Raw genomic sequence first — 58,791 nt, 5'->3', positions numbered from 1 at the left:
ACCGACCAGGCAGGCCAGGAAATTGTGGAAGGACTGTCAGCTCCTTTGAGAGCTGTGTTCAAATATATGTCTAAGCCAATTAAGCCCGAATAAGTGGTCAGAGGCTGTGGCATGCTCTCCCAACAACTCCTCCTGTGACTCGGTGCAGTATTTATTTCAGGGAAGCTCTGCAGCTGCTGAGACAGGCAGAGCAGATGGGAGTGGTCTCAATCAGTTTTCAGCCTACTTAAATACACTGCCATTACCTGCACTTAATGTTGGGTCTTTTGCCTTAACAAGGTGACATCAAAGCCTCAATTCTGGAAAGCACATAAACGTGTTTTAAGAAAATTAGGAGTACCATGATCAAAATAAAGGGCTGTGTTGGGGGAGGTGATGCTTACTAAAAAAATTATAGCAGATGATGAGAAGCAAAAGGAAAAAAACTTTTTATTTCAATCAGAAATCAAAGCACTGCTGAGAAGAGTTTGTGTAAGCAGAAACAGGAATATTAAGAAAAAGCTAAGCCATAAGCTAAGTCAGTGTACATACGTCATGGTTTGGACTGTCTCCATCCTCAGTCAAGTTCAGGAGTCACATGAATGAGTTCATCCTACAATCAGGATCTAGAAATTCCCTGCGCTGTTACTGGTTTCTGCTTTAACTGTTAATTCTTGTTCTGTAAATAGGTCTCTTGAAAAGGGAACATTGTACCACCAGGCCCTGAGCCCAGGGATCAGCAGCGCCGGGTCAGGCCGGGGACAAACACCACGGAGCTGCCCTATGGTGCCCCTCCGTAGTGGGGGTGGGAGGCATCTCACATCTTTGTGCTACTTTAAAACTGAAGCTACATCTCCTAAAAATCATTGTAATTATACCGGTTGTGTGGTTTGTGTGGGACATTGCTGCCATGGCTTTCTTGGTAGCTGCTGTACGAGCATGTCAGCATGAACCTGAACCTCCCCAACATCCCAACCAAACACAGGCATTAAGAACATACAGTTTTACCAGAATTATTTAAAAAGACCTCAAGCCTTTATGCGGGGGTGACGAGAGAGAGAAGTAAGACATGTTAAAATGTTTTATAAAGATATATTTTAACTTGTAAGGCACTCAGGAACCATGGTGATGGTTCCTGAAATTGCTTAGATATGAGCTCTGATCCACAGGGAACTATCCTAAGATTCACAAAGAGCATCAGCTTGTAATAACTTCTAGTCAGTACCTACCTGGGCTTGACTGAACAGGTGACACACATCAGAAATCCCTTGAGACTGATCTTCCTGTGAATGTTGACCACTGCTTTGGCAGCGTAAAGCGACCTTAACGAAAATGAGAAGCTTGCTGTAATCTTGCACTGCTGGGAGGTTACAAACAATCCAAATTGCTGGGCACTTTTGGCAGAACAAATTTACTTCCCCCCCCGCCCCGTATTTCTTTTTTTCTGCATTCAACATTCTGATGGACTTTGCGTGGAGCTTACTGTGGATTAGACACCGTGGAGTTAAGATGAGAAAACAGATTGCTGTGGTTGTTCTGTGCATGCCAAGGGGAGCACAAAAGATTATTAATTGCAGAGTGATTCTGACAGTAACAGCCTTGATCCTGCACTGGGTATCATTCTGTCACTGTCAGAACCTGTCACTGTTGTAGGAGATATCTCATATTATCTATCATGTTCTGGGTAGCTTTGCTGTTCACAAATATGGTTTGAAAACACAGTTGCAATTTCGCGTCATTTTTATGTTCCTTAGTTTTGAACAAGTAGTTTACAATCATAGGCTAAATATTTTTAAAGGGATCCATTTTACAGCAAACTTAGACACTTATCATATAAATCTAGCTATTTTAATTAATATACTGACATTTTGTTGCTGTCCATATAAAATTAAGTTTCTTTTATTTTTCAACTGCAGTAGTAGCAGTATCCAGGCACTGTCCTGCAGTTCAGTAATGGAAATTTCCCAGCCTCAAAGCACACTCTGTCTCAGTCAGCTGCAATAAAACTCTGAGTGATTTCAATATTGTTGTGTGCCTTACTTGTCCTCGGTTATCTGGAGCTTGTATCTTTTGAAAACCAGCTACTCCTCATGAGCTTGCTTCATCTTGCCCAAGACTTAAAATTCAGTAAACAAGCTGGGGATGATAAGAGAATTGAATCAGCAGATAGAAGTTAATTTGCAGGACTGACAAAATGAAACATACGCATATTAAGTATTTACGCAGCATATTACAGCGACTTGTGAGTCTTCACTGAGGTCCTGCTGCCTGACCCCTGATTTCTTGTGCTGAAGCCTTATACACTGGAAGGCTATTAAGTTCTTACAGTAAGACTTAGCTAGTACATAATATCGGTCTCTTGATCTCTGCATTTCTGGTATCACTGATTGCTAAGAAAACAAAAAAAAAAAAGGAGATAAAATTATTGCATAACCTCAGAAGTCTAATAATTTACAAATACTAGAACATGCAGTGTGTTTCCCCCACACTTATTCTTGGTTCAGCTGTAGGCAGGAACAAGTGATGCCTCCAGCAGAGGCAGAAGTCAAAGCATATAGAAACAGGATTATCAGGATTTTGTGTTGTCCAAATACTGCATTTTTAATGCTTTTTGCTCATAGCTAAAAATGTAGGGAACTTGGCTGATGTGAGGACAGAGGAAAAAGGGTGATGCAATAATGAATAAAGGAGAATGTGGGGGGGAAGAATGTAAATTAAAATGAACAGGTAGTGGGACTGAGCTGTGGGAATAGAAGGGTCCTGGTTGGAGCGGTGATATTCAGACCCCACTGCATCTGGCCATGTGCAAGTGAAGCTCCTGGCAGACACACAAGTCTATTCATGGAGAACCAGTTTGGGGAATGATGCCAGGCCTTCTAAAAAGAGCTCACCAGGCCTTGCTTTCCCTGACGTCGGCGTCTGCTGGGTGACGTTCATCACAAACGCGCGTGGCCGGTGGCTCCCGTGGCACAAGCACACGTCCTGCTTCTCTGCTCTTATTAGATGTCATCTAAGCCATGGGCAGTGGCTGAACAGAAACAAGTGATAGGGGACAGCTCACTGATGGCATTCTGAGGTTTTCACCAGGGTTGAACGTTCAGCCAGCACTGATGGCTGTACATGCCATGACAAGTGTGTGGCAGCCCTCAGGAGCCAGCTGGAGGCTGTAGCACAGCAGCTCTGGATGAAGGCTCCACATACAAACTGTCACACTGGGCTTTCCCGGGCATGTGACAAGGAAACAGGATTCCCTCGTCTTTGCTAGGCAGGTCCTGACCTTGCTGACATGGAACTGCAGGAGAGGCAGCTCCAGGTTTATGGCTGTAGGGAAATCTGCATCTTTGCTGTCTATACTTATGCTGCTGGAGGGAGTGCAGGTATCAGTCTCCTTTCCTTGCACTTTGTTCAGTCCACTGCTCTGACAGCCCAAATGGGTCTTTACTGCTTATTTTTAATAAATTTTGTGTAAATTATAGACATCAGCTTCTACAGTCCAAAACTGATGAATCATCATTTTTAAAAATATATATTTCTTTTGCAGCTTTGCACATCTATAGCAGATAAAAGCTGTGAAGAGAAGAGAGATTTCCTAAAGGAAGTGGTGTCACCATATTTTGAGAAAAAGAGCCAAGCTGTTGGAATCTGTGTTGCATTATGGGGTAATGCAATACCTCTGAGCACTTCCTGTTTATCATGAGAGATATAGTTTTCACCACATCATAAAACTTGCAAGTACTTGTTAATAAACACTCCTAGAGAAAAAATAATACCCAAATATACAACCCCTGTGGCATCTGTTATTATAAACAAAATAAGGTTTTCATTATATATTTGTGTGAAAGCAGCAGATTTTGAGGGTCCATCCAGCTCTTGCTGAAGGCCATGTCACAGCTCTCATTAGGTCATTGCACCCCAGCAGATGATTCTTCTTATATGTAAACAGCAAGATGTTTGAATGAGCAAGTGTAATTTTTACTATCATCATTTGTCATTTTTTAAAATGTCATGGGGGGATACAGAGAACAAACATCTGCAGAATGGCAGGAGAGTCTTGTATGAAAATGACAAAATTAAGATTTGCTTTTAACAACAATAATCTGCCAGTGCTGAGGTACCTCATCAAATACACAAACTGTGCAGATGTTCAGAGTGGTGCTGTCTTGCTGTGTGGCCTTTCTAACTTATCAGCTTTGTTCCTTCAATTAATTCTTCTGGATAAATTAACCTAGCTGGGAAAGGAAGAGCTGGGGAGCTGAAGGGTGGAGATTTTTCAACACCAGCAACCTTGATGGCAAAATTTGCACCCCCAGCAGATAAAATCTTTGGCAAGGAAATGCAAATTATTGTGACTGATTCAGGATGTTCTTGTGATCTGGCTTGGACTTGGTCTGCAGCTGACAGACACACGGGGTGGAGGGCGGGGAGGGAACTCAAGGTTTCTGCCAGTTCCATGGGAAGCATTTTGATAGGCAGCTGTACAACAACAACACTGTACAGTCAGACACAAGACAGGCTGGTGCCTCATACAGCTTCACCACTGTCAAATTCACTGTTCAGTTCAAAGCAAACTACAAGGCTTATCTGTTTGTTCAAGATGGGAACATCTGAACTGCAGTTTCATGTGGTAAAATCCTGCTGCATGGAAATGCAAGATGGGCAATGACTGTGTACAATTCTTCCTTCTTTAAATGGCTATAGCATTTAAAACTCTGCCACACAGACTTATCAGTTAGACAAGAGGAAAGACTGAACCTCAGAAAGATGTTCCCTCCAGCTACCAGCACTAGATGCAGCAAAATTGAATTAATTATTAAGACATTTGTAGCTTTTTGGATTTTAAAAGTTTTAACAATGGGAAAATGATCTGGCTCACATTATCTTTGTCTTACCTGACATATGGTGGTTATTACTGCAGATACACAGAGCCTCATGATAAGAGATGCCTTTTATAAGTCCAATACATCCACTGTAATCAGGCACTACATTTATCTTACTGCATTACCAAGTCTCTGGGTTTTGTACAAGTGACACAAAATTGTTGTGAGGATATATCAGTGTCCTGAATATCATCTAACTTTTCAATATGATGTCTCATTTCCAACTGACATTAACAAGTGAATCCCTGGCCTGGAAATCCTGAGAGAAAGACAATAAAGGCTGCTTAGAAAAAAACCCCAAAAACAGAAAAAAAAAACCAACAAGAAAGAACATCATTCTTTTAGAAAGATATTGCAAAATATCTATAGGATGATGCTCTGCATCCAATTTTCCAAGTACCATTTCTGGTGGCAGGATAAGGTTAAGTGATCACGCTCTGGCAAGCAGCACGTGTGGGGGAGCAGACAGCAGATGTGCAGCCACTTAGCCTGTGCCTTGTGCACCAGACCGTGGCATGGAAATGCACGTGGATATTTAATTGCTATTCAACTACAAGTTGCTTGGATTTATGAGTCTGGGAAGTGCAGATGCTGCAGTGAGGAATGAGTGTTTATTAGCACAGTAGCTGTGCTGGCCTTTCCTGCAGAGAGGCAAAGTGCTCCCATCTAGAGAAAATGGATTAAAAGGGGGCAGTGCACCACTCTCATGTCCCATTTACCTTTGTGAAGTGCAGCTGGAAAAATGCCAATATATGGATAAACTTCCATCACGAACTCTAAACAGATTTTACTGCTGCTTGTCACAGATAATAAAAATGCAGCAGCTGTCCTCTTATCAAAACCCAATTTAGAGAAATGTATGGCTAAATAAGGGACATAAGCACCTTCAGGGGCAGCTCCACAGATACACAACAATAAACCCTTTAAGAGCCAGATTAGGAAGATGGGACCATTACCCTTCACTCAAGCATTTTTCCAGTGCTTGTTGCAGCAACCTTCTGTGGTTGCTCTGCACGTGTCCCCTTTCCTTCTTGGTTCCTCTTGCACTACACTCTTCCCCATGCCAGCATCCTGCTGCAGTCCCATTCAATCCTCTCTCTGCCCCAGGGGCTGGTGCTGCTGAGTGACCTTCCCTCCCTGCTCAGGCATGTTCATCCTGTGCCCTTCTGAGGGAAGCCCCACCTAGGAGGTGAAGTGAGAGGTTAAGCATCAACTAGGAGCAAGGCACTCCCCAAAACACCCCAAATGTGCAGCAAAATTCTGATGTTTATACTTCTCCCACTTACTGCAGTCTCAATTCTCACAGTGTCCAATTCTTCTCCTTTCCTGGACTGGTATATTTTTTACTGAATTAATTTTCTTGCAGTTTACTGAGCTGCACGAGCTCATTAAAGAGTCAGACAAGCACCAGACCTGCAGAAAGAAAGCAGCATGACTGGAAGCAGCAGCATCATTTTGATACCAGCAGTCCTTTAGATTTGGCTCAGCTGCCAGGTGGTATCACTCCCTAAGACTAGTTTCAGCTGTAAAATCAGGAGGTTTGACTGCACTGCTGAGAAGCCTTCAGACACTTCTCTTGCCTTTGCCATCCTTTGCTGCACTTTTTTTCTCTTTTTGAAAAATGCAGGAAAAAACAATCATGAGGAGAGTTTTGTAATGACTTCCTTAACCACCTCCTTTATTCTTGTCCTCTGTCTCTCCTGTTTCTGCCATTTATGCTTCCCAAAGTCTCCCAGCTGTAATTCTCTGTGCTCCTGGTGACATTGTCCTACCCTCTCACCAGCAGCCTGGATCAGGAGAGCCTTTTCACTAGAAATTTTCCCTTGCAAACTGCACAAGCAAGACAGACAAACCCAGTCCTCCTTTCTCAGGACAAGTGCACAAAAAAAAAAGTATTACACAATCCTCAAGACATGCACATTACTCACCAAAACAATCCTGGGAATCCTATTTGTGCCTCTCCTTTCTCTCCAGTGGTACCAGTGCCCTGAAGGCAGGACCCAGTAGCAGGACTGTGGCTGCATAAACCCAGAGCCTGCAATGGAGGGCACTGCTTTGTGCAATGATCAGCAGCCCTGCTGTGAAGGACAGAAGTATCTTGCTGTGTTTGTTTTGTGATGTGTTCTGCTAATTTATACTGTTGGATTAATAAAAATAACAAGATAGAAGCTTTCCAAATGGAATCCATTGCTAACTGTCCTTCATAGCTCTATTCTTGTTCCACACACATTAGGAAGTGCACATTATCTGGTAAATCAAGACATTAGAAACAAATAAATGCCTTTATATTGTAAGGGGGGGGGGGAAGCCTTTCTAGAAATACTGTAGAAACAGTCACATCCTCTATTTCTGCCTTTTGTAAAAGGCAGGCTGTGTCTTATTATCATCAAGGAAGAAGTAAACAAATGTAATTTAATCAGTTCTGTCTTTCATTGATTTGCATCAGCAAGAATAAAAGACAAAGGCAGAATGGAAAACAGCAGCTTTGTGCTAAAAGTTTCAATGCACAAAATACTTCTTTCTCCAGCTGTCAAACATTAAAAAACGCTCTGCATACCAGTAATAATAAAAGTGTCAAACAATTGACCACAATGGGAATCACAATGCTTCATTAAAAGCTCTAAAGCAGAGTAGAAAAGGTTCCAGACATTTGCTAAACAGAACTAAATGCTCAGATACTTTCAAAAAGTGTCAGAAGATGCTTTCATCCAGTCTAGTCATGCAGATAAATATCTCCTTGCTTATTCCAGCCCAGTCTCCAGGCTCCTGCTGTTTCAGCAGTAACAGCTGCATGTGCCACTTGCTGTCCTGAGGCTGAGGCAGCTCTAGTGCACCACAAGAGGTTAATGTCCTCTCCAGTGATGAGGCTCCAGTGCATGTGGCATTGCAGGGATTTAATCAGTAATTTTGCATTTACATACGTAATTATGTATTATTTGAGAACCTAACCTATTTGTTCAGCTGACAGGCGATGTTGTGATAAGGAATTTCAGCAGACAGGATATTTATAGATCCTTTATCTCTATGTACAATCAGAGCTAAAACATCAAACAATACCCCGAATGAAGGGTTGTTCCAGTTCAACTTTACCCCATTGTTGCTTTTCCTTTTTTTTTTCTCCCTCTGTCTGGTTAGTACCTAAAACTTGGCAGTGAGAGAAAAAAGGCAATGTGACTCACACTGACAACTTCATTTGCTGTAAGAGACCTCAGTAATTGCTCTAACCCACTTACAGGAAAGCTACCCCTCCTCTTTCTCTCCCTCTCCACCCTTGGACAGACAGAGGCCAGGCTGTAACAGGAGCAGCAGGCTGCTCCCAGAGGTCAGGCTATCACTTATAGAGTAACCAGGCCTTCCTTTTCACTTCTCTTCTTCTGCATTTCATGTTAACCCCTCACAAGAATTTAGAGCAGCTTCAGCTTAAGGGGCATCTTCCCACCATGGCTTTTTCATGAACCCAATAATAAGCAGGGTTTGCAAAGGCTCACAGCTCAAACACAGCAGGGATGAGGTGGCTGCTCCCACAACACACAGGGCTTGGCAGCCAGGACAGCAGCTCCAGGATAAAGCTGCTGAGGAGTCAAACAATTGTGGCCTTTTCCTTTCCTTGTGGGATGGGGGCAGGGAATGGTAAATAGAAACAGGAGAAGAATCAGCACAGTGCCACGCAGCACTCTACCAAAATATATTTTCATTTTTACTTACATAATCAACATGAGAGCACATTCGTAGTGAGGTGGCGGAACAGATGGCAAAGACTTCATTTTCAGCAAGACGTTAATTAACAACAACTTGGGTTTCTGTTAGAGAAGGGGGTTTGTTCTGCTCTAGCAGGGTTGAGATAGGTGCTTACTACATAAAACAAAACTCAGTTTCCCCACACGAAATTGTAATTTTTTTTTCCATTATATCCCTGTTACTTTTCCAGGATACTTTCTAACACAGCAACATCCCAAATGCAAAGCCTTATAAAAAACCATCACAAGTTTGGGTCCTACCAGTAGCTTGGGATTCTCCTTGCAAATACTTTTGAATGCTCTGTGGACATATAAATACAAAGAGGAAATGGAAGAAGAGTCCTGAGTAAGAGTTGTGTACAACTTACACTGCAGGAAAGGCTTGTGTTACATGCAGCAGCTTTCAGAGAAATATGATTGAAGCTAAAGCTTCTTGGATGCTCTGCATGAAGTTCTCTCTCCTCTTTCCTCTGTTCCACACACTTGGACTTCACATCTTCAGCACACTGATGCAGCTGAGTTGGACAGAGCTGTCCCAAGGGGGACTGAAGCAGAAAGTAGCTATGAAAGATATTTATTCCAACCACAGACAGAGAATACATCACCAAGACACAATGAATAGGGAAATGGCACATGAAGCCGAAAAGTCTGGCCTCTGTTTTTCATCTGATAAGCTGTCTGGACATCCAGGCACACCGAACAGCCCACAGAGATCCAGCTCTTCCCTCCCTGGGCTGCCAGGTGATGGGAGGTTGCTTTTTCCTGCTTTACATTCAGCATCAGCAGCTCTCCAGAGTCACACACCCAAGTCCTGCAGAGGCCTGTGGGCCACATTCCTCTGGGGATTACATCCATCCCAGCAGGAGAGTGAAGAGATGCAGGCCAAAAGGGATGGGCAAGCAGTGGGGAGGGAGGAGCTGAGGAGAGCAGGGAAGGAGTGAGCAACAGAGAACATCCAAAGTAACCCAGGCAGGAGCTGGAGGGCAGTACTGCAGAAAAGGCAGAGGGGAAGCAGTCATACACTCCATTATGTAAAATAGGGCAACAGGGCATCTAGATTGATCTGTGGAGCTTGGAAATGAAACCATTATTCCCACATCTCAGCACTCATCCCTGTGCTGCCAGCAAATCTAACACCTGACAAGAAACGTCTCTGCCCGTTCTAGTGACATGCACACGTAGAAAGGTTGCTGTTCCATTACTCCCACTTCCTCTGTGCAGGCAGTAGATGGCTGTGGGTCTGTGCTGCAAGCTGAAAATCATGCCCTACTCATTACCCAGAGGGAGTGAACAATATTTTTGCAATGATTCTTTATTTATTTTCAATGCGTGTGTTGAAACATAGTTGGGATGACTGAAAAACTACATTACAAGAATACTGCAGTTATCAAGTCTAACCGAAAATGAGGATGTGCTTGAACTAAAGGTGGTCTGTTCCACCTTTCAGCAGCTACTTTAATTCAAAATTTCAGGTAGGCTTCTGTGCCTATTGCTCTCAACAACAAGAAAATACATCCTAACGTTGTATACTGAGCACAACCAACCTGCAGAATTGTACAAGACTTTGGCCTCCATCAGTTCATGTTGTGTTAAACCAGAAATGGGCCACAGAGAATATCTTGCATACATCAGATGGCAGAGATTCTTTGCAGAATGATTTTCAGGAGAAGTGCCAGATATCACTGAAACTGTGCTTAGGAGGTGCAAAGTAAAGGAAAGAAAAGAACACCAAAATTGTATTCTGCTTAGCCTGTCCTCCTTTTGCAGGGGTTAAGAGGGAGATGTGACAATCAGCAGAACTGCTCCTGTACTTACAGCTGATTTTTTGGGAGGAGAGAAGAGTGATGAAAAATCCTTTCCAAATATTACCTTTAAAAAAATATTATCAGCATAACAAGAAGTTAGCTGTTCAATCAAAACCAAAAAGAGAAGCGACCAACAGATGCAGAGACAAGCACTGACTTCAGTGGAGCTGCAAGGCTGAATTTGGCTCCAATTCTGTGAAGTACTTTCAAAGCAGGAACATACTGCATACAAATGAGCATTAAATAATTCGCATCATTAAGAGAGCTCTGAGCAGCTCATCTGGACTTTGAAAAACGCTAAAGCAAATGTAGATTGTTTGAATACCATTAGGGACAGTCATTAACGAGCACTAAGGCAGCTACAGTACTGACACAGTGACCCATCCTCCTTCCCAGGTTATTTGCTTTATTGATTTGTATTTTCTTACACATGAGCTTTAGAGTGTGACAGAGCTCAGCAATTCATGTAGGAGCACACCCCTTAAAGCACTATACAATTACATTTTCTGTATAGTGCATCTTTTAATTTTGGTTTCCAAGAAACATGGCCCTGTTTGGTGTAGACACCACAGACAGTTTCAACACCAATGTATATCACAGAAACTAAGACAAATAGGTAAATGGATTTATCCAGGGTGACACAGAAGGAGCTGTGTAACAGAAACAGTCCAAAGGCTCTGGATGCCTCATTTCCATGTTGAAGCATTTCACTCAATCAGCTCTATACAGAGCTGCTATAGCACTGGGATAAACTCCAGCCTAATACCAAATCTCAAATGCTGGGAAACACGTGGGACAGTGCAGAAGAGATCAGGTGAAGAACACAAATTGTGCAAAGAACAGAAGGTACTCAGGTGCCAGAGCTGCAGGAGTTGAGAAGTGATGGAATACTGAGAGCTAAATATGTGCAGCAAAGTGCAAAGGGGGAGGCAGGGGCAGGCACCAGCCTACAGGCAGTCGAAGGGGAGCTGGAAGGAATGTTTAATGAAGGCAGAAATCATTCTGGGTGACTCAGAATATTGGTATTCACAAAGAGAATTGAGAACAGGCAAAAATAAATAAAGCTGAAAGCAAAACCCAAAGGCCAAATCCCTCTCAATAGCCAGAACACTGATATAATCTGAGCAACCAAACAACAGGTCCTTGTGAAAACCCCTCTCCAGCCACTTCCTGCACAGCCTCTCTCCCGGCTGGCGAGGGCTGCAGCAGCTCCCACTGCCCAGCCCGGGAGCTCTGCAGGCTGCTCTTGTGCTGACACCATTTTTCTGCAAAATGCAGCCTGGTGGTCCTCCCTCCACGGCCCCAGCCCTTCTTGGCTTTCCTGTGACGTCTCAACTAGTGCATTGTGTAACCTCACACTGTCCTGAGCAGCTCTGTGTGCCTTTCATTAGCTGCCAGCTTTTGTACATGACACAGGCACACACATCGGTCCCTGACAGGCCCAAAGGCACAGCAGCTTTATTTATGAGTGGATTTAATGCTAGACAGCCTCAAGATCTTGCTGCCATCAGCCAAAAATGTCTGCAAGCAGCATTTAACTAAAACCCCAAGCTCTACAAGTTTTACAGTGAAGATTGGAAACCAGGCTAGTTTCACTTTTTTTTTTTAATACAAGTGTGATGACTTTTGTTCTTTCCTTTTCTTCTTTTTTAACTTTTCATTGAAGAGTAGTCAAAGAAGTTACAGGTATATATTTTGGAGCTGAGATCAGTAAGACTGAAGAACAGGAAAGATTTCCTGACAGTGAGATCTATTAGTCAATGGAGCAGCCTCCCAAAGGAGGTGATGGGAGCACAAGAAGTGCTTTAGCAGAGCTAAAGCCAGGATTAAGTGCTCCAAGTGATGCAGCCAGCTCCAGAGGATTGCCATGAGACACAGCAAGGACGCCTGCCATTAGCCTGCTAATGCACATCCTGGCCTGGCCAACTGCTAGTGGGAATAGCTCACTGACTTCAAAGGTCATTAACAAGAAAATATTAGAAGACAATTTTCTAATGGCAGGGGCAGCCTCTGCAATGTGTCTTCCATTACAGAAGGTGATTATTAGTAGGGGGAAGAAAAACAGTTTTTGTTAGTATTTGTATTAGGGCTTATTCATTAGGTCTTCCTTAAACTACCTAAAAGTAAAAAACACTAAATTGCTCAGATCCCCTTCATATCTAATTTGCCCTGCAGAAAACAGTCCTTCCCAACCTCTTGCTAGCATTACCAAGGAAATAAAAAAGTACAAACCACTAATTACAAAGGTTTAAGACAGGCAACACAGATCTATAATCTCTTTACCTTAGAAAGCAAACAAAACCAAGACAAATTGCAATGCTACAATTCAGGCAAAACCCAGCCTTATAAACTTTTTCATGAGAAAGAACACAATTGGTGAGGGGAGGAAGATTAAAGTATTTTCCAAAGGTTTTAGTGTCAGTACTAAATCCAGCACTTGAAATACTCTCCTTACAATTTCCTGGTATCACTGCACTGTGCAGCAGGAACATTGTCTCAGTGGTTTAGCTGGTAACTTTCAAACACTTTGTATTTAGGCTTCAAATGTAACCTTGGTACTGAATGTCTGGAATGTGATACTCACTTTAGTGTCCTGATCCATCAGTACACTCAATTGTACAGGCAACCAGCCCATGGTCTGCAGTAAAAGCAAGGTCTGTCCATGTGTGAGTTGATATTTCTGTCACTCTGAAGAGACTGAAATCCTTTGGAGGGGGGACAGAGAGAGGATTACTGTTTAGTTTTGAAAGCTGACTCACCAGTGCCACACCAAAGCCTGCCTGCACTGTTGAATTTGACCTTCATCTCAATGGCAACATTTGCACTCTTCAGAAAGACATGGGGTAGAAAGAGACTTGGCAGAGTCATCTCAGCAGCTGATCCATTCTCCCATCTCCAAGTCCATCGTGGTAGGGGTTCAACAGGAGCAAGGCTAAAGCAGCTGTGCTCCAGGAGCCTTCTGACAGCCAGCACTAAGGAGGACATGGTACCTGTAAAAATCAGTGACCTTGTGCCATTAAGTCTGTCAGGGAAAACTCTTGACGTGCCTCCACACTCACCCCATGCTGGTCATTCCAGCTGCTGGAACAGCTGTGTGGAATTAGCTGCATCAACAGAAAACAATGGGGTAAAATATCTGTTGTCAGTGGCCCAACTTGTGTTACCTGTGCTTGTCTGTAACCCAACAATTAGATCCATCGTTAGCAGCTTGGCTTAATTATAACTTAGAACTTCTCCAAGCATAGACTTTGCTCAAGATTTTAAATGACTATAATTAATTAGGCAGAAAGCCTGAAGTGTCTTCTCATCCATTGTTAGAATTATTTTTTCCTTTCCCCACATTGACACCAGAATGTGGTTTCATAAAGGAACTGGGCTGTCAACTAGAAGATTTAAAAAGAGGCATCTCTTTGTAGAAAACCACACAGAGAAACACCTTTTATATCCTATATAAAGAGAAAGAAGGCTTCAGAATTTTTTAATCTTGACTAAGAGATGCAAAAAGGAGTATCATTCTAACCTACACTTGTTTAGTCCCAGTCCTTATAGGAAAGATTTATTTCTTGCCTCCCATTTAAAAAGCTTTTTGCATCCTCCCCAGATTTCTGCTGTTATCAGAGATCTGGTATCAGGCAGCTGGGCCCCAGCCTGAACCAACTGCTTGGATCTTAACCAGTAAAAAGCAAGCCACACAATTAATGCCAGAAAAACGGCAACTTCTTAAAGGACACAGGGGAGGAAGGAAGCTGTAGTCATGCAAAGAAACGCTTCCCACTCAGCTTGTCCAGGGCTCACCCGAAAGAGAAAACATTGAAGGAAGGAGGGCACAGGCGGAGGGCTCTGCAGTGAACACTGAAGGAAGGAGGGCACACACGGAGGGCTCTGCAGTGCCAAGTTCCCGCACGCTCTGCCAGGCTCTGGGTTCGCTCCGGCCGAAGGAAGGCGGGAGCCCTCTAGGGGTGGCACACGGAGCCCTGGAGGGACCGGGCACCTGCTGAGCCCTCCGGCCTTCCCTGGGCACTGGAGCCCTGTCCTGGCACCTGCAAGGGCTCAGCAGCTGAAGGTCTATGCAGCAAATCAGGCTGGGCACAAGGAAGTGCCAGGTTTTTTCCTGGAAGTGCTTCTCTACAGCCCGGAACATGATGTGGGAAGTCTCTCTCTGTGGTTGGGTCAATCCTTTCAGGGAAAACAGAACATCAAAGTGCAAACAGCAGTTCTGGAGCTAGCCTGGCTCACCACAGCATAGCTGGAATTTTTTCTTCTAGGCTATGCAAAAAGGACTTGATTTTGCCTTACTGTGAACTCTTGGATAAAATGAGCAGGTTTATCTTTGTCAAGGCTTGTTCAAAATAGTCCTTTCCAAGAGCTACTTCTATTTGAAGGCTAGGTAACAGCTGCAGCATTTAAACATTTAAATATTTTCCCATTCTAATGAGGACTTAAGATCCTTTCCAAACAGCTCAACATAACAACATGAGAACCCAAACTTCAAAACATTTTGACTCCAGTAAAAAAAAAAACCCAAACCAAACAACACCCAAAACAAAACACAAGCATCAAAAAGCATCGAACAAGATATTAAGAATTTGCTGTAGTGCAACCAATAACAGATTTTGTTAGTGATCCAAACCGTAAGAGTGCAAGAACAGCTCAACACTGAAAAAAACCCACCAAGGTTGTTGTTTTTTTTTTAATAGAAGAGATATTGACCATAAAAGACCTGCACAGTTACTGCAGTTTTGCTCATGTATCAGTTTGGTGAAACAGGTAAATACCCATTACAGTCTCTACATGTAATTTACAAACAACTTTCTTCATGACATATTCAAGGTTATGCTTGATTTCTTAAAAAAAAAAAGAAATTAGAGGCAGTAAGATGAAAACCTGTAATCTGCATTAGTGCTACTTGAATAGCAAACTTGATCTAGATGCAGAAAATGTTTTATCTATCCCTCACCAAATGGCAGAGATGTGAAGTCTGCATTACTAGGAGAACCCATATTTCTTAAAGTTCTCCCAGTCTCTGAAGAAGCACTTCTGTTCACTCCATTTCCCAGGTGGAAAGGACAGGCATTTCCAGGCTGTTGGCAGAGCCCTGATTTTGGCTGTGATGGAGTTAATTTTCTTCCTAGTAGCTGGTACAGTGCTATAGTTTAGATTCAGTGTGAGAATAATGTTGATAACACACTGATGCTCTAAGTTGTTGCTAAGCAGTGCTTACTCTAAATTGAGGACATTTCAGTCATCAGGGTTCTGCCAGTGAGGAGGTGCACAAGAAGCTGGGAGGGAGCACAGCCACAGCAGCTGACCCAAACTGGCCAGAAGGCTGTTCCTCTGCATTCACTTCCACAGGCTTACTGATTGTTTCTTGCTCAAACCCTTCAGCTAGAGACACTGCAATGACTGGAATCCTGGAGCAGAAGGTTGGCTCTGAGCCCCATGTTGAACACATGGGTGGTGGGGATCTGTTGGATGAGAAAGAAAACAGTCACGAGTACAACAGCACAGCCAAGAATCAGCAATGCCTGGATTTCATCTCCTATGTTCAAAAGGAGACAGCAAAGCCAATGTTGGGTACCAGCAAGCAGAAACAACAGTGCTGTCCAGTCCTGTTCTCAACTGCAGCTGGAATGGGCTCTGACCCAGAGGAAGGCAGTGCCCCTTGGGAAGGGAGGCACCAGGGATTCCCACGAGACACTGGAGTTACTTTGTTCAGCTCTGTGTTGTTTTTGGCAAAGACCAGCTGGAGTTGCCTTTGGACTGTGGAGTTACCTGGCTGATGGATTCCCACAGCTGCTTTACAAAACCATGGAAGAACAGCAGCAGTCAGCTGCTGCTTCTGCTCCCTGGTGAGCCCAGTGAATCACAGGCTGGAAAACTGCTGCTAAACCTAGTCAAGCAAATCCCCAGCCTACACTTTTCTGGGAATTTACTGCTTTTTCAGAGATTATTACAAGTAAAGTTTCACCCTGGCAATTCTTTCTGTTAAAAAAATAAAATAAAAACAAACCAAAAAAAGACATTTAGAACCATAAAATGGAAGATATTTTCAAGAGACTTCAAGATCTGAAGTAGGTTCAAGCATGCCCATAACATCTTGACCAGAACACACCTGATGATTCATTATGGTTACACTTATTTTTGTACTTCAAGAAATACTTCATCTGCTTCCCTGTGATGCAGCATTCTGGGTTCTTGCAGACTTTTATTCTCTCTAGGATAAATACAAAAGCATTTAGACAAACTTCCTGAAAGACTGCATCTCCCAGATCCCCTTGTTAAAGCTTGCCTTTTGTCAAGTCTCCCATCTCTGTGCTGCTCTCTTTGTGTCTTCCTCTCATAAGAATATGAACACCTGCACTTCAGAAACAATCACACAGGTTAGCTTAGCTTCCAAGCCTCACTTGTATTTCAGGTTGCCATTCCTCTTAGAGCTTCTCTATCTTCTGTAGTAAATTAGCCCAAACATACTCTGAGAATTTGTTCTCCAGCCTCCCACTTCAGTGGTCAAAGACCACTTCTTTAACAAGTATAAAAGCAAATAAATTGTCACCATATCTGGTTGCAACAAGGTCTTTCAGAGCATTATCCTGTTACTGCAGGACACCACCAGTACAGCCCATTTAACCTGCATTGTCACTGTGGTCAGCTGGGAAAAAGAAGGAACAGATCAAATCAATGAATTAGTGGTACACAGTCCTGAAATGGTTTCAGTGACATTCATCTTTTCAAGTAAGCACACTGTGTAATCCCAGGGATTGCTTCCTTCTAGTGCTTCCACTGATCTCTCTTCCCAGAAAAGCCCTGTAGAGGAACGTAACATGGTGAGACAGGGTAACCACTCAAAGATGTGCAACATGAATGACCTACATGAAAAAAAGTTGCAATGTGAGGCACCTGAAATATTAGAACGAAATAGATCTTCAAGAAAAGAAACAAACAGTGCTTTGAGTCACTTTACTTTATTAATACTTCAGAACCATCAGATCCTACAGTGGCAAGTTCTTATCCCCACCTGTTTCCAATCACTGTTTTGAAACAACTTCTTGCAATATGCAAATAGATACATGAGGCACTGTGTGAATACAAAAGTGACAGTACAAAAAATTCCCAACAATTAAACCTCATGCAATACATACATATATAAAATATATGGTAATGTAGCATAATACAACAAGCACTATTAGAACAATCCATGTAAATGAATGTACAATATGCATAGCATTTAATGACCAATGACAACAGGTTTTCAACTTGTGCATAAAACCAGTCAGCTTAAATAAGAGTTTTAAGAGACTAGATAACTGGTTAAGCCACACCTTATAAAACCTGCTGTACTGCAGCTTTTCTGCTCAGGGTCACAAGTGCAGATTAGCATATAAAATAAATAAGGACTATGATTCTACAAAACTTGGCTAACAGCTCCTATTTCAAAGTCACTGGCCCTCTTACTTCCATTCAAGGTTCATCAGCCAACACAGTGGCAAGAAATGTGCCTAAAGCAACAGCTCTGCTCTTGTACTGTTTTAATACTGATAAGAAGAGATATTTGTAAGTCAGCAGGAGTAGTTGCAGAGGTCTCACTCACCACTCCTCAAGCGGGGACTGGGGTTACAGCGCGGGCAGACCCTGAAGAACGGCACTGAGAGGCTGCTGAGCCTGGGGCTGAGCTCTGCTCCCTCCCTGCCTGCTCCCAGCTGGGCTGGCACAGGGCAGGCAAGGCAGAAGGCTTCCCCCCACTCTCAACAGTGCAAATGTTTGAAAACACAAACAATCTGCAGGAATAAGGAAAGACAGAGACAGGAACGTTTCTGAACTCCTGTAATCAGGGTGAGAGCTACTGTCACCTGAAATAAGCTTAAGTATTCCTATGAAGTAAAATGCAAATAACAGGATTTTCTTCTTACATATCCAATACTGGTCCATGCCAAAGCAACAGTTATTGTAGTCTCTTATCTTCCTAGCTGACATGGTTCTTTTTACACTCTTGGTATTGCAGGCCTCCAAAGACTGGACCAAATTCACTATGGACACAGATGAAGTGAAAATTACAAAGTGGCAGCTAAACTGACTTAACAGGCAACATTTTATAGCCTAAAAAGCAGCGGTTTTGGGAGACAGATGGTGACAATGTAAAAGGACATAAAAGACAGAGAAGAAGAAAATTGGGAATAAAATAGGGAGGACACAGCAGAACTTTCTTTGAGAAGAGGAAGTTAAAAGTAATTAAAGACATTAAGTTAAAAGGAACTTAGAGATAAAAACTTCATACTGGCCTTTTTATTTGTCAGTATGAAGTTTTCACTCCAAATAAAAAAAAATCTTGCTATTATTGAATACACTAAAGAAAAAAAAGTGGGAAAAACAGACAAAGAAAGCAGCATTAATCATGCAATATTCAGCCAAATGCCTTTTCACAAAGGTTTCACCCTGGTTTGCTAGCTATTATCTCTCTATCCTTGGATATCCAAAAAGAAGCATCATTGCTTAGATAAAAGGATAAACAGCTCCTGGCAGGAATGATGGTCACACATTCCAGTTCCATTTGCCAAAGCAACAAACCTTTTACCTGCCTAATGTATGGCCTCAAAAGGGATAAATAACTTCAAGGAGTCATCCAATTGATCAGGAAGGACCAATGACATTCCTGTGCATGGAAACCCAAAAACTATTTAATCAGTAATAATTTCAGTATTTGATATATTAATATCTCCTGGAAATTAGTAATCAGGCTTAATAGTTGAGAGAAAATTCAATAATCAGGATCTAGCGTGTCACAAAGCCCAGATATATTTAACTCTCTAAGGAACTGAATGTCTCTTGTCTCTTTAGCTAAAAGGCACATAATAAGACATAAAACTGACTGAGAGAAGTTTGTTATCAAAATAAAACAGACATCACAACACAGCCAAATTCATTTGCTTGAAACAGTGGTTTTCAGCCGACAGTGCACTGCCAACTCTTCTAGGCTGCTTTTTTTTTAAATTCCATTGTTTGCATTCCAAGAAGCTTGAAAACATTTCTTTTCCTATTGATTTTGTCCTCTTCTACTTAACAAAAGCTGCATCTTGCTAAATTTCTATGTGGCCAACACAGCTGTCCCTTGTTTATTTTTGTGTTCAGCAGCAGCAGCATGTGCAGCTTGGAACGTGCATTAAACCAGGAACACTGAAGAGCTTGTGAGCGTTCAGGTCTGATAGGTCACACCAAAATAAAGGTTTATGTGATTCTCTGGAAGATTTTGGTTTCCTGTTCCATGCAGAGATAAGGGTATCTGTCACAAGATCCTACCAACTCATTTTAAGGCATTACTTTAACAAGTGTCTATGACAGATACATGTTCAGAAGTGCAGTCACTCCTTCAAGTCTCCATTTGTTTACTGACATGACTTATACAAATAAAAATAACTTTAAATAAAATCCAACCAAAATACATGCAGAAAGTTTCTGGCTTAGCTCTTAAGAGCTGTCAATGCTGCAAAACAAATACTCCACAGGGCTGGCTGGTTGAGTGGCTCGATTTAGCAACACAGAAAGGGCCAGCCCCTTGGTTTTGATGCTGTTTGAAAGGTTTTGATGAGCTTGGCAGAACCCCCCTGGTTTCCAGTACTACTCAAATGCAACCAGAGCTGCTATAAATTTGTCTTTAGGGAGAGGACATAACCTCATTTAGATTGGGTAGTTTCACATTCATTTGAAAGCTCATTTTTCTCTTTCCCCAATCCTCCCCGGGTGGCATTTTGTTCATCAGAAGGGTTTGCCCCTCAAAAAGGGGGAATGAACCATTTTTTCCTAGTAAGAATCTGTTTGAAGGCACAGGCCCAATTGCAAAAGGGACAGTAATAGAACTAAGCAGGGAAGTTTAATTCAGGCTTAACCAGAGCTAAATTATACATGAATCATCTGCAATCTGCTCTGTTGTGGCTAACATCCCCCCACCCTCTCCCTAAAGCATTTGCTTGATACTTCAGTACTATAACACTAGAAACAATGGCTGGTGCTGCACATTCAGTACCTGCACCCACGAGAATACAAATAATTTAACCTACAGAGTTGAATTTGCACTAAGAGTAGAGCTGGAACATTAACTTGGACTTTGCTGTCTATGCCCTTTATAGATTGAGGGTATTTGCTGGTTACCTTTCGTGCAATGCCATTTATAAATATCATTTGCAAAAGTTCTCAGCCACTTGTTTTGGAAACACCTTTTTTAGGTTAGTTTTTAGGTCTTGGTTTCAAGGACTTTTTTTTTTGCCTGGGAGGGAAGTGGAAGCTTCAACCCCAAATAACTGATTTAAGCTATCAACTGAACACAGGTTTTCCAGTGCAGACAGCCAACTTGTCTCCAGAATTCAGAAAACAAGAGAAGTACTTTTCCCAACACCCAAGAAAAAAGTGGAAATTTTAGTGGCTCCTCACGACAGAAGGTTAATGGCCCTGGAAATGCTTTTTAAAAGAGCAGTATCACATCTGACTTTGAATTGAGATAAGTGTCTATTAAATGCTATTAAAGTCATCACTGTGATTAACACTACTCAGCTGCCAGCACTGCTGTAACCACTCGGTGCCCAATTACTCATCCTGCAGGGCTCCCCATCCCCTCCACTCATTAACACACTCCAGGTTTACTCACAGCAGCACTTGCACAGTGACCAGGAACTGCAGGGGCTGGGTGCTCCCTCTTAGCACCACTTTACACAGGAGGATGTTTGGAAAAATCCATTTAGGAGCATTAGCTTCCAGGGTAGCGTTGAGGGGTCACAGAAAGTCACCTTGGACACTTTAGTGCTGCTCCTTCTCTGGCTGTTTGAAGACAAGAGTTACCACAGCTGAGCTCTGCCTTTTTAATGGGTGTGTTTCTAATTCTTTCAAGCACTGGTATTTCACTCTAAAGAACTGACATTTGTAGCTCTATTTTCCAGCCCACTTCCTTTTTAAAATAGGCATTAATAATACTTAAATGCATTCCTGTCTCTCTCTTTCACTCCTCCATCACTCAGAGGGTGGATTTTACTTAATCTCCCTCTGTTCTAAGAATTCTCCTGCATTTCTATCATCTGTATTCTCAGAAAAAAAAAAGCCAAAATGAAACCCCCCTCAAATGTTATTTGTAAAACTTTAATCTTGTCTCTGTCAGACCCAGAATATTCACTGTCTTAGGTGTATAGCTTGGAAGGAGAGGAAAGGAAGGAAGGTAGAAGCATGAATTACCCATAAGCAAAAGAGATGCTGGATACCCACTAAGCAGAACTGAAGTCAGTTTCCAGCCAAGCAACAAAAGAATTTAAGTGTGCTCCGTTTTAAAATTTCAGGCTCCTCTAAAGAGCAATTTTTCTTCTACTGAGTGCTAAAATGCACTCAGCAGACATTCATCTGGAGTCTAGTAAGACATGAAAATTATTGAACATTTGTCTTGAATCCTTCAGCTAATTTCTACAGCTTCCCCCCAAACTGTATTTGGGATTTTCCTGCAGATGACACATTAGGAATTACTTATTCTAGCTATGGGATACAAACTGCCTTTTTTGACCCATTACAATTTTCGTTGACCTAACCAGACTTTTTAAAGCTAGTAAGAAGTATCTGAAAATGAGAGAAACACTTTCAATCCATGCTGTAATCTCTATGACTTCTCAAAGACTGCTCCTATTCATTTACATCTCAAAGAAATAAAGCACTATGTCAGTCAGAATGAATGCAAATGTAAGGGAACAGCTTTTAAGAATGCAGAATTTCTTCCCTAGAGCATTGCTTGAGAATTAGATTTTATGATTGCCACAGACAGCTTTCTAAAGGCCCACTTCACTTAACTCCCATAAAACAGAAATTATCAAATTTGAAATAAAAAAGGATATTCTCACATAGCTGCAAGCATCCATCAAAAGACTCAGGACTTTCTTTCCTCTGTAATGCCAATCTGCCCAGAAAAGGTTGAAAAAAATAACCATTATAAAGAGTTTGGCTTGTTCAATCCCTTTCACCTTTGAGGAAATTTGGCAAATTTCACAAATGAAACCATATAATGAACTTACAGGTATTTCACACCTTCCTTCATAAACACAATAATTGTCTCCTCTCCTGATAACCCTCAGATATCAATCAATTCTGCACGATTCTAACTATATTAATAATAGAATTATTTCTAAGACACCAAGAGGCACTAGTGGTCATCAGGATTTAGCATGCAATTGAGTATCTGGCTAGAAATCAAAGACAGAGGAGTTGATAAATCCAAGGAGATTGCTGAACAACTCTAAGAGCTTCCTTAAGTGAAGAAGGTTCACTACAACCACTGATGCCCACCCCACCAGGCTGCCATCATGGAAAGCCTTCCCCATACATTTTAAGACACCAAAATGTAGGGTGGAAAACTGCTTTCAACCTTCACAGCAGAAAAGCCCCTGTGTCAACACAAAGCAGCTGCTGTCTGAGCTGCTGTGCAGTGGGAGAGGAGGGCACTGAGGAGTTCCTACATCAAAAACTGTAGGATCATCCACAGCAATTGCAGCAAAAGCCTTGGGTCACTGCACCATCCCACATCAGCCAAGGATCCAGGCTGTGGACACAGACAGTGCTGCTCTGTTCTCCCTCTGAGCCTTTCCAACTCTTCTGCCTCAACTTCCTCCCCAAGCAACATTAATGCTCACCATATTTTAATCAACAGGACTGACATATTGCAATGACATGTGCTTCTAAATGTGGCATACAATCTTGCTGCCAGATGCAAAGCACTTCTTGTTTAGACACTGAAATTAATAACAAATTTACCATTGAGCCTTCAGATCTTGTTGAGTCCTGCTAGCCAGGCAAGACAAAACACAACCACAGGCTCTAGCACGCCATGAATAGAGCACTTGTGCAAACACCCTCACATATTCATTACACTTCTTTCATCCTCTGAGCTTCACAGATCCTTAGAAAGTTATTCTGACCCAAAAGGTTCATGAAGTGTGGCCAAATTAACCTTCCATTAGGAAAAAAATGTTACTAAATTGTTTCTAGTTTGTGTTACTAAATTTTTTGTGAAGGCCAGAAGTTACTTCTTTAAGGGAAAGATAATTACTGAGATTGTTACTTTATGATTAAACCCCTAAAGCTTTCTGCACAGGGCAGGGAGTAAGTCACAGTCAAGCTTTTACTACAAACCACAAGATTTGGCAACAATTAAAGATGTTTTCTTGAAACCTAGCTACCACTAAAATAATTCACAAACTGAAACATTTAAGTGCATCGATGAAAACAAAAAGTCACATTTTAAAAATTAGGAACTGGCTCACCAGACTGTGATAGGCAGCCAGAAATCCTTGGGTGAAATATTTAAGGCACTTGAGGGACAGTCAGTTTTTTTACACCAGGTAATAAAGACAGAGCCACTTTAAAATTCCAGTTTAAATAAAACTCACAACAAAATAAAGTAACACTGCAAAACATTCCACAAATGTAAAGTTCAGAAAATTTACAAATAAACACTTACAAAAAAATAAATTCTTCCTTTGTTATAGTACACAAAATAGTGGCAGGAAGAGGACATTTACCTGCTTGAGCACACAAACTGTAAAGATCTCTCTCAAATACCACAAGAGGGGTCTTTTCAGGTTGCCAAATAGCCAATAAGCATGTTTGTTAGGGAGAAACAACTCAGTGCAGTTAAATATCAGATTCCAGTTTATAAACCAGAGCACCCCAGAAAGCAGTTGATTTTCTGTAATTTTCCCTGGGATATCTGTAGCTAGTTTTCCTGCTTTTCTGGAGCATCCAATTTTATTTCCTCCTCTCATACACACGAATGTTAAATGTTTGTGTTTGAATAAAGAGGCCACATCATTCTTGTACTATCTTTGGTACAAACCAAAAGCACCTTACACAGCACACTGGTGTCACCCAGTCCCTGCACCCCAGGTCTGTTCCTACAGAACACACACAGGAAGAAAATTTTCTGTGGTGGGGACAGTTTCTCCCCTCCACCTTCCAAAGTAACATCACAGTTAAATACAACATACAGTGCTCTTTCAAGCACTAATTCAAAATTTCACTCAGAATTCATGAAATGCATATTCTCATCCATTAGCTTATACCTAGTATGGTTTCTCACCCTTCCAGGACAGAGGGATATGACCAACAGCCCTGGGACACACTTCAGTGTCTGCTCCCAGAGATGAAAGAGCTGTACAAATCTCCACATCTGCTCAGTGTTTTTTGAGGGAAGGGGGAGAAAAAGGGAGAAGGAAAAGACAAATGGGAACTCAGTAAAACAGGTCTTGCCTTTCTGTTCCACATTTGTCCATTTGTCTTTTTTCCTGATATATTTTGCCTACTGTATTAGAGGCTTCTTCAATGGAAAGCAGTTCCTTACATGAACTTACTTGAACCTTCTGGGCTAAACAGACTCTGTCACTGTGTGGGTGCTGCCTCGCAGCTGAGGAAGTTAAAGGGTGAGCTCTGAGCATCATCATCAGCCCTAGGGCTCTTAGAGTCTCTGAGGCAGTCTGCCAGGATGTCCTGAGGATCCCTCAAGAAGACCACCAGAACAGTGATGTTGTCACTGGATCCATTTTCCTTGGCAGCAGCCACCAGTCTCTCTGCTGCTTTGAGCCCCACTCCTTTGGTCTGCATCAAATGATCCAGGACCAAGTCTACAACCTCATGGGGCTTGATGGCATCAAAGAACCCATCACAGGCAAGGAGCAGGTAATCTTCTGAGCCAGTCAGCTCAAAGGAATCTCCATCTGCATCACCAGAGACATAGGGCTTCTGGCAGATGTCACCTGAGACAGACACAAAGCAAAGGCTTGATTACTTCAGATGTAAACAGGTACTTCTTTACCCACCAGCTGCTTTTGCCATCCCCAGGGATGGTCAGATCATGTTCCAGAGGTACCTCATGCAGGATGAGAGTAGTCAAAATCCATGGAATAAGCACAGAAGACTTCTGTTTCTTTAAGGATGCTTGGAACCTACCTAAATCCAGTGGGTTTCTAAGGAGTTGCTTTAATTTAAAAATTAAAAGTAACTCCTTAGAAAGTAAAAAATTGAAGTAACTCTTTAGAAACTGCCCTAATTTTGCAGGGAAAATAAGGCATTTATTCCTAAGTTTTTTTCTCTCAGAAATATATTTGTGTGAGGAGATAGGACTTCATTTTGCAGATGTGCCTCCTGTACAGCCTTCAAAATGCCATGAAAATAAATTTCTCAGCTATCCAGATATACATCACAATGCCCTAAGAATCTGCTCATTGTGTTTAGTTTATCAGTTTTCTATGGACATACTTACCAAACATGGGTTGCTACTGATCCAAATAGCATTATACAAATTCCATACTAATCTCCTCCCACTCATATATTACATTTATCTACTGTATTACTCAGAGTTATTTTCTCTTTCTAGTTGCCCTAATTGGCAATTAGCAAAGTAAGCCTGTTTAATAAGATTGTGAGAATACTACAATTAAAATGACCTAAATTGCTGGATATTGAAGGAGAATGCAGTGATTTGACTTAAGCAGAAAGATCCAAAGTCAGGAGAAAGATTCATTCACATTAAAGTAGACAAAATGCCCTCACAATTCAGACATTCGAGCACATAAAGGCTTGACAAATATTTATTGCTTCCTCCACTTTTGTAAATTAAATGCTGCATATTTGTTAAACTACTATAAAACATTACAATACTTTAGGCATTTATAGGAAGCAAGATCTTAGTAGTAGGAAAAGAATAGGACTATCATAGCTAGTATGTAAAATAAAACAACATTTTATGCTCATGGTAGAACTAATAAGCTGATGTAGCTGCAAGCCATGCAAGTCCTTGCCTTATGGGAAGGACAGTAAGTAGTTTACTATTTGTTTGATGCTGAACAAGACACCATTTACAGCAAACACAGTCTCAGGTGGTGTGTTTCAATCAAATTTAATCCAAAGTTGACTGACTGTGGTGCTTTCTCTCACCAATTGCTCTGGAAACAGCCAAGGTACCATTAACCCTCCAGCAGTCCATGTAGGTTACACAGCCACCCAGAGTCTCAATCCTTGCTCTCTCATCCTGAAAAACAGTGGAATACATTTTGTTTGCTGCACCAGCTTCTGTATTTCTACAATGAATATAGCAAAGACACATAGCAGAATCTAGCACAGAAACAGGCACATAGGATTACTGGAAAAAATATATAAATGTTCAGAATGGAATACATGATAACTAACCTAAGTAACAATAGTCTTTGCATTGATACTCCTTTAACTACTCAATTGTTACAAATATTCATGCAGTGAAGGCAAAGGGTCATGCAATGCCAGTTAAATTTGCAAAGTCCCCATCCAATTTCATGGAATAAAATATCTGGCTATTTAAAATAGATAGGAAATGCAATACACTTTAAGCCAGTTAGGCCAACAGATTAACATTAGTTTTTCAATGATAGTATTGCATATAATGAAAGATTTGCATTATGCTACTATTTTAAATTGCTATTAATCTCAAATTACTAAGATATTTCATAACAGGCAGATTTAAATTCACACACAAAAATCCTGTGAAAGCCTGTAATTGCTGCAAGTTTGAATAGCCTGAGCAGGAACTGAAGTCAGGACTATCAGTACCATTCATTAGTACTTCCATGCAGGTAAGGTGTAGGGATCACCTTGTCAAGACACAGGAGTGGAAGCAAAACAAGAAATTGTTAATTCCATGCATCCTAACATACAGTATATGTAGTTATGTAAAACACCAAACACTTAAAAGGGCTTGACTCCAAAAGGTTTCAAGACAGAATCTGACATCACACACTTAGAATGAAAAAAACAAGTCAGACTTACTTCTCTTTCAGGTTTGTGAGGTTCCATTAATGTCACAGCTTTCCCTTGCTGCACCAGCATCACCTGAGAGTCCCCCAGCCATGCTATGTGCAGTTTGTTCCCTACAATCAAGGCAGACACACCCGTTGTGCCACTGCGCAGCTTCTACAGAAGGAAAACAAACCAGGTGTGTGAGGTGAATATTCAACAAGCCCTACCAGGATGTGTGGCAATATTGAACACTTTGGTTTAATCACACTAAATGCAGCAAATTAGACCTGCTAATCCTAATTCAGGCACTTGAAAAAAGGGTAGAAGATAGTAGAGAGATTTGAAATAAACTATTTATAAATGTATTTTCTAATATGCAGATGATAAATACTGTCTCTTATGTTCTTCCTTCTCTTGCTATTAATTCCAAAACTGATCTAGGAGGCTAAGAGCTCTGTTGTTTAAAACAGAGACATGCACAAAAGCAAAAGGATCTGAATTTCAGTAGAATGAACATTTCACAAACAAACACATCTCTCCAATCACTTCCACATTCTCCACCCTACAGATACCTTGCTGCACACAGATCTCCTTATCCTTGGGTATTTAAATGAGAATGTCAACAAAGGAAAAACATCCAACTGTCCTAGATTCCCTGAAAAGATTAGTGAGAGTCAGACCTTATGAAATGCTGGTCCCTCTTTCGTACCTCATTGACAGAAACAAAGATATTGACAATGAGTACTTCCACAGCAGTGCTATAATAAGAGCTCTCAAACAGTGTAATGTAGTTTTGAAGAAAAAATGTTCATTGCACCAACTTAATTCAAAGTTTCATCAATAAGTTTAATGAACTGAGGAGTCTGATTTAAATCATAGAACACGTTTTTCATTTACAATCACCAGTGACACTAATGGTGGGACAAGAAAGAGGAAGATAGCAACCATATTATCAGGAAGAAAAAAAATCTCTTTTCCAGGTAAGAGGTAAGACAGCAGAACATCTAGAGGCTGCCTGGTTTAGACAAGGAGGCACCAGTATTCTCTCAAATAATTGATATGTCAGAATCATTTAAATCACTTTAGCACTTCTTTTCAATTACTCATCTTAAACCCAAGCACTGGTTTTCCTCAAAATAAGAAATAATGTGATTAAACAAAATCTTTATATGTAGAATAATTTCATAAAGAAGCCAGTGATTCAAATAAACTACTGTCAGAATTTTCTGGATAATACCACACTGTCCAACAGTGCTCAGTGTTATTTAAATACAATGGAATTCATCTCTACCTACTCACCTCTCTTTTGGCTTTGAAAAGAAACATTTCATCTGTCTTCTGGAAAGAGCATTTCAAGGCCTCAGCTGGATTCTTAACAATCTCTTCATGTAACCCAACGTTTACATGTAAGTGGGTTGCTGAGTAATTGGCAGCATCCACTCCACCATGGCCATCAAACACCGCGAAGTAAGCACGATCAACATCATCCTTTGGCAGGGAGGAGAGACAGGAAGACATTCATGTTCAAAACCAAAATAGCTCAGACTGGTACCAACAAGCAAAGATTCTTTATTCTGGTTTCTTGCATACAAATGGCAATTTGAGTTCATTTACACATATACAACATGGATAAAATGGTACTTTGCAGGCCAATTACTTTTCTTTGTTTGCTGCTAGTCACTTAATGTCCTTAAAAATAACCTGGCATTGAAGCAGCAGTCTGCTGGTTGGTTATATTGTCCTCCAGCAGTTTCATGAACTGCACTTGTACAACTGCTGGTCTCCATATCATAGAATGATTTGGGTTGGAAGGACCTTACAGACCATCTAATTCCAGCCCCTCTGCCATGGGGAGAGACACCTTCCACTAGAGCAGGTTCCTTCAAGCCCCTCTCTTGTAGCCCCTTTAAGCACTGGAAGTCGCTATAAGGCATCCCCAGAGCCTTCTCTGCTCCAATCTGAACAATCTCAGCTCTCAGCCTGTCTTCACAGCAGAGGTACTCCAGCCCTCTCAATATCTTTGTGGCCTCCTCTAGACTCGCTCCAGCAGGTCCTTCCCATTTTTATGTAGGGATTCCCAGAGCTGGACACAGCTCTGCAGGTGGGGTCTCACCAGAGCAGGGTAGAGGGGCAGGTTCCCCTCCCTCAGCCTGCTGCCTTCCCTGCTCTTGATGCAGCCCAGGATATATTTGGCTTTCTAGGCTGCAGGCACACACATCACTGGGTCACATTGAGCTTCTCATCAACAAACACCCCCAAGTCCTGCTCCTCAGGGCTGCTCTCAATCCATATATAAGTTGTGTCAGTCACAAGAACATTGTAACTCCAGCAACACAACACTAGGTGAACTTCCCATCTTCCCATACCATAACTTATGACAGGAATCCCAAAGTCACAAGATCCTCCCTGCATCACCTCTTTATCAGGGCAGTAGCTGGCCCCCAGCAGTCTGAGTCACTAAGTCCTAGCTCCAACGCAGACACGACAAATAACTTATGGCAACAAACTCACAGATCATCATCACCAGGGCCCTGAGCCCGCAGCAATGCTGCAGAGCTGCCCAGCCACCCTCCCTGCCGTGCCCAGACCTACGGAGAGCCCGAAGAGCTGGTTGAACTCCGGCAGCAGGACGTGGCGATCCTCCATCTTGCGGCGCGCGTTGCGGATGGCGTGGATGGACACCAGCAGGAAGCGCGCCAGGGGCCGCAGCGGCGGCGGCTGCTCCTGCCACGCGGAGCACACGTCCCGCAGCTTGTTGAAAAAGCAGCGCTGCAGCTGCTCCCCATCCAGCACTGCAGCACACAGACAGAACGGTGAGGGCTCGCTCCCACCCTCCTACGCTGCCCCCCATCTTTTGGCCTGTCTTTCCTTCAAGCTTCTTTCCCTACAGCTACATACACACATCCAGCACCCTGCCTTTACGGGCTCTGCAAGAATTAAAATGAGGTCCTGAGAATAACGTGGAGAGGAAGTTGCAATGGAAGAAATGTAACATTAAGGATAATAGCAGCTTCTTTACTTGCTAGTTCTTTTTCGAAATAGAAGTTTATCAAGCAGGTGATTACATTACAAAAATCATAACAAAGACCCAAAAACTCAGTCCACTGTATTAGACATAAATGTTATTATTACATAAGTTAAATCAGTAAGATAAATTGGTAGGAGTTTGTACATACTGGAAAGTAAAAGGGAATCATCAAATGGGCAAAAAAACCTTCAAGATTACATTACTGTTGTCTTGAACACAAGGGCTGAAAAAGCACTGGCCTGGCTTTGGGTCAGGTTATGTCCTACTGAACCACTTCCACTGAAACAACAAGGAAGTCTGAAACTGTTTGCTGAGGCCAATAGCTCAACTCATGGTTGAGCTGAACAGATTAGAATTTTAAGCTGTTATCTTTATCTTTTTAAATACTCATGGTTGTAGGAGCTTCAGGGACAGAACACTTCCACTGCTCTCCAGCTTTGTCATTACAGAGCAGAACTGTAAACGCCCACTGGGCACCGCGTGAAAAGCTCCAGCCAGACACTCAAATCCTCTTCTGGACAGATCCCAAAGATCAATTAATCCAAACTTGTTCATCAGTGAATGGCTTGGTGCCTGGCATTGTGTCTAGCTTTGCAACACAGTATTCTTCCAAACAGGTAACAATTTAAAGTTTTGTTATTTGAATGGGAAACCTGCCTCAATGCTAAATCAACTAACTTCAAAACACACTGAAAAGAACATTTATAGAGCAAAAATAATTTGCTTGTGACGAGTGTATACGCTAAAGACCTGCAGTGCATGAACTATCTTTCCTATATCTATTTTATCCTGACTCCTGCTAACACTGCTAGCATTAAAGCCTCCTCAGAACTCCTTTTTATAACTCCAGGATGTCAAGCTTTTTTTTTTTTTTCTTCAACAACAGTGGCTGGCCAGCTTCAGATGCATGTCTGGGTCTGGAGAATTGAAAGCTTAAATTTAAACACACATCTTTGATTAGCAGCCACTACATACTAACCAAAATTACTTTTGATTTGCTTAATATGTAGGTGTTAAGAGACAAGCTATAAAAACCCTGAGATATTAAATCATTCCATACACAAAATAACTAAATAGGACAGCATCTCTGACAGCCTTGCCTACAGCTGTTAGTTTACATATTTGTAAATGTCTAGACTAATACTGACCAGAAGACACATATTGCTGCTTAAATATTAAGCTTGTGACATCTGACAAAGACTTTAGTATCTTAACAGCAGAAATGCTTCTGCAATGTACCACAAACAGTGGTACTCACACGTGCACACATTTCCCCCCCTATTGCTTATTATATAATCACTTCTTTCATTCCAAGAATGCTTTTTTTGGCAGATTTATTACTGCAGTGCAGGAAGAGAGTCCATACTGTGCTGTAGCATGAGGAACAGCTTTCCTTCTAGTTGTACAGTTAAAGTGATGTAATAGCAATTACAAGATAGGGGATAAAAAGTACAGTCCAAGGGGGCAGAAAATGAGCTTCTTTAAGTAGCTGTTCCTTGCTGAGACTGGGCAACACAAGTACCTGGGCAATGAGCAAATTTCCATCCCGTTTGATAGGGGAATGAATGGTCAGTAGAGATTTGATCTAAATGGCAATGGTGACAAGAAAGAACAAACAAAATAGACAGGAATATATAAAATGGAAATTAAAGAAGGTTTTAACCATCAGAACAGGGAGGGCTCTGGGGCATTTGTCAACAAGGAATAGTGAGAGCGAACATGAACTAGTTCAACACGAAACTCATCCAAGGATTTTCCAACTGTGCCTGCACTATCTTAAAAGTAGACTCCAGTCTTATCTTTATGGCCTTCAGAGCAAAACAGCAACCTGAATATTCTACAAATGTCCCCAGTATAACCAGAGACATCAGATGCTTGTGACCAAGAACATGTCCATGTCCTATCAAGTCCTTCATTACTCCTTGTTCCTAAACATTATTTCTTTATTATTCAGATAGGGTTCATTTTGGTTTGTGGGCCCAAGATTTACATAAGACACAGAACTACAGATTACAATCCTAGGCTCACAAATGTATAGCAGTTCATGTCCCATATTACTGCTATAGTTCACCTCAAAGACAATTACATGGGAGTCAAGGAAGAGTCCTCAGCACAGTGACTGCAGGGTGCTCTGGCAGCAGTTTCCAACTGCTTGGTGCAAACCCACGTAATTAGCCTAGGTGAGTTACAATATGCTGCTTCTGACTTTCCTGTAGAGGCTGCAGTGACCTGCTCACACTGAGCTCATATTTGCCAGCTCCCCCTCAAGGCAGAACCCTGCCCCAGGCCAGGTTAGCTGCAGTGAGTGAAGGCCACAAGCATTAGGGCAAGGGATGACATAATCAGGGTGCAGCATGACTTAATTAACTGAGTTCCCCCTCCTGCCGTTTCAGACTTGGACATGAATGCTGAAAGAGGCTTCTGGGAAGTGTCATATCCTGGCTACTGCACTGCTCTGTTTGGGGCACGCTGAACTGTCTTTCAACCCATCCCAGAAAAAATGGAAGGGTGAATATTTCCTCTTACAGAACAGACTGGTTTGCCTAAGATATCTCTTCTCCATTTTTATCTTCTACTCTGCCTGCATCCTGCTCCATTTAAATTCTTGGCACTGGGACTAAAGGTTTGGTGGAGTCTAATGTTAAACACTTCAGTACGTAAATGCAGTAGGACCATCTGTTACACAAGGCACAAACCCAGTACTCAGTCACCAAGGTCTGTTCTCTCTCCTGTTCTCTCCAGTTCACTCAAGAAAAAATGCAGGCATCAGGTAGAAGACAGAAACTCTTCTTCCCTCAGTATCCCACCTTTATAGGGGAGAGTGGGAAGAAAAGAAATAATTGATAAAGACCCAGACTATCGAGCAACTTGTCAAAAGAAAGATCTGGAGTTTCAGGATGTTTAAGATGTGGAGGAGCCAGAATCTGGTTGCCAAGACAAAAGCAAGATGGTTTATATGGATGAATTGAAGGTGTTGGTCTGGCTGTACAACAATTGTGGTGATGTCAATGTCAAAACAGGAATAATTAGCTAAGGTCACTCTGCCAAAGGGAAATGGACACACTCTTCCCTTTCAGAAAGGCAACACACAGGATCAGTCAGGGCTCCAGACACTGCGTTTGCATGTTGCCCACAAAACAAGCACATCTACCTTTCATCCCATCCCACAGATACACAGCAAAAGAAAATGAAGTTCCATTCACTGCTGCTTGCCAGGCAGCCTAACCAAATAAATCCGGGAAGCATTTCAAAACACTGAGCTCTCCTGAAAGACAGCCTCTGGGAAAACCACAGACGGAAGAAAAAGTATACTTACAGGTGAATCTTTCCTCATCTCCTTCTCCCTCTGTTTCCACATTTTGCAGCTTAAAGCCAGTCAAGTCTGTTTGGAGAACTTCATCAACTGCAGCATGGATCAATGATGCTGCAAGAAGTGGTGAAACATCTCTGCTGGTAAGAAAAGGAAGGGAAAGCAAAATAGACACCATTAGCTGAAACTGAGCTACAACCTCACAGTGAGTCTGGTGACCGCAGACTTAGAAACCATTACACACAATAATACAAACTTCATTAGTAAACTAGTAGAGCAAACCATATGTTCAATATTTATTCACACAAATCTTTAGTAAGAGTCTCAGTTAGACAACTGCTTTCTCAAGAATGTAAAGAGGAAGAAGTGTATGAATCATATTTTCAAACTGTTGCCTCACACTCCAGTCACAGATGGTACCTCTTTCTCTTGAGTGCTCAGATGGGAACTGCTACCTTCAATTGCAGCCTCTGAACACACACATTTTGTTTCTACTCACTACACAGCATTTCTTGCTTGCAGTCAACAGTGTCCCCACAGACAGTATCAAGAGCTCAGCATTGTGGTAGATGCAAATCTCTAAAAAAGTTACTTGGAACTCTCCTTCCCTTTTTCCCACAAGAAAAGTCATGCTTAATGCTAACCTACAGCCCTTATGATTCAGTTTATTCTGACTGAAAGTTTTCCAAAGAAGCCACCCAGGTAAAAGGTGCAAAGAGTTGAGACTGGGGACTAGGATAAAAAGAGGCTCTAAGATTCATTTTTTAGACAAAGCTTTTAGGTAGGCATCTAGAACACAATAATGCTACACTGTCTGCTCACCATCTCCTGCTCACTCAGTGCTTTATTCAAGCCACATGATTTATAAGTATACACTTGTTATAATGTTTTTCAACCTGTTAACAAATAAATCCCATCCAACTCCAAAAGGAGGCTACTATAAAATAACTCCTATATTCACTACAGTCTCATGGCAAGCACTAACAACTACAGTATACATACAAAATGTGTTCCAGCCATTTCTACGACCACAACGAAGAATAAGCATCAACATACATAAAAAGCCACTTTATCCATTGTTCATGGAGTGTTTGATTCCCACAAGGTGTTGAATTACCCAGCCAAAGCAAATACCACATTAAGGTGCAAGTCAAGGACAAGACTTTGTTTTCCCAGGAAACATTTAGAAAGTTCTGCATGAAACTGGTTTGCTGGGGAGTATGAAATGGTGGAAGCATTTGGTCTGTGATGTTGCTCAGCAATGAGTGGTTTGTATGTACAGAAGGGCAGGGAGGGGAAGGCCACGGGGTTTTAGATCCCAGCGACAACAAGCTGAAATGCATTTTGCCATTGTGCTCCTGAAAGAGGGGCCTTGTCACATCCTCCCAGCCATGTATGAGTACCTCCTGTGGCAGCAAACAGAAAGCATTGTGTCAGTCAGCAGGCTCCAACACAGGCCTGCTTTATGCCACGCATTCTGTGGCAGTGATGGCCCAATTTAATGAGTTATTTCGGTACTTCAAATAGATGGCAACGTGTTTGCAGTCCTTTCAGTGCTAGCTGCAGTCATGTCACATCAAGGGAAAACAGAATGTGGCTTTTTATTTCTTTTTTAAGGCTGATATGCTTAGGGGAGGTAGCTCCTTTCCTAGCTCATTTAAAGTAACAATGCCTGCTTATAATGACTCTGACACTGACAGACAACCTTTTAAAAGGTCAGGCAAGAAATACATCCAAAACAGATAAGGCACCCCTGCCCTCCAAAATCCTTCTTCCTGTTGTTGTTCATGTAAGAGAAAAAGAAAGAGCTGTGAAAATATAAGCCCCATAAACAATGTCAGATGTGTTGTTGACACTGCTGAAAGTCAGAAGCTTTAGTCAAAGCATGTTTCAGCTCCAAGAATAGAGACAAGGAACATTAAGAAAATAGCAATGCATTTAGCTGCACAGTGAGAGCCACAGCTTCAGACATCTTCAGAATTTCTCTGCTATACTGGAGGAAAAAAAAAATCTTATCTAGCCTGGGTTCACAGCTCAGCATCAGAAGAGGGTTTAATACTTTGATTTTAAATTTTGTACATTTCTGCTTTCCAGAGTCCAGAATTACTGAATTGGGTCCATAAAAAGCAGCTTAAACAAAAGGAAATCCACTAAGTCCTATAATGCACAAGTCGTGTACAAACCTCTGCTTACAGGATGCCTACAACAAAGAGAAAAATTAGCAGTTATGTCACATCCTTCAACTTTTTCCAGTTGCCACCCAGTTCCTAAAAAGGAAATTTTGTGATTCCTCAGTACTGATATGCTTCATTCAGCTTTGCTTCCTATGTGTTTCCTCCCACTCCATAGTTCTGCAAATCTTTAAGACAGTGGTGGTTGTTTATTGGGATTTTGTTATTATGCAGACAGCAACAACATCAATTGATTCTGACACTGAAAAAAGATAAAGTCTAAAAACTACCAAACCTGTTTAGTTCACACTCAGTTCTGAACAGAACATATTTGTGATTACTTTATTAAATCCTCATCACAGCATCACCATATTGGCAAGACTGCTTTCCACTTGAGCTCAAGTAAATGGAGCTCCAAGGAATGGCATCCTTCATTCAGGTTAAATGTTTATCAGTTCTAAGTTCACCTTCTAAATCAGAGACTTTAAGAGTTAACAAAATGTGTCACTAAAATAGAGCAAGAACCACTGTTTTAGTTGAGAGCTACAAGGTCTCACTTGGCTGGAGAGTCTCTGGAAACAGCCACAGTACCTATGGCAACCAGTGCAAAAGTAACCCACTGCAATTACCATTGCAGACTTCAAACCTTTCCTGTAAGCAAAGAACAATGTCACTTATTGTTAAAACCTTCCTTTCAAAGAAGCCCAAGACACCCTGGTGATGAGCTGACCCAAGCATAATTTAATCTCCATGAATCAGAAGGAACACTGTAGTTGTTTCCTAAAGTGGAAAACCAACTGTATTGGGAAGAAGAGAAAAGCTGGTGGGGTGTGTTACAGGCACAGGATGCTGCTTTAGGGGAATCTCAGAAGAAACATGTTAGCCCCATTCCTCTGACACGCAACACTAAACACTCAGCCTCAGCACACAGGCTAGTAGTAAACAGACCTTGAATTTCTTTGCTGCAGGCTATTTCTTTGCTAACATAAAGGGTGTGCTCTGACCACAATAAAAAATATTTTAAAAGAATTAAAGCATGTCGTAACAGTGCAGACAAGGCATTGTAGCTTCACCAGCAGCTGAAGTCAGATCAACAGCGGCTGGAGCATGGAGCTCATCTCCTCCAGCTACTCACAGCAAAATACAAGACTTGTTTCAAAAACCTGAGTACAGATAAAAGAGGTAAGTTAAAGAGTAAAGTAATACTTATGATAATAAAGATGACACTTAAATTTACATGTCACCCTCCTCCTTGAAAGATTCTGGATTACTGGACACACACAGTACTGGTAAAAGGAGCTATGCAAAGCTCTTGTTGATACACATACCTCCAGGCCAAAATAAAGTTACACACAGAAGTAGAATGCAATTATAATGTTTTGCATACTTTAGATTTGGCATAAATTACAGAACAGAACTTACTTCTCTTGTTCACCTTGTTTCTCTTCTGCAATACAATTTAGTTATCTATTTTTTTTTCATGTCAAAAGACCAGCTGTCACACCACCACAGCCACAGTGTAATCACATATGTCAGGTCAATCCTAAGACTATTATTGACCCTTTTAGTACCAGTCTGCAGAAAGAAAAACACCAAAATATGTACACATTCTTTTGGAAAGCAGAAACACAATAAGATAACTTCTCACTCATTTTTTATTTGGGTCATTAAACCCCCAGTACACTTGCAGCAAGTGTTGCAAACAAGTCACCAGCTCAAAGATGCTCCACCTCTTCCCCTCCAGTTTAAGCAGGTACATTCAGAAGTATTCAGCAAAGAGTTTTTTGGGTAAAGGGGAAGCATCCAGAGCATCAAAGGCCAGGTCACCACCTTGGCCAGAGCCTCAGCTACAACTACACTTTTTGTGAAGGCTTGAAAACAGTTGACAGACTTCCTGCAGTGCTCCATGCCCAGCTTACAGCTGCTTTGAGGACTCAGAGTTGTGCAGCAGATGGCAGACCCCAAAAAGATGCTCCTCAGCACTGGGAGCAGAGAAATGAGCTCTGTGTCACCTTGGAGGGTGGTACACAGCCTCTCTAGGATATGCCAAACACTCCATGTTTACACAAAGCCTTCTGCATTTTTATGCACCTATTTTGCAAGCAAAAGGATTCATATTCCCCCCACTCCAAATACACACATTCTCCCACTGTACTGTCAGGAAATCTCTTTGTATAAAATAAAGCACAAGAAATTACCAACTGTCTTGGCCAAGTATTGATCACTTATCTTTCAGATTAAAAAAAAGTGATTAATTTTGTTTCTAGACATTATTACCAAAGTCATGGCAACAAGGCAGCAGTGCTACTGCAGGCCAGAGCCGCAGTGTGTAATCCTCTTTTCCTTTCAGACTGTACAAACACACATATGCTGGGCAGAAAGAAGTGCTATATCTCAAAGCACAAGCTCCAGCACAAGTCAGCTGCAGCTGCCTCACATCTGAGGGAAGAGGTGCCCTTATTTGCTCCATGGCTCTGGAACAGAAGATCACACACAGCTCAGGGTGTGTTTCCAGCATGTTGCAGCTCTATCAGCAGCGGGTTTAGTGCAGATCTGCAAATGCCAGCAGTTCTCCAGCAAGTGAAAGATCCTCTCACACTGCCAAAATAATAGCAGGTCACAAGTTTCCTCATAAACAAAAGCTGCTTGTATTCAGTATTTTCTCCCCAATCTGCTGCTTTTATTTCCCTTTTGCTTTTTGTTCTTATAATCAACTACAGAATGTTTCCACTCAAGCAGCTTTAAGCATTAGCATTTATTAGAGCAGTACCTAGAGTTCCCAGGGTGATGGTGGCCTGAAAAGTACAAATATATATCCATTAAGGAGAGAACATCTGACATTCTACAATGCACAGGAAGTTGTTTCTTGTGCTAATGACATCAGGTCATTAAAGGAGATGAACAAGAGAGAATCAAAACAAATACATAAACAATGCCACACAGAATTTCCATCTCTTATGGTTATATGAAGCAGTTTTTTTCCAGCTTTTCTTATGAAACTACCAGAAGTAGCAGCTTTAGAATCCAGAATCCATCTGTTCAGACCCTTCAGTCATTACTGAACAGTTTTTATACAAAATGTGCAGTGAAGAGTCACCTGCTACTTCCATTTTTTCTCAGCAGGAAGAAAAACCCCACAGCAGAACAGGAGAGGCTTAATGCCACTTTTCAATTAAACCCTAAACATGTTGTTTCAAAATTGAGTATTTATCCTGAAACAACAACAGAAAGGGTGTTTCACACAGGTTATGAGAGCAAAATATGCAAACATGTTCCCAAGCAAGGAGAAGTACCAGTGCATTACATCAAATTGTTCAAATTAGGAATAAGGAAGTAAGTTTTGGGAAATTTATTAAAAGCAGAGGTCACAGTAGAAAGTAGTTTTCATAGAGGAAGAGACTAAAGAGTGTTTTAAGAAGAGATTGGGAAATCAGAAGCAAGCTAAGATTTTCTTTTCCCCCTCCTCATACTTAAACCACATTGGACAGTAAAATATCAGAATTGCTGAATTAACTACTCTAAAAGAAGGGAACACTGGAAATAAAGATTCCAGGGCCACACCTTGGTGTGAGCACTAGAGTGTAAAGCACAAAGACACAAAACAGGATGCTGAGGCAACAGCAGATCGCTTGGGAGGGGGCAGGACAGGAAGCCCAAGTCTCTCAACTGTTATTGTAGTAAATCTCCTCCAACAGGAAGGCTGCAGCAATTTCACATTGTTCTTTGGATATGTCACAGGATGGCCATACAAGTTTCAGCTCCTATCAAGGGGAAGACAAAATTTCTATATTTGGGGGTCTGACTTCATCTCATGTTCTGTTGCAGTGAAAGTCAGGAATATTTCAGGTTAATTTCTAAAGCTTGGGAAGTAACTAATGGTCGCTTCATTAACATTCACCTATTTTCATAGGCTATCAGAACACAGCTATTACCCAAAAGTGTATGTTAATTAAAGTTCTACAAAACAAGATTATTTAAGTCTGCTCTGATTCTTCAAAATGTTATGCATGTGTTTAGCTGCAGTTCACAGCAGGCAGTTTCATCAATTTATTTATCAATGATCTATCCAAAGTAGAAATATCTGCAAAACATTACCAGATCAGTGATTAAGGGGCAAGGCCTGCCAGAGAGCAAATTGGTTTGCTGTTTTAGCTGGTGTTTCACCATGGTAGCAGAAATTGGTTAAAATAATTCATTTTAGATTAGGTCATTCAGGGATTAGCCTGATGTATCCAGCTGCTTCCACGTAAAAGGATGCATGCAGCCTTGGAGAAGCAGCAGCATTCAGAAACTCCTTGTTGAACCCAACCAAAGCTGTTTCTTGGCCCATTCTCTTCTCAGCAGAAATCCTGATCAGTAGTGCAGGAACAACGCTCCTCACTGCAAGGGCACAAAAGTCTGTGCCTCCAAGCAACTGGCAGAACAAGCTAAACATCACCATATGCTGTCTTGTGAGCCAAGGACACTGCTGGGCCTTCACTGGCTATGGACCTTGATGGCCTTGGGCCCTTCTGGGCATGACCCAAACATCTGTGCACGTGTCAATGAAGTACCTGACAAGGCAGAAATGAAAAGCAGAACAGCAGAACTGAGTGTCAAACTTGCTTCCCAATAACACTTTGATCCACACAGAAATCCTCCATCAGTACTAATCACCATGTAAAATACATTGTGTGATACCAGAGTGTTAGAGAAATCTCACACTCGGGAAACAGAGATCAAGCAACAATGCCAGAAGTCAGCAAGGTACATCCAATAACCCTCCAGAGTGTTAAATCTATGTAGAATAACACAGTGATATTTGAGGGTGTGTGTTTTTCACTGAGCTGCCCTCCACGTGTTTGGATGCTGCCATGACAGGCTGCTGGATCCCAGCTACAGTGACCTCCTGCACAGTCACTGATCTGGCCCCTCTTCTGCATCTTCAACAACTTTGATACAAACATTTAAGTGTCTTCTAATGCCAGCCCTCATCCTTATTTTTCCATTTCTTAAAGTCTTTAACATCCTTATATCTCTTATTTACTTACTACTCCCTCATCTATTTTATTAAGGCTTAAGATCAACAGAAAAGTTTATCTAGCCTTCAAAGCTGTATTTTGAATAGATCCACAAACATGGGAAAAAAAGGTAATGCTGGCAATTTCTCACACAATCAGAGACTTCAGTTTTACTTCCCAATTACAGGGATTATAAGAAGAAGGCCTGCAATTTCAAAACACAAGATTCCTGTCTTGGCCTTGGGCTGTATCAGTCTTCTTCTCCACCTGCAAGAACTTAGCCTACCCAACAGGAAAATGCAGCCTTTTTGCAACTGCAAAATGAGGTTTCTCTTTGTCTTAGGAGTCTAAAAGTGAGCCATAATTCTGTAGGGATCCCTACATTTGACACTTCAGGTACACTTCATTAGACCCAAACTCATGACTTCACCCAAATTTCTTATCTATTTCTGGTTTTCACAAACATTTTGTGAAAAGAAGAATTAATAAGTAGATTGCTTCACTTCAATTCTTTACTTTCTTTAGCTCTCATTCCCCTCCTCTTTTTTTTTTTAATTGCCAGCTCAGGACTTGGGCAGCTCCACAAGAGAGGCTGTGGAGCCAGAACTGGCTGCAGGGCAGGAATGTGAAAAATGAAGCTTCTGACACTGGCAGGCTCCTCTGTGTAAACACCAGGAGTGACAGGTGAGGTGAAAGCATTGCAAAACCATCATTCCTCTTCTGCTTCCACTTGTTGCTGTGCCCAATAGACAACAACAGAATGTCAGCAGATATGCAGCTCAGAAATGCTGATTTTTAAAGCACTGCAGTTTGAGTAACACACCCCACAACTCTACAGCCTCATACCTTCCTCTCTAAATCAAGTGTAGAGAGCACCAGCCTGGCCCACGTGGCACAGTGGGTGCCATGTGATAAGTATTTGTTCAAGACTGGCATTACCCTGTTCCTTAAAGCATTCACCCAGAACCACTCTTGCTCCACAGAGTTCAAAGATTCAATGCATGTGATGAATTTGTAATCTCACTGTGGAACAAAACACAGCTGTGTTTTGGTCAAGAGCAATTTAGTCAAAGCACAACTAAAAAATGCAATGATTATCAGGGCCTTTTAAAACTACAGACTAAGAAATTGCACTTCTTTGGTATGCATTTTTCATCTTCAGATTTAGGCATACCATTTAACTGAGTGATATTATGTCCATAAAAACCTCTGTAATATGCAGGAGTAACTTAAGCCAAATTTCCAGGACAATTTAAATATCTAAAAATCACCTATACATTTTCAACAGCAACAAAAAAAATCTAGTTAGTGTTCCTAAACTCAGTGGATGATAGCTTAAAAGGCAATTAATTCAAACCACGTTTACTATCTATCAAATTCCTCTAGTAACCAGGTAACATTCAGCACATACCAAACCAGAACCAGCCCCCTCCACACCCCAGTACCACAGCACAGCCTGAGCACCACTCGTGCTCTTTTAGACCATGCACAATCAGTGCTCTTGGCTTCTAAAAGCAGGTTAGTGAAGCAGATTGTGGCAGGAACTTGGTAACAGCTGGAGCGCACAGGCCCTACTGCCGAAGTGCATTAGGAGAGCAGAGTATCAGGAGACAAGAAATTGGTGGGAGATAACCTGTTCCAGTGAAGTGAACTTGCTAAAACAAAGTCACACTAAAATTCTTAGCAGCATTAAAGAGGAAGGCGAAACTGCTCAGGATGAAGTTGTTAGGATGCAGTCAGGGGATGACAGAAGCATCACTGAGGAGCAGCTGCGTGTTCCAGCAGCGGTGTGACTGCGCTCCTGAAGTTGTAAGAAAACATCAGCCCGCACCAGCACGTCCCACTCGGCGGGCTGGGGAGCTGAACAGCCCTGGAGCCGGCTCGATTCCTACCGCGGGCAGCCCTGCCAGGCTCCTCCGGGCTGCTCCCCCGGACCTGCGGGCCCCGAGCCCACAGCGCCCCACCGCAGCCCCGGCCGGCCGTGACTGCGGACCGAACCCGCTCCGGAGCGGGAGAGGAGTATGGAAAAGCGCACACAAACAATACCATGAACGCACGGGGCCAAAGGCCTGTAGCCTCAATAGCAGCATGCTAATAACAGTCGCCAAAAGTAATTTAGAAGCGGGAATAATAATAATAAATAAATCTCCAAAATCAAAATTCCCCGGAGACGCTGAGGGCTGTCCCCCGCCCCCGGCGGGCCCCGCGTCAGGAGGAAGCGCCTCCCGCGCCTGCACCTGCTGCGGCCTCGGAGCCGGGCGGCCCCGCTCCCTCACGGCGGCCGCCAGCGGCGCCCCCGGGGCGGCCCGGCCGGAGCCCCCGCCCGCCGCACCGTCCCCTCACCTGCTGCCCAGGAGGCTCCTCGCCCGCTCGGCCAGCGCGCCCGGCACCTCGGCCCTGCTCAGGGCGCCGCTCCCCGCGGAGCTCCACGGCAGCGGCTCCCCCGGGCCCAGCGGCGCCGGGAAGTCCCTCAGGAAGGAGCTGAGGGGAGCCGCGGACGGCTCCACTTCCAGCGCCATGGCGGCGCTCCCGGCCGGGAGGGGCGAGCGGGGCGGGGCCGGGTGCGAGAGCGCTGCCGGCCCCTTTAAGGGACGCGAGGGGGCGGGGCCTGTGGGGCGGGGCCCGCGCGGGGGCGGGGCTGGAGGGGCGGGGCCCGCGCGGGGGCGGAGCCTCAAACAATGCCTGGAATGTGGGAGGAGCTCCCGGGCCCGCGGGGCGGGACGGACCGGGATGGCCCGAGAGGGACCGGGATGGACCGGGCGGGACCGGGATGGCCCGAGAGGGACCGGGATGGACCGGGCGGGACCGGGATGGCCCGGGAGGGACCGGGATGGACCGGGCCGCTCTCTGCACACCGCGGCTTCTGGTGCTCCCCTTCCACACACCCTCTGCCATCAGAGAAGGGCTGAAAGCAGCAGGAAGGAGGACGAAGGCGTTTCCCAGGGATGCCTCTTCACTGAGCCGCGCTCAGCACTCATGGAATGCTGGAATAACCTCAGTTATTCTAGGGACCATCAGGATCACCCCAAAAATCTCACCGTGTGCCTGGCAGCATTGTCCACCACTCCTGTGGCTTCCCCTCCAAAGCCTTCCCCATCCTCTGGCTCTCCTTTGGATGCTTTCCAATAGCTTAATGTATTTTTAACATTGTGGTGCCCAAAACTGCACAGTACTCAAGGTGAGTACTGACCCAGGTGAGTGGCTTTTCTATCCTAAAATACTTTTCATTAGATTATGAAGAATTACCCATCCTGACAAATCACATACATGTAAACAGGAAGGGTGCAAAGAGATTTTACAACCAAAAGTGCAAATAATAACAGTAAGAACCATGCTTGGAGGAAGGGGAAAGCATTCCTACTCAGCTGGGAAGCCATGGAGAATGACCAGTGACAGGTTTCCCATAGTTGCAGGATCATCTCCAAGCATCACAGAATTCCCAGCCAGCAGCAGCAGCCAGCTGGGCACTCAGGTATGTTCAGGGTGTACAACCCAGGCTACAGCTAAGAGAGGACTTGAACTGAATCAGTACAAGCACCCTGGCAGCTGTTGTAGTTTATGCCAACACCTATGACTCCGAGGCACCACATCAACTTGATTTTTAAAACAATGTTGTAGCTCTTCATGAAAAGAAGCTATTTGCTCCAGCCTGCTTTTACCAGAGAGAACTAAAAGAACTACAGAAAAAAAATCTTCTACCCATGGCTGGATCTTCTAAGCAGTACTGTAAAACATAGTTCATGTTTGAGCTGGAAGTGTATAAACAAACATTTGATCAGAGGAACAGACGTGGTGCTGTGGTATTTGGGCTCTGTTCTCTGGTTCAGTACGTGCACACTGTGCCAACTAAAACAGCAGAGTTATAAATTACCTTTGTAGGGACTTGTTTTTCCTCTCTGTTGCCAGTGCATCCCATGTCAGGTCACTCTGCACATTCTGTGTTGAAATGCAGCAGCCTTTGCACCTCCCATCTGACCACAACTAGTGCTGAAACTGTTCTGGGGCTATCGATGACACAAACTGTACTTGACCAGATGACCATTCATGCTCAGCCATGAGCCCATGGAAGGAAAGGAGAGAGTATTATATATTTGTACAGTGAGATTTTGCACCCAGGGCTGCAGTGCTTAGATACAGCTGCACAGGAAGGCACGAGGACACCCTCCTTTTGACACCAAAACTAACCAACACTGAAATGACAACTCGGGGAACACACAGGACAAACTGTACCTTGTCAGACGTGATCTGCTGTGTGACCACAGAGCAATAAGCCAGCATGGATACTCAATCTGTCTTCCAGCAGCAGGAGGAGGTCTCAGGACCCTCAATGAGGTCTCTGGACCCCATTGACCATGAGATACTAACTTGTGTGTGCAGGCCATAACTTGGGAATCACTGCTCAAGGCGGATATTCCCCTTCACATTTATAATTTCCATTTTGTATGTCTGTTGGCATTATTCACTTATGCAGCAGAACAACAGACTTGAAGCAGTGCTCTTGCCATTGCAGACGTAATTTAAAAATCTGACACCTAGTAATAATTTATTTTTGAAGATTCAAAGTTAGATGAGGCGAGTCTCATGTCACACTTAAAGACTATGGCAGCATAACACTGATCTTAATCAGTTCTTATACTCCTGGCATTTGCATTGCTGACAAAGGCCCCAGAAATGTCAGAAGAGACAAATTCCATTTCCTATATATTAGCCAGAGTTAACAGTCCAAGTCAACTTCTTGAGTCTCCCTACTGTTTGTGAGCTCTAATTGTATCAATGAATCCCAGTTAAAAGCTTAAAGGCTTACTCAGTTACTGACACATCATCCAGAATAGTTTGTTTTGGGAGCAACCTAAGGTGTAACTGTCCTAAGAACATGAAAGCAGTGAAACATCAAAGATCCTTACAAATGAACTCAAAGAGAAACACATTTTTATAAGAAGTTTATTTTCCTGTCGTGTAGCCATTATACAAAGTAGGCAGCCAGAGCTGCCATTTTGTCCTTGGGTTTCTTTGGGTTGAGCCTTCCTCCAGGTCTCCGGCCTTTGCCCCTTCCCCGCCCTTGCCTCTTCCCTTGTCCCCCGCGGTGCATGGGGTGCCTCATGGCCGCGTGTTTCAGCTCCACCAGATCCTGAAACACGGGGTCACAGAACACACAGCCCGAGTGCTGCGTCTCGTCGCCGGGTAAGGGAGATTTGGCTTTGTTAAAATCCACGTCCACGAGCGCCGCCTCGCACACGTCGCACGTCTCGGGCGACACCCGCACCTTGTGCGCGTTCTCGAAGAAGTGCACGACCACGTTGCATTTGTTGCAGGCCATCTTCCACTTGGGACCCGACGTCGAGTCCAGCACCAGGACCCCGTTCTCACACTCCACGCACTGCCCAATTCCCAGCATGCTGAGGGAATGCTGGCACGTGGGGTGGGTGCACTCATTGCAGCCCATTCCTGGGGAAGAAGAGTGAAACCACGCCACCCTTTATCTCACTACTCTCCAGTCTGAAGGACGTGAGACACAGAAGCCAGAGACACTTGAGTATATTGTAGATTTTCTAAATCACTGAAGAATGGAACTGCTCCCAAAATGGCAACTTGCCTCTTCACAGTTTCACAATAATCCCCTGCTGAAAAATTTTCCTATAATGGTTTTCAAATTGCCGTGTACTGCCACTGTACAGTACAGGCAGTTTAGACAGATTAGTGATGAAAACTCATTACGTTTTCAATTAAATGTATGGCTCCTGCCTAACTGTTATTTTATACTTGAACTACTCACTGTTGGTCCAAGATATTTTTAATTAAAAGATGGTAATAAAAAGATGCTGAAAAGCTTCAGTGAGCTACTTTAAGTTTCAGCCCCACAGTTACTAAACTAACTGCAACTTCTATCTCTTCTAATATCCTTCAACAGCTTTTAACACAAAATTTATCTCTATCAGAACATTCCCAAGACCTGGTCTTTGTTTATACTCCTATCCAAGCCTACTCAAATTTGCAATGCATCAGTATCTTAGTGTCTTTCACAGCATGCTGAGTGTTGTGAAGGTCACCTGCAGTGCATGTAAGTAAATTATTTTCTTACTTCTTCTATGAAAAAAAAAAACTTAAAATTTGTTAACTAGTACAGTCAGTAAGTTAAATGTGAATTTTAGGTATCTACAGCCTAATTTGAACAGCACTTTATACTATGCAACACTGATTTAAAAACTCCTAAAAAGCCCATTGTCTAGGCTATACCTAATTTATGTCAAGTGAGCATGATGCCTGCATGTTTGCAAAACTCCTACCTTTTTTCATGTCCCTGAAGGGAGGATGGTTGTAACAGTATGGACACAGTGGATAGCTCTTTCCTCTGGATCCAGATGACCACAGCACCAGCTCAAAGTCATCCAGGGGACAACGCAACTCCTTGTAGAGTTTAATGGTACCATTCTGGGGGAGACTGTAGGTGTCATCACAGTGAGAGCAGTGCAGGCGACTCGGCTTGGCCTGGAAACAGAACACAAATCTCCTGAGCCACTGCAGGGTCAACAGAGCTTAAAACCTGTGGTAAACCCAGCTGGAGTTGATCTCTGGTTTGCTCCCCAAGGCAAAACCCTATCAGCCTCTTTGTTTTAGAAAGGCACTCGTGATGACCATATTTGAACCAAAGTTCAATAACAGAAAAGAAGTTTATAGTCAGTGCCCCACAGCAAGTGAAATTCCAATTCCAAGTCTGAGGTAAACTGACCTGAATATACTTCATGAAACGATGGCATTTGCCACAGCGGGAAAGGGGCTTGCCTGTGGCAGCCAAGGGTGAAAAAGACACTTCCATCAGTTCATCCATACCTGCAAAAGGAACGATCACACTTACATTAGAATTCTAGTTCTTAGGAGGAAACTTTGCACAAAATCATCTCTAGACCTTTGAAGAAGTGAGAATTAAAGTATTTTACTCACAATGCTCTTCCTTATCTACAAAGACAAATACAAAGCATTTTGCACTGAGCATGCTCAAGCATACTGGTTCAGCTAATCTCAAATTTTCAAAAACTCACCACTGCACAGGCACAAAAGAAACTTGAAGTACAGTTTTGGAGACATGATTCAGTCCATCTCCCTTTGGAGAGCAAATTAATTTGGCTGGAAACTTCCAGTCCTGGCACAACTTTTCAGAAAGCCTAAACCTCTGAAAGGAGCCTAATATATAAGCATTTTCTATGCAACAACTAAGTAATTGGAGGGAACTTCACATATAGAAAGTTTTACCTGCAATAGAATCCACAAAATAGTGAAACTTCCTTTTGAAAATGTCAAGGGTGTGCTCCAGGACCTGATGATAATTTGCTTTACCCAGAGCTATTAAGTTGAGTTGCTTCTCTACAGCACTGCGGATTGTAGGAAGAACCAGTTCTGCATCTAACAGGAAACCAGAGACAGCAGCAATGAAAGGTCAAAAATTGAGGTAGGAAACCATTCACACATAAACTGACATCAAAATAAGCATTATTTGGGACAGAAATGTTACTTAGACATTGACATCAGCCTTTGATATAGTAAAGGGAAAGAAAGGGAAGAAGATGGAAAGGGAAGAGCATTTAACTGACCTATTTTGTAATAACCATGAACCAGAACAATGCCAAGGTTTGTAGGCTTTAGTCTTCGACCGCTCTCCACTGTGACATAGTTTCGCTGGCAAATGTTGTTAATGTGGACTGGAATACTGGCATCAGTTCCTGCCACACAAAGGAAAACAATATATCCACCCTGAACAAAACAGTTTTCATCAAATGACTTGTTTCTGGCTCCTCTGGTTTAATGTCAAATTACAGGGCTCCTAAGACTGCTTAAATTCAGATACCTTCTTACTGTTCCCCAACTTCCAGTGCATAACTTCTCCCTCTCTAGTAACTCTGATGTTCCTTTGCAATTCTGATAAGTCTGAAACATATGGTTTAACCTTAATCCTTTCATCTCTTCCAAGGAATTACTGTTGGGAAGACACCTATTCTCACAAGTTATTTACTCTGGAAAAACACAGTAGAGTAAGAGACTGTGTTTGCTCTGACAGGACAAATTCATGAAAATACATTAAAAGAAACAAGTCAGACTGATAAAGAAAAGTAGAATTGTGGTAAATTGTATAATAAGATACAGAAGGATTACTGAAGAGAGCAAAGCTAAAGCAAGCTGTGAAGACAAGAAATCATTCCTAAGAATGAGGAGGTGCTTCCTTCCACACATCAGTTCTTTCTGACAGAGAAGTGACAGGAATGTGTTATGAAAGGATACTGCTTTGGCCAGAAATGTTTGGCCAGAAACCAGAAACTACTCAAAACAAGGATAAGAAAGGGAAAGGAACGTGGGGGAAGAAACAATCTACCATCTGCTGAGGGGAGCTATGGGCATGGTGGTTTAAAGGGGAAGAGATGATCACTGTACATATCCAAATGAATACTGAGAGCTCATCACTGACAGAGACAGTGCAGAGGAGTGACTCAGACTCTGCACTCTTGGTGGATGTACTGCAGAACAATGTAAGTTATGCAAGTTCCTACCAATGCCATGCTTTTCCATCAGAGTGATCAGTTCTGCTTCTGTCAGGTAATCAGGAGGGCTGGTTTGCTTTTCCAGCAACTTTATTTCACCGACTGGAAAAAGATCTCCTTTCTCACAGTGGGGAAGGCTCTCTTCTAATGGGATGCTGTGCCATGGCATAATTTCTGTGAACCCTGTAGGTAAAGAAACAAACAACTTGGAAGTTTACCATAAAAGTCTCAGTAGTGATGCTACACTGTTTTTACAGACGCCCAAGAAAAAGCTGCCTTTGTGTAATTTATCCCCCAAAAGGTATTTACTGTTTGTAAAAAGACTGGTCTTCACACTGGCAAATGTGGCATTAAATCTATGAGACTACTACATGAAAAATAACACTTTTTCTATCATAATTGAAGTATGAAAATTAGGTCAAGATTTGGCCTCTGGTTTTAAGAGCTCAAAAAATTCTTCACAATTGCACTTGTCCTCAAAGCTTCACTTTCATATCCACTCAGTGTATTATTGGGGGAAAAAAACAATCTGCAGCTAATACCTTCTTCCGATTTGTCTTACCTGGTGAAGTTACCACCTTTCCAACACAGGTAAATCTTTCAGGGCCAATACTGAAGGAAATGGTGGTTTGTAGGTACTTGCAGTCAGCACTGACAGTGGCAATGAAGTGCCGAGTTATGTACTCGTACAGCCGCCACCCGTCTCCACCTGGGGAGAAACAACACCTCAGCCACAAAACAGAATCAAATTTCAATACTTGGAAGCTACTATTCTGGGACAAACTTCTCCTAGAAACATAGGCATTAAGTTGTTTTCTTTTTCTTGGCAGTACTATAGTCCCAAGGATCAATTGCTGAAGCAGCTCTGAACTTCACCGTCACCAGAAGTTTCAGTGAGGATCAAGTTTGCTCTCTCTTCACTTCTTGCTATTCAAATAATTTTATTTTCTGTTGAAACTCAGTAATTTTGAAACCTTACACCTCAAGGGCCTGATTTCCTCACACAGTGTCCCAATACCACTGAATTTGCCTGTACCTAATTCTGCTTCTGTTGCAGCTCTCATCGGGGTGATGGGAGGATGGTCTCCTGCATCGTGGCCTTTCCTTGGACGATTGATGCCTTCTGAGAGCAATACTTTTACCTGGGTGAAGAAAGAAATGGCTTACTCACATCAAATCCATGGCAATACAACATAAATAAAAGAAACTAGAAATATTTAAAGTTTCTGAAGGCCTGTAGGTCATAATACACCAAGCAAGATCTAGTCTGAAACAGACTAGAGAATGATAGCACAGCTTTGCTTCAGGTACTCACAGTTTCTGCCCAGTAAGGGTTATTGGCTTGCTGTCTCAAACATCCTTTCAGGTCAAAGTTCTCTGGGTAATGGGTAGTTTCTGTTCGAGGGTAGCTGATATAACCCTGAGTGTACAGACGTTCTGCTATTTGCATGGCATGTTGGGGACCCATTCCTGAGGGGGACAGGAGAAAACAAAAATCATATACACATCCCTGTGATTATGGTTTGCTGCACCTGGATGTGCACCTCACCTAAGTATTTAAATAATGATTTGTCCTTTCCATACAACTTTTGTCACCTTGATCTTGCCAAACATTTCACATTTGACAAGCAGCTTTCTTAACTTGATTCTTTGCCCAAAACGATGTATTATTTGTTTTGTTTGAGAAGCCAAAATATTGGGCTTTAAACAGCGTGAAAATCTGAACTTTTGTACCTACCTAAAGCAGCACTGGCCACTCGGAGCATTTCTACTGTATTCAGAGCCAGTGGTCTCTGCTTCACCTTCTCTTTTTTACTCACAGATTCTACCTAGAAAAGAGCATTTTCACAGTAAAACTTCTGACATTTGGTAAATGCATAATTTTAATCATGTCTATAAATATGTATCATACTTACCATTGTCTATTCTTATAATATCTGCTTTGTTCTCTTAAAACAGTAACCACCAGTATATTTTTACTTCAGAAAATCTGACGAGATAATTTTATCAAGTTCTAAAATTAAAGTCTGAAAGTCCCTTTGTGCCAGGACTAGATCAGGTCTATAACTAACTGGGAACACAGCAAGGCAGCTTATTGCTCTCCTTACTTCCCACTTATCCCAGCAGCAGCTACTTTCAGTGCTACAGGGATTTAGTGCTCATGCCAAGCAACAGCCCTAACTATAAGAATGCAGATTTTTTAAAGCTTCAAGCAATCTTTGAACCTTGATGTCTATAAGCACTTAAATCCAAACACACTGTTAAACAAGTATTGAACAGAGCAGAGTATAAATTAATTGGCTAAAAAGACTGTACCATACATGATTAAATATTTAACTGTGGGAATATTGCCCTCCACATAATTAAATTCCAATTTATTCAATGTCTCATGGGAAATAAGAGGTCTGCTTGGAGACATCTGAACAGTATTTCCTAGCAGGTTTAGTAATGAAGAGTTCCTATCATGAGTGATGAGTATTTCCAAAGTCAATACTAAGAAGAGGCTTCTGCTGAGATGACCACACCAGCACAGTACAATCTACAACAAAAAAATCTCTTGCCTTTTACTCTCATTTACACAAAGCTGAATGAAGTAAAAACCAAAATATTCTACACTCTTTAACAAAAACAACCAAAAGCCTCAATATGCAGCAAATGAAACATTAAATTGTATTTCCTTTATATGAAATATGGACCTACTGACACATGGTAAATATTCTTACCTTTGCTTCTTTTGCCATCTTTGTTATATTCAGGAACATTTGAGCAACCTCACGATCAAACACCCTCACTCTATCCCAATCCAAAGTGAGAGAACTTTCTTTTTCAGGATTCACCTATTGGACAAAAAAAAAAATTAATTCATTCCCACCAACTCTACTCCTTGAAGTGTAAGAATGAATATTCCCAAAAGAGTCCAGCAAGCAAACCCTAGGACATATAGGATTTGTTAGAACACACTTAGGACAAACCCACACCAGGACACCAGTGCTCAAACATGCAGTTGTGCTCTTTTTTTGGGGGGCTTTTGTGAAGGATGGAGCACTTGGAGTTCTGGGGTCTGGGGAATGACCAGAACTATTCCTGACTGAACTGAAATGCTGTCCTTGTTTAGTGCTGGGAACAGCAAAGACTGAAATAGGCAGAAATTCAAGCTTTACCATTTTGATCTAGCAGAATCAATCTTTTGATTTAAACTGTAACGAGGTCATGTTTTCAGCCCCATGTACAAAAATTAGTATGAAGTGACCAACACAAACCCCTCTGTAAACAGCACCAAGTGTTTCCCAGCATGACACACAAGACACATCACAACAGATGACAGTAGATGCTAGATTTTACCTTTTTACTTTTAAAATACAAAAATGGCAAATTTTTACCATGAATCCCTCATTTGCTTAAAAAATCCTTGTGATCACAAGCCATAAAACCCTGTTGGTTTGCTCTCAGAGCTTGGACAGCAGTGAGGCTGTTAAACTACTCTAAGCTGCCAAAGTACTCTGAGGACTCAATTGCCAATTAACACAATGAGCATTTTATTTGCTTTGAAATTTCAATACTCAGCATTGCCAATGTTTGTTGGCAGGCTAATTAATTCCTGGATTCAAATTAACAACAGTCAGTCCAAGGACCCCAGGGAACAAAAGAGCACCATTTTAAGTAGTTTTTTTGGCAGAATCTAAGCTTAGATGATTAGCACTGAAGAATTCTTATAAGCAGCAGACAATAAGCACTCTAATGCAAAACTGACATCCTGGAATCTGTTCTTGAGAGTGGTGACACACATGTGAACAGAATGAGAACACATGAGTAAACTACAGGCATTGTGAATTCTTGTCAGCAGCTAAGAAATTATGAATGAACAAAACACAAATGCATTTCTTTTGTAAAATCAAGTACTGTAAAACTTACTTTAGCTTGCAACACCCAATAAGTCTCAGGCTTAAATGACTGGATTTTGTCATGCCTCTCAACACAGAATCCAAGTGTTGGGGTCTGACATGGCCCAAAGGAGATGAGGGAGCTGTCTAAATTCCCATATTTCCCCTGAAAGTATTTAGTCTGGAACCTAAGAGAAGGGCAAGAGGGAAAAAACAAATGAGAAATGTACACATTAACATCCTCATTCCCATGAAAAGCAGAAATTTTTGTCATCATACATGCACAAAATATGAGTAATGTATAAAATCATTCAGGCATTAGGAAAAGAGCATTCTGAGAAATTACAGCTTCACAAGGAGCTGGGAGGGGACACAGCCAGGACAGCTGATCCCAGCTGAATGACCAAAGGGATATTCCAGATCATGTGACATCATGGTCAGCATATAAAGCTGGGGGAATAAGGAGGAAGGGGGGGAACACTTGAGGTGATGGTATTTATTTTCCCAAGTAAACATAGTGGGTGATGGAGCCCAGCTTTCCTGAGGATGGCTGAATACACCTGCCTGACCCTGAGAAGTGCTGAATTAATTCCTCATTTTGCTTTGCTTGTGTGTGCAGCTTTTGTTTACCTATTAAACTGTCTTTATCTCAAGGCATGACTTCTCCCACTCCTACCCATCCAGTACTCTCCCCCACCCTGGAGGTGGGGAGGCAGTGATGGCTGTGTGGGGCTTGGCTGGGGTTAAACCACGAGCTCCTGAACCTTTACAAAACCATCTGCAGGCTGTGCTGTCACCTTGTGAAGGCACAGCCAATCCTCAGATCCAGCTCCTGGCGGGCATCCACGGACAGAGCCTCGTTGCGATTGGGCTCTCCCAAGTGATTCATGGCATTGCAGATGTCTGTGTCGGTGATGGAACTGAATTTAGCTCTGTAAATCGTCCTCTCCGTGCCACGAGGCTTGTTCATGACAGGAAGAACAGCATCAAGAACCTAAGCAAAATCAGAAGCATAGTTAAAGAGCATTTGAAAGATAAAAAAACCCCACTCTCCACAAAATATTCATTTCTGTGTCACTGCTTTCTCAATTCAGCAAGATGTCATGCCAATACATTAACTGATAAGCCAGAGGAGTATTTGTGCATCCACTCAAAAGCATATGAAGAATTAACAAAACTGAAGGGTTTATCTACTATACAGCAACTGCTGGGAGCAAATCAGTATTTTTGGCTGAGAGCAAAGACATTCACCAGTGCAGCTGCAGCACCTTTCAGTGAACATGTACCAGTGGCTATCTGGGTTTATTCCACTCATGGCTAAGGCACAGGAATGGTACAGGGGTATGTAAAGAACTTAAAACAATCACTTCATAAAACATGTTTCTTTAATCTAAAGAAAATCTCCAAACAAATACTCTTCATGTAGACTTCTGGGAATAGGATGTTAAAAAAAATAAAAAAAACCAAGGAAAGTTTTTGTTCTATGCTTTTCATGTGCAGAGGCCAAATTTCTGCAGTATGCCTACACTTGCAAGCAGCTTCTGTGCTCTAAGGCATTTACTTGCTTAATAAACAAAAGATAACAGCAGTGAAGTTTTATAAGGACATAAGAATAACTACTCCAGCTGTGGAATACAGATGAATTCTTGAAACACTGGAATGTTCTAACATTTAAGAGGCCTGATTGCTCTTCTGAGATGAGCAACACCTCTGAAATTTATTTATACTCTTTAACTGACGTCTTACAGAGTTCAAAGCATGTGAGTTTTTCCACCAAGGCCCTCTATGCCTTTAAAACTTTATTCAGCTTTAGTTTGAATTTTACTCTATACTCATAAAACAATGCATTAATAGTCTTGTCAGACATATATTAAGGTATTGTGAGTCTTAAAAATGGAAGCCTTACTTCAAAACAGATGTTTTCTCCTTCCTTATCACAATCCAACCACAAGACAATACAATCACAGCCTCTTCCCTCCACCTGTGAGAAAAATTAGCACAGTTCTTCAGCAACTCAAAAAAACATCCCCCCCTCCCTACTTATATATTTCTTTTTCTGGTTTCAGCAGGTGTGTGAAGTGTGAACAGCAACCAACACAGACTTATTTCAAAGAAGGCATTTATAAGCTGTGCCTTGCACTTGCTGTTAAAGCTAAGCTTGCATCCAATTCTGAGAAGCAGGATATCAACTGTCAAAAAACTCAGAAGGCAAAGGGAAAAGTGAATTAACAAAGATTGCAGACAGTGCAAGAACAAGCAAAAAAAGATTTTCTACTATGTTAATAAAATAGATCTAACTGTGACAAAGAGCTATTCTCTGGAGGAATTCTTATTTAGGAATACAGAAAATGATAAGTCTAAATACTACTCATAAGAAAGAATACCTGTAAAAACTTCACCATGGTCAGTTTGGGATTAGCTTCTTTCTTTTCTGTGGGAGCTTTACTAAAAAGTTCTGCTGGATCCACTTTGTCCCAGCTGTTATACCTTCCTGAAAAGCAAAAGTATATTAAGTGGAGCTCTGAAGAAATATTTATAAAACAAACAGCTTTACTTTGCAAAACACTTGGCTTTCAAAATTTGTATGGAAAAATTTCTACAGTAACACATCTTGCTTTACTGTAAACCAAGGGACCTCTCTGCTTTTTCTGAAGCCATATTAAAACGTGTGATGAGCAGGCAAATACCGATGAAATCCAAAGTCATGACGTGGCCGCACACCGATGTCATCTTGAAGTGGGCGCTCTGCCCCACGAAGGAGCCGCTGTACTCGTGCACGGAGCACACGCCGTTGAGGCCCTTGCGAGAGGACATGTTCCCTGTGAGAACAGCACCGTGAATATTAGTGAGGGAAAAACCCCAGCTACCGAAACAAATTGTGTGTGAAATTACATCTCCCTTTTCTCAGTTCTTACAGCTAGGGTCTTCCTGATCACAGAACTCTACTCATTGATCAAACTTTTATTTCATTAAGCATCAATTCAGGGTTTTCCTAAAATATATTCCATCTTCAAATTAACTATCCATTATCTCCACCAGCCGTTCCCTCCCACCAGGAAACCTTACAAAAATACAGCTAGTTTTCTAGATGACACACTTATAATCAATTTATTTTCCAGATCTATGAAACTTTTACTTCAAAAATCTCAGCTACTCGATAGGCACTTTCCAGACACCGTATGCACTAAGGCACTCTAGAGGTACACAAAATATTGAACTAGATTCCTTTATTTTTGGATTAAACAGGGATCCATAAAAACAATCAGAAGGTGATGGGACATCCCGTTCTTTTATGAACCTGTCCCAAGCCACCGCTCCCAGGAGGCTCCGGCCCCAAGAGAACCAAGCCACTGCCCAGGGTGTTTCTCACCGTCCCTGCACTGACACAAGCCCGGAGCTCGCACCCATCCCCGTGCCCCGGCCGCGCCGCCGGAGCGCTCCCGGTGCCGCCGGCTCAGCGCCGGGGCACGCCCCGCCTCCCCTACCTCTCGAGAGGATCTTGGCGATGGACTGCGCCAGGGACGGCTTCTCCGCCACCATGAGCACGGTCCTCATCTTCGGCCGCTGCGGCGCGGAGCCGCGGGCGCGGGCCGGCGGAGCTGGGGCCGCCCCGCTCCGCCGGCTCGGCCGCGCTCCGCGCCTCAGCGGGCGGCCATGGCCGCGTCACTGCCGGGTCACGGCGCCGGAAGGCGCGGGCGGCTCCGCAGGGCTGCGGCGGCGCGGGCGGGCGCGGGACATACACACATACACACACGGACACACGGACACACACGGGCACATGTGCGGACACACGGCCACACACACACGGCCACATGTGCGGACACACGGACACACACAGGCATACACACACGGGCACATGTGCGGACACACGGACACACACACAGGCACATTTACGGACACACACAGAGACATATATACAGTGGCACATGTGCGGACACACACACAGGCACATGTGCGGGCACACGGACACACACCCAGACATACGTGGACACACACACATTTACACACATACACCCACACACTGATACAGATACACGCATACATGGACATTTACACACACACACACACATATATTTATATATACACACACACACATATTTATATGTCTATACACACACATTTTCACACATTTTCACACACTTTCTCACACTTTCTCACACCCAGGCCCCTCCCGGGCTGGCGCCCCCCCGCCGCAGCGCCCCCTGGCGGCGCCCCCGTGCTCGGGCCGGGCCGGGCCGTGCCGGGCGCTCTCGGGCCACTCGCGGTCCCGGCACAGGGACACCGGCACAGCCCTTCCTGCCGCAGCCCGTGTGCGAGCTGTGCCGCGGAAGCGCTGGCACCCTGCGGTGCGGTGCGCAGATTCGCCCCTCCTTCATCCACGCAGGGCGCAGAACGTGAATCACCAAACTCCTCTGAGAGCGCCACACAAACTGTACCTGCTGTGCTCCGGCGACACGGGTCTCTGTGCCTGTGCCCAGTCTGGCACTCAGGTTCCAGTTTCCACAGACCCAAAACACTTCAAACAGTGTCAGTCATTGACAGCATCTCCTTCAACACAAATAAATTCGCTTTAGGAGTCTTAAGAGTACCTGGTTCCCTTGCCCCGCGATGAGATAATGGAAACAGTATTAAATGATTCTTGGAAAAGTGCATTTTTTGCACATTAAATTTTAGTTGAACGTTGATGTCTTGCTTAAGCAGAATTACAAAGAAGAGAAAAGACAGTGTGAAGAGAAGGCTCAGGCCAGGCAGAAGCACACCCTTCCCTTATCCCACCTTTCCCCAGGGGCAAGGCAAGGGCTGCCCCAGGGGATTTTGGCCCTGAGAGCTGCAGCTCTTTTCCCCAGAGAGCCAAGGAGATTTGGCCATTGGGCTGAAGCTGTTTCCGACCTCTCCTGCAGCTTTCAATTCTTCCACACGTCCTGAAATCTGTCAAGGGAAGAGCTAAAGAGGGAAGCCCCAAGTTGATGGATTTTATAAGCACTTTGTGGAAGAGCTCAGCTCTCTATTTTTACCCCTGTGGCTGCGCATCGATTGTTGCCAATATTTATAGCACTTTTCCCAGAGCTGCTCAGTACCATACAAACCCGAAGAGCAGAGATTGGGAAGCAGCCAGGATCAGGATGTATATCAACCTCAGGCTGCCTGAAATAAAAAGGAACTAATTCACCTTCCATTCGATTAGTAGACAATTAATAGACGTTGAAGTTGTTAGTGAAAGGGAAAATCAAAACAAACCCAGGCCTTTTAATTCTTGGGTAATACTAAAGTTAGAATGTATGAAAACAAATGTGTTCTGCTGTTTCAATGCCTGGTTTGACATCTGGGGAACATCTGGAACAATCAGGACGCAAGTTAAAACCAAGTCTTCAGATATGTCAGATACATATTTTTTAATTTCCTCTGGTAAAAGCCCTCTACAAAATCCAACCTTCCTTTTCTCTTTGAATGCTCAACAAAACATGAAATTCCAACTTGCGTTCACCCGGGACAGCACAGGCGGGGCTCTCCCCGCGGTGGCCGCGGGACTGCGGCCGCTCGGAGTCCCCGTGTGCCCCTGGGCTGGTTCGGGCTGCTCCCCACGGAGGATCCCCGGCCTGAAGGGATCCCGGGGGCCCCCAGCTCACACAAAGCTGGAAGCGCTTCGGAAATCGCCCGGAAAGCCTCACCCCATTCCGAGCCCTCCGGCATGGGCT

General features: G+C 42.7%; 2 protein-coding genes across 3 annotated transcripts; both read right to left on the bottom strand.

Annotated features, from left to right (window-relative positions):
* Positions 1-17,344: 17,344 nt before the first annotated feature.
* On the bottom strand, positions 17,345-43,252 carry PPM1F (protein phosphatase, Mg2+/Mn2+ dependent 1F). Of its 2 annotated transcripts, none has more exons than XM_039724395.1 (7): positions 43,030-43,252; positions 33,522-33,655; positions 29,770-29,969; positions 28,477-28,665; positions 27,208-27,351; positions 26,344-26,437; positions 17,345-25,163 (listed from the first exon to the last, which is right to left on the bottom strand). In XM_039724395.1, the coding sequence occupies exons 1-7, from the start codon at positions 43,203-43,205 to the stop codon at positions 24,790-24,792; spliced, it is 1,311 nt and encodes a 436-aa protein (XP_039580329.1). In that variant the 5' UTR covers positions 43,206-43,252; the 3' UTR covers positions 17,345-24,789. The 2 variants fall into 2 exon arrangements, with proteins under 2 accessions (XP_039580329.1, XP_039580330.1); XM_039724396.1 differs by having other exon boundaries at positions 33,522-33,652.
* Positions 43,253-45,609: 2,357 nt separating this feature from the next.
* On the bottom strand, positions 45,610-56,701 carry TOP3B (DNA topoisomerase III beta). The gene is made up of 17 exons (XM_039724788.1): positions 56,581-56,701; positions 55,783-55,914; positions 55,480-55,586; positions 55,002-55,076; positions 53,893-54,089; positions 53,127-53,283; positions 51,938-52,051; positions 50,953-51,043; positions 50,530-50,684; positions 50,251-50,356; positions 49,777-49,923; positions 49,224-49,397; positions 48,273-48,401; positions 47,935-48,084; positions 47,414-47,514; positions 46,971-47,172; positions 45,610-46,131 (listed from the first exon to the last, which is right to left on the bottom strand). The coding sequence occupies exons 1-17, from the start codon at positions 56,648-56,650 to the stop codon at positions 45,650-45,652; spliced, it is 2,589 nt and encodes an 862-aa protein (XP_039580722.1). The 5' UTR covers positions 56,651-56,701; the 3' UTR covers positions 45,610-45,649.
* Between the last annotated feature and the right edge of the window lie 2,090 nt (positions 56,702-58,791).

Source organism: Passer montanus, unplaced genomic scaffold, assembly GCF_014805655.1.
Source record: "Passer montanus isolate IOZ18808 unplaced genomic scaffold, ASM1480565v1 scaffold53, whole genome shotgun sequence".
NCBI classification, from domain to species: domain Eukaryota; kingdom Metazoa; phylum Chordata; class Aves; order Passeriformes; family Passeridae; genus Passer; species Passer montanus.
The sequence above is the reverse complement of the archived record's forward strand: the minus strand, read 5'-3'. Positions and strand labels throughout refer to the sequence as shown.

What these genes read in the sequence shown, in the direction of transcription:
- PPM1F (XM_039724395.1), bottom strand. Translation starts at nt 43,205, where the DNA reads ATGGCGCTGGAAGTGGAGCCGTCCGCGGCTCCCCTCAGCTCCTTCCTG. An exon ending in AGATGAGGAAAGATTCACCT is followed by an intron (nt 29,970 to 33,521) that starts GTAAGTATACTT and finishes TGTGTGCTGCAG; the next exon opens with TGCTGGATGGGGAGCAGCTG. An exon ending in CTCACAAACCTGAAAGAGAA is followed by an intron (nt 26,438 to 27,207) that starts GTAAGTCTGACT and finishes ACTGTTTTTCAG; the next exon opens with GATGAGAGAGCAAGGATTGA.
- TOP3B (XM_039724788.1), bottom strand. Translation starts at nt 56,650, where the DNA reads ATGAGGACCGTGCTCATGGTGGCGGAGAAGCCGTCCCTGGCGCAGTCC. An exon ending in TTTTGTGGATTCTATTGCAG is followed by an intron (nt 47,515 to 47,934) that starts GTAAAACTTTCT and finishes TTCCTTTTGCAG; the next exon opens with GTATGGATGAACTGATGGAA. An exon ending in CTTCAGGGACATGAAAAAAG is followed by an intron (nt 46,132 to 46,970) that starts GTAGGAGTTTTG and finishes CTTCTTCCCCAG; the next exon opens with GAATGGGCTGCAATGAGTGC.